Here is a 72,089-nt window from a genome sequence, read left to right on the forward strand (position 1 = left end):
TACAAACATAGGTGAGGCATCTTTTAGATGTTTTATTCAGGTCAATTAATAGGAGCTCCCCAAAGGATTTGGCTATCCCCACAAAACCATCCTCATTCTAGAATTCTAGAGGAAGCTCAGGAAGCCTTACTCATACAGGTGCTTGCTCAAAGAATGAATCATTCATATTCATCTTTGAAGTCCACTTCTGGAGAACTAGGGTGGAATGACCAACAATCCATGGTCCCTCACACAAGATGTTTGTGAGGTCTTCAGACAAGAAAATTCAAAGGATAGGAATCCCTTTGCCATAGCCGTGACAGAGACTTGTCCTTTGAGAGCCCATTTCTTCTTAATAAAAGATCTAATGATATCTATATTTGGCCTTGGCCCTATAAACTTGCCCACTAGAGTTGAAGCCATTGAAATTATGCTATGATCCACCAACTCATCTAGAATGGAAAATAGCACAAGGTCCTTTCTCCGCCTCAGGGAGAATCTGAACAGCTAGGAATGAGGACTTTCCTATAGGCTTGACACCAAAAAGTGATGACCATTTAGTAGATCCTAGGAGGCCTACCTTGGGAACAAATAGAATCATGTCCAATACCTTGGGGGTAGCTGCTAGGTCCCCATCATCTTTCTCTGCCTAGTCCCCTATACCCAAAGATCCCTGACCGTCCTCCTTCTATGACTTGTGCCCCAAGCCAAGGGCCTGATTCTAACATTCTAGAGAAATCCCACACTGATTAGAATTTGAATTTTGAAAGCCTATCTTCCCTCCCTTTCCAACAGTCACCATGAGAAAGCTTCATTGTGCTTGTGTTATCACAATGTATAAATCACCAAAACCATTTTTGAGCCAATTTTTGTTGTGTCATTATAATAGTTGAGTAGGAAGGAAAAAGATAGTTTCACGTAAAAGAATATCTATTATTTTTATACACTTTTACTTACTATCATTGTTCTATGATTTTTATAAGGAAAAGAAAAGAGCATAAGGAAAAGGAATTTGGTTAATAAATCTAGATGTAATTAAACTCCCTAAAGAGAAAATCAAATAGCCCCTTCCAGTTGATATTGTCCTCATTTTGTTAGATTTCTCCTTAAAAATGCTCTAGGGATCTCCAACTATCATATTTTTTTGTGCAAACATAGCCCCTTATTATTTTTCTACTCTCTTCTAGATTTTTCCTCCGATATACATTATAATTCCCATCTTATCGACAATACCTAACATTTCTCAAAAGAAACATATATCCAAAATCTCATATTTCCAATGAGCTTTTTGTACCATAATGAATGGAAAAGTGTTTGTTTTCTTATAGAAATATTCTCACTACTCTGGTACTCCACATTTCTCTCCCCTTTGCATGAGTGGTGGCATTTTAAATTGATAATCTTCTCCTTATCGAATCCTCCACTCCCACTCTTTTTTATACAAGAATTAATATGAATAACTCTCATTTGCCACTTCTAGTGAGAAACTAAAAAAAAAAATTACCTATCACTTAAATTAGTAACCATTAATAAGCCATTTTCCTCACATTTATACAAGGATCGATCTATGGAAAATGAAAGTAATAAATTCTTCTTCCTACCTTCAAAAGATAGTAAGCTCACTTCTTTTTTCTATCTGACAAATATATGCACAAATTTTTGTTCATTTCTTTGTAAGGACAATTTATTTTAAGAAAACTAAATAAACATTTAATTTCCCTTACTAAATTTATGCATTAAGTGCAAAGACGTGATCATTTGAAGAATAAGGTTAGAGAAGAACATGTTAGACATTTAATGCATGATAAAAATAATTTCGCAAACAACTTCTAACTTAATCACATAGTCAAGTAAAATTCAAAGTTAGAAATGTGATTATCAACACATGATGCATATATCTAAGTGTCTGTATGCATACACCAAATGATCACATACTAGCCCTAACAAGTAGCTAGCCTCCTCTACCTCAACCACACCCTCACCTTCAACCTTACACATATTTAGATAGTTGAGAGCAAGCCAATGAGTCAGTTTCCCAAAATATTTAAGAAATACATCATATGAGCAATAGGATATATCAATTGAATCTACATAATTATAATTGATAACATTATATACCATCATAGACAACAAAATGAGATCATGAGAAAAATGATATCCATTAAGCAAAAAATCAAAATCATATGATCGCAACATGATAAAAGGTTTATCATCATAACATCATCTCTTAAATCAAATCTAAAAGACTTTAAATCATGTCAACATAAATAAAATGGTATACCTATATCAACTACCATTTAAAACATAGAGAAATTAATCGAAAACTATCCATGTCACAACATAAGATCAAAGTTAAATAAACAAGGTATGTGTAAGATCATGGTATACCAAACCAGTATACCTTAAGTGAGAAAAAAAATAGCAAATCAAGGTTGGTTAATTTGATGTAGAACTTTAAAGTAGTTATGAATCATGTATCAAAAATTTGTAACAATATAATATATAGGAAATTGAATTTAGTTTCTAAACAACTAGCCCTTTTCTTTAAAAAAATTAATTTGATTGGTCTATTTTTTGGATTTCAATGTAGTGGTACAAAATATTTAGGAAGAAAATAAGAAGTAGGTGTATGTCTGGCCACCTTAATTACATTAAAATAAAAATAATTTTCTATAAGATTCTAGATATAACAAATAGACTCGTGCTCAAATGAAACACATATTTTTGAGTAATTTTATTTCAAATAAATAATTAGCTATGAATTTTCTTCTACAATGTTTTTAGAATTAAAAAAACTCTCGTGTTTGACTACCTTAACTCATTCAAAACTTAACTAAATTTACAAATTCTTTTTTTCTCATACTATGTGAAGTGTAGAATGCAACACATAGTTTGAAATTTAAAAAGGTTGTACCATTTGAAAGTTATAGATGATTTTCAATGACTATGTCTATCAACACTTTATAGGTAACTCAATTAGAAAATAAGTAATAATTACTTACTGAAGTCATATTTTGACAATAATTATATCAATGGAAAGCTCACAACAATCGTAAGAAACTATTTTCATTTCATCAAAATCATGTTGACAAAAAGTTGTCACGTACACCCTTGAAGTATGAAATTAAGAGACAAAGGGCAAAAACATGTTTTTGGTAATTTTTGGGCATTGACCATTTAGGCTTGGTTTTTACCAAACCTAACCAGATATCCAATATTTTGGGTAGCCGAGAAAGCTCACCAAACTATATCTTATTTGAAATTTGGACTATATATAATGTTTAAAACTAAATTACTTGTATTTCATTTCATAGGTTATACATAATATACTATAATACAATATATTATAAAATATTATATTTTAATATAATATATATGACATGTTACAATATAGTATATTATTATATATTATAATATAATATCATTAGGAAGTGGTATCTCTTTAGGGTATTAATAGGTAAAGAATATATTATTATATAATCTAATATGTTTTTGATTAAGTAAAACCAATTTTTTATAAGGGTTCATGAAACCCACTAGTTAACAAAAAAATACTACTTAAAGTCTAGTGCTAGTAGCAAAGCAACATAAAACAATAGGCCATACTAGGCCACCGAAACTAAACAAAATAAAAACAACCACAAAGAGGAACAGGCAAACAAAAAACCACCAAAAGCCAAGGAATAGACAAAAAACTAGGAGCACCAATCAAGGCACCGTATCTTTGACCAACTCCACAGTCTTGAGCTCCAACTCTCACATGGTCTCTATTGTGATAGTCTTCAAATGAAGTCATATTTTGACAAAAATTATATCGATGGAAAGCTCACAATAATCTTAAGAAATTATTTTCATTTCATCAAAATTATGGGGAAAAAAGTTGTTAGGTACACCCTTGAAGTATGAAACTAAGTGACAGAGGGCAAAAACATGTTTTTGGTAATTTTTGGGCATTGACCATTTAGGCTTGGTTTTTACCAAACCTAATCGAATATCCAATATTTTGGGTAGCCGAGAAAGCTTGCCAAACTATATCTCATTTGATATTTGGACTATATTTAATGTTTAAAACTAAATGAATTGTATGTCATTTCATAGGATATACATAACATAATATAATACAAAATATTATAAAATATTATATTTTAAAATAAAATATATGACACATTACAATATAGTATATTATTATATATTATAATATGATATCATCAGGAAGTGGTATCTCTTTAGGGTATCAATAGGTAAAGAATATATTACTATATAATCTAATATATTTTTGATTTAGTAAAACAAGTTTTTTATAAAGGTTCATGAAACCCACTAGTTAACAACAAAATACTACTTAAAGTCTAGTATTAGCAACAAAGAAAAATAAAACAATAGGCCATACCAGGCCACCAAAACTAAACAAAATAAAAATAGCCACAAAGAGGAATAGGTAGAGAAAAAACCACCAAAAGCCAAGGAATAGACAAAAATCTAGGAGCGCCAATCAGTGCACCATATCTTTGACCAACTCCACAATCTTGAGCTCTAGCTGTCCCATGGTCTCTATTGTGATAGTCTTCAAATGACTATCATCAGGAGACACCTCCTATTCCCTCTTCCTTGTATCTCATCTCCTTCTTTTGCTCAAGCTCTCATCCTACAGGAAGTCTTCTTCATCTGCAACTCTAATTTCGTCTTTTTCCTTTTCCTCCTTCCCCCTATTACTTTCCATCATCAAGTGTAGTTGAATTATATTTTCATTCAATTCTTTGATTATGTTGAGGCTCTGGGTTGCCAAGTTGTGGAGAGATCTCTTGATCGTTTCCACTCTTTTTTCTATCTCAGTAACCCTCAAAGCTAGCTTACTTATTCTAATGGTCCCATTTCCCCCTTCTATCATTTCCTGCCCCTACATCCTGATCTTTATCTCTTCTATTTAATTGATCGAAAATTGTCCACCATATTGTTGCGACCAATGTTTTGGAGGTTCATCCCCATTTCCCTTGCATTATCGCTTAGAATCACCATTACTGGTTCAATTAGTTCCTCCAACAAAATTATGCCATCCCTTCCCTCCAAAACCCCCAAATGGATATGCTCTCTCACCAGACCCATTTTTGTTGTGCTTGTTTGAAAGTTTCTCCATGCAGTTTTCCTACCCTTTGTGCCAAGATTACAAGTGGTTTTTTTAAAACCATATAATATAATATGTTGTATTATGATATATATTATTATATGTATTATAATATAATGTGTTATATTAATTTTTTATATTTTAGTTGAAAATGACCACTTTCAAAAATTACCACTTTCAACCTATATGAACTATTATAATCAGCTATAGGGACATATGTTGTCATGAAATGTGTCGAAAGGTGTTGTGGGTTATCATATTAACCCTTTTCAACACAAATAAAAAAATTGAAATAGATCCCTAATGGTCCTAGGACCCTTAGGAACATATGTTATCATTACATGCGTCAAAAGGGGTCATACGTTACTCTATGACCCCTTTCAACCAAAACCAAAGTCATATGATCACAACATGATAAAATGTTTATCATCATAACATCATCTCTTAAATCAAATCTAAAAGTTAAATCATGTCAACATAAATGAAATAGTATACCAATATCAATTACCATCGAAAACATAGAGAAATTAGTCAAAAATTATCCATGTTGCAACATAAGGTCTAAATTAATAAGCATGGTATTTGCAAGATCGTGGTATACCAAACTAGTACCTTAAGTGAGAATGGAAATCAACAAATCAAGGTTGGTCAATTTGATGTAAAATTCTAAAGTAGTTATGAATCATATATCAAAAAGTTGTAAGAATACAATATATAGGAAATTAAATTTAGTTTCTAAACTACTAGCCTTTTCTAAAAAATAATAATTTGATTGGTCAATTTTTTGGATTTCAATGCAGTGGTACAAAATGTTTAGGAGAAAAATAGGAAGTAGGTGTATGTGTGACCACCTTAATCACAATAACATTAAAATATTTTTTATAAGATTCTAGATATAACAAGTAGACTCATGCTTAGATGAAACACATATTTTTGAGTAATTTTATTTCAAATAAATAATTAATTGTGAATTTTCTTAAATAATGTTTTCATTGTGAAAAACACTCGTTTTTTAATACCTTAGCTCATTCAAAACTTAACAAAATTGACAAATTCTTTTTTTCTCATACTAAATGAAGCATATAATGCAAGGCATAGTTCAGATTTTAAAAAGGTTGTACCATTTGAAAGTTATAGATGGTTTTCAATGACTATGTCTATCAGCACTTTATAGGTAACTCAATTAGAAAATAAGTAATAATTACTTAATGAAGTTGAATATTTTGACAACAATTATATCGATGGAAAGCTCATAATGATCTTAAGAAACCATTTCCATTTCATAAAAATCAGTTATAAAAAAAGTTGTCAAGTACACCCTCAAAGTATGAAACTAAGAGAAAGAGGGAAAAAACATGTTTTTGGTATTGACCATTTAGGATTGGTTTTTACAACCAAGCCTAATCAGATATCTAATATTTTGGGTACTTGAAATATCAGATAGCCAAGAAAGCTCACCAGACTATATCTCATTTGAAATTTGGAATATATTTAATGTTTCAAACTAAATGACTTGTATGTCATTTCATAGGCTATACATATTACACTGTAATAGGATATATTATAAAATATTATATTGTAATGTGTCGAAAGGGGTCATAGGTTATCCCATGTCCACTTTCAACCTATATGAATAATTATAATCACCCCTAGGGACATATGTTGTCACAAAATGTGTTGAAAGGTGTCATAGGTTATCATATTCAACCCTTTTCAACTCATATAAAAAATTGAAATAGGTTTGTAGAGATCCTAGGACTATTAGAAACATATGTTACCATTAAATGTGTCAAAGGGGGTCATATGTTATTCTATGACCGCTTTCAACCCATATGACCAATTAAAATAGGTTCCTAGGGGTCTTAGGACCCCTAGTGATATATGTTATCATTAATTATGTTGAAAGGGGTCATAGGTTATCCTATGATGCCTTTCAAGCCATATGAACTATTGAAATAGGTCTCTAGGGGTCCCAGGACCTCTAGGGACATATGTTGTCATGAAATGTGTCAAAATGGGTCATAGATTATCCTATGACCCCTTTTGATCCATATGAATAATTTAAGTAATTCCCTAGGTGTCCTAGAACTCCTAGGGACATATGTTATCATTAAATGTGTTGAAATGGGTCATAGGTTATCCTAACCTATGACCTCTTATGACCCATATGCACAATTGAAATAGGTATCTAGGGGTCCAAGGGTATCTAGCAACATACATTGTCAAGAAATGTGATGAAAGGGGTCATAGGTTATGGGTAAAAGTACAAACTTGTGTCACCCTTTTACAAAGGAAAAGGCTAACAAAAGTATAACTATTCAACTTCAATAACATAAATCTTGTATTATTTTTTAGAATTTGAAAATGAAGCAAACTAATGAAATGTGTAGAAATGGATGAAATTTGGGATTATAATTTTGAATAATTATTTGCAAAAATAAATGATAGATTTTCTTATTTTTTAAAAATATTTTTTAGTTGTTGAAAAATGCTATAAATTATGGGTCTAGTTCCCACACAAAACTACAAGGAAATAAATTTATTTCTTTTTGATCTTAGATTATGCTATAGATACTATATGTAGCTATAACAATAAAAAAACAAAAATTGACTTTAGACTTATATTTTCTCTTTTATAACGATTCAAATTTCAACTTATTCAAATCGATAGTTTTAATCTCCCACCACATTTTTGAAAATAAATCTATTCCAACCAAAATTAAAATTATAGATTCTTGAAGAGGACTCTCTCCTCTAGAACGTCATGTAATTTTAAAAAAAAATTGATATGATTTTTTATTTTTTTCTTTCTCAAAATTGACATCTTCTCGAGTGTTAAAATGTGTACTTGTAGAATTTTTTAATTACAATATATTATATCTAATTAAAACACTATTAACTGTATATAAGAATATTCTTGACTTTGAGCTCTGTAAAATGTTTTTTATATGCTATTAAAAGAATATCATAAAAAATAGTAACAGTTATTGAAATGTCTATTTTCTAAAATAATTTAATTTCTTTGGTAATTTGATACTAAGTATTATAAAACATGAATTTAATAGAAATTTTCAATTGGAAAAGTCTGAGACCATATATAACTTAGCTAGAATGAATTTAACAAGAACATACATTTGAAAAAAATTGATTTTTAGATAGAAATATTCAAATTTAGCCGTTCTAATTAGTCAGCCTAAAAGGTGACACATCTTTGTACTTTCGCTCTTATCCTATAACCTCAACCATATGAACAATTGAAATAGGTCTCTAGGGACATGTGTTATCATGAAATGTCTCAAAAGGGTTTATAAGTTATCCTCTGACCCCTTTTGACCTATATGAACAATTGAAACAAGTCCTTAGGGGTCCTATAACCCCTAGGGACATATGTTATCAATAAATCTATCAAAAGGGGCTATAGGTTATCCTATGACCCTTTTTGACCCATATGAACAATTGAAATATGTCTCGAGGGGTCCTAGGACCCCTAGTTACATATGTTGTTATGAAATGTGTTGAAAGGGGTCATATGTTATCCTATTACCCCTTGTGACCCATATGAATAATTTAAATAAGTAATTAGGGGTCCTACGACCCTTAGAGAAATATGTCATCATGAAATGTGTCAAAAGGGATCATAAGTTATCCTATGGCCCTTTTCACCCATATGACCAATTGAAATAGGACTACTACAAATATGTGATATCATAAAATATGTCAAAACTTTTGACCAATATGAATAATTGAAATAGTCCCTAGGGGTCTTAGGACCTGTAGAAACATATGTCATCATTAAATTTGTTGAAAGGTGTCATAGGTTATTCTATGGCCCCTTTCAACCCATATGAACAATTAAAATAGGTCTCTAGGGGTCTTAGGACTACTAGCAACATATGAAATCATTAAATGTGTCAAAAGGGGTCATAGGTTATCCTATGACCCCTTTTGACAAATATAAATAATTGAAATGGGTCCCTAGGGTTCCAGGACACCTAGGGATATATGTCATCATTAAATGTGATGAAAGGAGTTATAGGTTATCCTATGACCCTTTTTGATCCATATGAACAATCAAAATAGATCCATAGGGGTTGTAGGACCTCTAGGGACATATGTCATTATAAAATGTGTCAAAAAGAGTCATAGGTTATCCTGTGACCCATTTCAACCTATATGAACAATTAAAATGGGTCTCTAAGGTTCCTAGGACTACAAGCAAAATATTACATCATTGAATGTGTTGAAGGGATCATACGTTAAATGTTATGACCCCTTCTGATCAATAAAAATAATTGAAATGGGTCCCTAGGGGTCTTAGGATACTTAGGGATATACCTCATCATAAAATGTGTTGAAAGGGGTTATAGGTTATCGTATGAACCCTCTTGACCCACATGAACAATTGAAATAGGTCCCTAGGGGTCCTAGGAAACCTGCGGACATATATCATCATAAAATGTGTTGAAAGGTGTCATAGGTTATCTGATGACCCCTTTTGACCCATATGAACAATTGAAATAGGTCTCTAAGGGTCATAGGATGGCTAGCAACATATGACATCATTGAATGTGTCGAAAAGGGTCATAGTTTTTCCTATGATCCATTTTGACCAATATGAATAATTAAAATGGGTCTGTAGGGGTCCTAGGACACCTACAGATATATGTCATCATAAAATGTGTTGAAAGAGGTTATAAGTTATACTATGACCCATTTCAACCCATATGAACAATTAGAATAGGTCCCTACTCGTCCTAGGATCCCTACATACATATGTCATAATAAAATGTGTCAAAAGGGGTCATAGGATAACCCTTTAGACTCATCTAAATAATTAAAATAGGCCCTTAGGGGTCCTATGACCCCCAAGGTTACGTGTCATAATATAATGTGTCAAAAGGGGTCTTAGGTTATCCTATAACCTCTTTCAACCCATATGAAGAATTAAAATAGATCTCTAGGGGTCCCCTAGAGACATATGAATCATAAAATGTGTCAAAAGGGGTCATAGGTTATCCTATGACCCCTTTTGACCCATATGACCAATTGAAATAGGCCATTAGGGGTCATAGGACCCCTAGAGAGATATGTCATCATCAAATGTGTCAAAAGGGATCATAAGTTATCCTATGACCATTTTTTACCCATATGAACAATTGAAATCTCTAGGGGTCCTAGGACTACTAGAAACATATGGCATCATTGAATGTGTCAAAAGGAATCATTGGTTTGTACAAAAGGTCGAAAGGGTTCATAGGTCCTTTTGATGCATTTCATGACACCATATGTCCCTAGTGGTCCTAGGACCCCTAGGGACCTATTTGGTTTGTTTGAATAGATCGAAAGGGGTCATAGGATAATCTATGACCCCTTTTGATGTATTTCATGACAAAAAATGTCCCTAGGGGTCTTAGGACCCCTAAGGACCTATTTGGTTTGTTTGAATGAGTCAAAATGGGTCATAAGATAACCTGTGACACCTTTTGTTGCATTTCATGACAACATATGTCTCTAGGGGTCCTAGGACCCTAGGGACTTATTTGATTTGATCAAATGGGTCGAAAGGGATCATAGGATAACCTATGACCCCTTTAAACATATTTCATCAAAACACCTATTTGATTTGATCGAATGGGTTCAAAGGGGTCATATGATAACTTATGACCCCTTTTGATGTATTTAATGACAACATATGTGCTCAGGGGTCCTAAGACCCCTCGAGACCTATTGGGTTTGTTTCAAATGAGTTGAAAGGGGTCATAGGATAACCTATGACCCCTTTTGATGTATTTCATAACATATATCCCTAGGGGACCTATTTGGTTTGTTCAAATGGGTCAAAAGTGGTCATAGGATAACCAATGATCTCTTTCAATGCATGTCATGACAACACATCTCTAGAGGTCATAGGATAACCAATGACCTCTTTCAATGCATGTCACGACAACACATGTCCCTAGGGGTCCTAGGACCCTAAAGGACCTATTTTGTTTGTTCGAATTGGTTGAAAGGTGTCATAGGATAACCTAGACCCCTTTTGACACATTTCATGACAACACATGTACCTAGGGGTCCTAGGACCCCTAGGGACCTTTTTGATTTGTTTGAATGGGTAAAAAGGGGTCATAGGATAACCTATGACCCCTTTCGCTGCATTTCATGACAACACATATAGGGAAACCTAAATGATTTTATAAAATGGGTCGAAAGGGGTCATAGGATAACCTATGACCCCTTTCGACACATTTCATGAAAAGAAATGTCCTTAGTGGTCCTAGGACCCCTAAGAAACTATTTTATTTGATCGAATGGGTCAAAAGTAGTCATAAGATAACCTATGACCATTTTCAACACATTTCATGATAAAAAATGATTTTTTTCAAATGGGTCGAAAGGGGTCATAAGATAACATATGACCCCTTTCGATGCATTTCATAACAACATATGTCCTTAGGGGTCCTAGGACCCCCTAGGGACCTTTTTGGTTTGCTTGATGGGTCGAAAGGGGTCAGAGGATAACCTATGCCCCCTTTTGATGCATTTGACTACATTATATTTAAAATAATAATCATAATTATAATAATAATATATATTAATATATTATATTTAATAATAATAATATATCACAATATATAGTAATAATAATCATACAATATTATTATTACTATATTATATTTAATAATAATAATCATATAAAAATAATAATAACCATATAATAATAATAGTAGTAGTAGTCAATAATAATAATGATTATTGATTGCTCACACTTCCCAAATCTTGATTTCCCTCCAAAATTTGGGCAATCAATATTTGAGAAAAATGGCCTTCAATTTTTGGTTACCAAACCTCTTTAGTAAACTCAAAAAACATGTTTGAGACAGGTTTCACTGACATTCAGTTTCAAGTAGCCATCTGACAATATTTTTTTCATCGAAATTCAATGAAATGAAAAGGGTTTTTTGATAACACTCTCAAGATTCCATCAATATGTTTTCTATCAAATTCTAAGTTTGATAAGTATTGTATAGTTAATTTTTAATGAAGATGTATTTAAAGTGTTGATTGACATAGTAATTGAAAAATGGCTAAATTTCAAACGATATAACATTTTTGAAATCCAAAAGTTGTGTCACATTCTATGCTTCACCTGGCATAAGAAAAAAAATTAATTTTATAAAGTTTTAAATTAGTTAAGATGGTCAGACATGAGAGTTTTTTATTCTAGAAAAATTATAGTAGAAAATTAATATTTAGTTATTTATTTGGAATAAAAATATACAAAAATATGCGTCACATTTGAGCATGAGTATAATTTTGATATCTATAATTATATTAAAAATTATTATCATTTGATTTTGATTAAGGTGGTGAGACATACACCTACTTTTTATTTTTGCCCTGAAATATTTGTAGTACTACATTAAAATCCAAAATTTTGACAAATCAAATATTTTTTTCTCTAGATAAGGCCTAGTAATTTAGAAACTATATTCAATTTTCTACGGATTATTTTCTTACACATTTTTTTATATAAAGACCATAACTACTTTAAAATTATGTGTCAAGTTAACATAACCCTGATTTGTTGGTGTTTCACTACCACGTAATGCCATAGTTTGGTTGACCATGATCCTACACATACCCATGTCAGATAAAATAAAAATTGGTTAATTTTTTTACAAGACTTTGGAGTTTGGGTAATAAAGGAGATTGATTTGTTTCTACAGATTTATTGTTCATTTGATCATATATCTCAAAACTTGTGTGATGTTTCCTTGAAACCTATTAATTCATGAGGAGGATTAAATTATATTTCATTTAAATATAATTTTAAGTTTTGAGGAATTGGGATTCAATATATCCAAAGAATTTTCTATCTACAAGTCTAAAACCATGGGTTTGCAAGGGTTTGGAAAATAATATATTCAAATCTAACATTTTTATTATAGGATCTTAACAACCTTTAGGGGTATGTTGTCTTAGAAAATTTACTATATGATTTTAAGGAAATTTTACATAAAAATTTTGATCCATAGGGAAAATATTAGCGAGCCTTGAGAAGCCATCTACATATAATGACCCAATAGTTTACTGCGAAAGGATTTGCAAATGCAATTTTAGGTGGGGTCCAACTTTGGAATGAAAGAATTAGAGGTTTGATGCTCCCTTTGAGATGTCCAGGTAGTTAGAGTGAATAAAAGTGAAGTATTTAGGATACATTATTTGTAAATTAGTCTTAACTAGCACAATTAGGTCTATTGGAGTAGCCTAAGTTAGGACCCCAAATATTTTGACTTCGGAGTCAAAACATTGAGGTTTTATGTAAGCCCCAAATGGTTATCCTAAATATGTTTATTTGGATATCTCTTTTAGAAGAAAGGAAATTCATGTAGAAAATAGTTTTAAAGGGGGGCTACAAGGGAAGTATGATTTTTATGTAGCAAGCATATATATGAATTTTAAGGGATCCAAACCAATGGTTAGAACACTTTTATTATACCAATAAGAGATGAGAAACACTTGAAGAATTCACCCCATTCCTAATTTGGAGTAGGCTTAACGTGTCTTAAGTCCTTAAAAAATAATAAGACAAAGTTGGATTTCTATATGGATCTTGTCATGTAAAATTATGACTTGTGACTGGGAATATGGTAAACAAGTCCTACGGAAATCATAAAGGAGAAAGATATTCTTGGATTGATTCTTGGATGTATGTGAGATAGTTAATTCACCAAGGTTCTTGTTTGTGGCTCTCCATCACTATTTTCCAAAGTCAATTTATATTATTATTATTTCATGGGTCAATAATGGAGTCTTTAAATAGTATCAATGTAGGGGTTTTCTTAAATGAGCCTTTAATTAAGCTTGAATTCATAACTAGGATTACAAGTACTAATTTTCTCGTCATTGTAAGATAATATTTTTCCATATTCATTTATGTTTCCTCTAATTCCAAATACTAACAAAAGTTAAAAGTACAAACATGTGTCACCCTTTTACAAAGGAGAAGGCTAAATTCAAACAAAATGTTAAACTTCAACAATGTAAAAGTTATATTTCTATTTTGAATTTTAAGTTGGTTTAAACTAATGAAATGTGTATAAAAGGATAAAGTTTGTGTATATTGTTTTAAAATAAAAATAAAAAATAGAAGTAGTATGTTTTTTATAATTTTCAATGACCCTTTTTTTAGTGTAAAAAATTCAAAAAATGAAGGGTTATAGTTCCCCCCATAGAAATAACTACAAATAAATGTTTTTCCATCTAAATTTGAAGTATGTTGTTGACAACATGTATACATAGAACTATTAAAAAAAAAATCAAAAATATTTTATATTTTGTTTATTATAGCTATTTTCAGTTGAACTTTTCATAATTTAACCAATTTTCATTCCCACCATCTTTTCCCTAGTAAATCAATGTTAACCATTGCAAACTTTATATATTATCAAAGAGGACTGTCTTCTCTAGGATGATTCATCATTTTTAATTTTTTTGGTAGCACTTACTAATTTTTTATATTTTATTGATGTGCATCATCTTCAATGTTGAAATACCTACTTGCATTATTTTACAATTATTGTAATTCATATTGTGTCACATATAATTTCAAAAAATTGGCATAATTTTTGTTACAAGATCTATCTAGTGATATTTTTTGTTTTTTTCTTTAAACCCTAATTTTGATGATGAAATTGGCCTCTAAAGTGTTAAGTTCTTTAGAATTGCAAAAGACATGACAGAAAGTACCATATCAGATGACACATAGACAGTTTTAGTCATATTGGATCTAACTTGATTTGATCCAGCCAGACTAGATCTAATTGACTTGGCATGACCCAAAAGTCACATGCACAAGGTCACATGCGCCAGCCTTAAAAAATTATTTGGTTTAAACAATTTAATAAGTTTTTTATTTTAAAGGTAAAGTTTAAGTTTTGAAATTTATATATTTTATTCATATTTATATTTTTACTATTAAAAGAGTTAAGTTTTATTAAATTTTATTGAATTGAATCAATTTTATTGTAGAAATTTTTGGAAACTAATTTTTTTTAATTATTTGTGTATTGTGTTAGGATTAACCTTAGACAGAAATAACAATTACATACAAATATAATCAATACCAGAAAATAGTAGATCACATAAAAAGAGAACACAAGACACAAAGATTTAATGTGGTTCACCCAATCCCTAGGCTACGTCCACCAATAGCAAGTCCAATATTATTATGATCCAGTGATTGCAACCTGATTAAAATTTGTAATCCCTTGCAGATCAATAATACTGCAAGAAACAATTTTTGCATCACACACTATGAAAATTCCTAACCCTAAGCCTTTTTATACAAGCTTTTTGCCACTTAAAAAATTAGGGATAGAATCATAGAAAAATAGTAACCAAGATCATTTACAATATAAGGTCATTTTTGGCTTTAGGGGTGCTACCCCGAAAAGCCCCACAGGGGCATAGCCCCTTGACCCCACCCTGTACTATGACAAGGAGTGCACTTGGAGTACTACCCCAAGACCCCACAGGGGTGCTACCCCTTGACCCCATCTTGGGGGCTCCCAAACTCCTATAGAAATAATCTAGAAGAAAATTGCATCAAATAAAACTCTGAGTCTAATTAGGCTCCACATCACAACAATCTCCCACTTGGAGACTAATCAGACTCCACAATTATAACCTCCCAATTGGAGATTGATCACAATAATGCTAAAGCTATAGCTCCCACTAGAATATCAAACCACCTAAGACATTGCTATTCTTTTATTCTTTTTAGTCGAGAAGACCAACCTAAGCTGAAGAGGAGTTTAGCTTCTCCCTGGTCCTTACCTTTGTAAACATATTTTCTAGATTGTCATTTGTATGTATCTTCTTCAGCTTTAACTATCCATCATCCAAACTAACTGAATGAAATGGTACCGTAATTATATGTGTTTTGTCTTTGAATGTAGAGCTGAATTATTTTCAAGATGAATGACACTCTGACTATCTATAAAAATAATAATTATCCTTCTAAGGGTATCCCAATTCTTCCAAGAAGAACTAAAGTCATATCATCCCCTTGGCTACCTCTGTGGCAGCAACATACTCTACCTCTATAATGGATAAAGCATTAACCTTTTGTGACATAGAAACCCTGGTCATAGCTTCCCTACCAACATTAAATACATAACCTATAGTACTCTTTCTGGTATCAATACCCCTTGCCAAATCTAATTCAACATAGCTCTATAAATTAGTAGTGGAGCCCCCAAAGTGTAAACACTTATTGGACGTTCCTCTCAAATATTTGAGAATCCATTTAACTGCATTCCAATGCTCAATTCCTAGATGACTCATATACCAGCTAACAACTCCCACTGCATGTGCAATATCTGGCCTTGTACATAGAATAGCATACATCAAGCTCCCTATAGCTGAAGCATAAGGTACCTTGAACATATTGTCCTCCTTTTCTTGTGTCTAGGGACACATCTCCTTAGTCAACTTCAAATGACCAAGTAAAGGTGTGCTGACAGCTTTAGCATTCTCCATAGAGAAACATTGCAACACCTTCTCAATATAATAAGCCTAAGATAATGTATATTTCATGTTCTTCTTATCTCTACAAATCTTCATACCTAGGATTTTTTTTGCTTCCTCCAAATCCTTCATAGCAATTGCATGTGCTAACTAGAGTTTCAGCCCCTTAATATGATCCATGTTAGACCTAGCTACAAGCATATAATCAAAATATAAACATAAATTAATGTAGCTATCATCATCCAACCTCTTAAAATAAACATAATGATCTAAATGACACTTGCTATATCCATACTCATGCATAAACTTGTCAAATTTTAGATACCATTACCGAGGTGCTTGCTTCAAGCCATATAAACTTTTCTTCAATATACACAATAAGTTCTCCTTACCCTTGACATCAAATCCATATGGTTGTGCCATATATATCTCTTCATCCAAATCACCATGAAGAAAGGTCATTTTAACATCAAGCTGCTCCAAATGCAAATCTTCAATAGTCACAATACTTAAAATAGTGTGAATAGAAGTCATCTTAACAACAAGAGAGAATATCTCATCAAAATCAATGCCTCTTTTTGTACAAATCCTTTTACAACTAACCTAATTTTAAACCCACCTATTCTATAAAGCCTTTTTACCTATAGGCAACTGGCATAAATCCCATGTGTTATTTTTCAGCAAAGAGTCCATTTGTTCATTCATTGCACACTCCCACTAAATATTTGTATCCACTTGCATAGCTTCATCATAACATTTAGGTTCATCAACATCAATACGTAAAATAGAATACAAAGAAGGAGAAAATCTTTCTGGAGGTCTACTGGGCCTTGTTGACCATCTAACATTCATTAGCATGTGAGGTATTTTTTGTTGTGGTTTTTGTAGATCATTAGGAATTTTTGGAACATCATCTTTTGGAGTATCTTCTAGCACTATATAATCATCTTCTTTCTTCTCATGTTGCTGCAATAGATGTTTGTACAACACTTTCTCATTGAATATGACATCCGTGCTTCTTACAATTTTACGCTTTTCAAAATCCCTAAGCCTATAACCAAATTCATTAATGCCATATCCAACAAATAGAAATTTCTTTGACTTAGCTTCCACCTTGGTTTTATTTTTAGAATCTATATGAGAAAATGTGTCATAACCAAAGGTTTTGAGAAAAGAATAACTCACCTTCTCACTAGTCCATGCTTCCTTTAGAAAACCACAACCCAAAAGAGTAGAGGGACCTCTATTAATCAAATATATAGTAGTATTAATAGCTTTTGCCAACATGTTTAAGGGTAACCCAGCATGTAACCTCATGCTTGTTGTATGCTCCATTATAGTCGTGTTCATGTGTTCAACCTCTTCATTTTCCTATGGAGTTCTTGGAATGGTTTTCTACCTATGAATACCATTAGTGGACCAATAATATTCAAATTCATGACTGCAATATTCACCACCATTATCAGATCTGATACATTTTGATTTCCTACAAGTCTCATTTTCAACCAAGCATTTCCATTTCTTAAAAATTTGAAATACATCAGACTTTTGTCTAAGGAAATAAACTCATACTTTTCTAATTGCATCATCAATAAATGTAACATAATAATAAGAGCCACCAAGGGAAGATACATGAGCTAGTCCCCATACATCTCTGTGCACAAACTCTAATTTCTCACTTTTATTTTCTTTCCTAGTCTTCACACAACTCACTCTCTTTTGTTTTTCATACATACATCTTTCACAGAAATCCATATTGACACATTTTAGACCTACTAAAACTTGCTTTGAATGAAGTAGTTTCATATCGTTCTCACTCATGTGCCCAAGTTTGTTGTGCCTTAGCAATATATTAAAATCTATAGTAGCTATTTGTTCTCCCTACTCAACTATAGCAATTGTTCCTAAACATTCATTTTTTTCTAAAACAATCAAAGTAGAAGGAACAATATGACCTGTAGAAAGATATAAGGTGCCTACTTTCACACCTTTTCATACTACAAGGGAACCTTTTGAAATCTTCCAATTTTTAACATTAAATTTAACTATATAACCCTCATCACTGAGTTTCCCTATTGAAATTAAATTCCTACTCAACCTTGAAACATGTCTTACCTCATGTAGTAGCCAATGATTCCCATTCTACAACCTAATCTTAAATTTTCCCTTTCCAACAATAATTATACCCAAAATAAACAAGCCCAAAATCCCCTTGGACATAATCAATAAAATAACCTCTATGAGGTGTAGCATGAAACAAAGCACCAAAATCTAAAACCCATGAATCATCAACACTTTCTAAAAATAGAAGCAAAGCATCCTCTTCAAATTTTTTAATTACCACATTTGCCTCCTTGTTCCCTTTTGGTTTATCTCCTTCATTTTTCTTTCGAGTCCAACAATCTTTCTTCTTATGCCCTATTTTACCATCGTACCAGCAATCTCTCGATCCTTTAGATTAAGACCTCTTCCCCTTTGACTTTCCTCTTGATTTCCCACAATTTTCAAAATTATTTCCTCTTTCAGTTGTTCAGCTTTTGCTTTGTGCATTCAAAGCACTTCCTAGTGTAGATGGACATCTAAGATTTTCCTACAAGTTTTCTCACTCAAAATAACATTGATCACATCATCATATTTTAGGGTACTAGATCCAGAAACAGAATTACTCACAGCCATTATCAAGCCATTCCAGCTTTCAACCAAAGAACAAAAAATCAAGAGAGCCCTAATTTCTTCATCAAAATTGATACCCACAAAAGATAACTGACTATTAATAGTATTAAACTCATTTAAATGATCTACAAAAGGTCCACCTTCTGTCCTTTTCATATTAAATAAATGCTTCATGAGAAATACCTTGTTTGAAGTGGAGGGCTTGTCATACAGTTTCAGAAGTGTTTATATCAACTCTTATGTTGTCTTTATTTTTGTAATATTAAATGCCATCGATGGTGCCAGGCATAATCAAATGCTTCCAAGTGCCTTTCTGTCCAAAAGATCCTAGTCATCATTTGACATAGTTCCCTGATTCTTGGTTTTTCCTTCTAACGGCTTCCATAAATCCTTCTGATAGAGATAGTCCTTCATTTGTATCTTCCATAACTGAAAGTTCTGCCAATTAAACTTGTCAACCCTTAGCTTACCCTTGTCTGCCATCACTTCCACTCAACCATGAGACCTTCCTATAAAGGATCGCTAAAAAATAAATTTTAAAAATTAACAATAGTCTAGCTAAGAAAAAAATGACAACAACCTAGCTCTGATACCACTTTTTAGGGTTAACCTCAAACAAAAATAGTAGTTACATGTAAATATAAGCAATACCAAAATATAGTAGATCGCATAAAAGAGAACATAAGACACCAAGATTTAACATGGTTCACCTAATCCCTAGTCTACAATCACCAACAACAAGTCCAATATTATTATGATTCAATGATTACAACCTGATTACAATTTATAATCTCTTACAGCTCAATATCACCACAAGTACCAATTTTTGTATTACACACTAAGAAAACCCTAACCCTAAGCCTTTTATACAAGCTTTTTTCCATGTACAAAATTAGGGCTAGAATAATAGAAAAATAATAGTCGATGCCATCTACATTATAAGGTCAGGGGCACTACCCCTGAAAATCCTCGCGAGGGCATTACCACTCTACCCCACCCTGTATTGAGATAGGGAGCACACCTGGGGCACTGCCCCTTGACCCTATCTTGGGGACACTACGCCCAAACCCCCATAGAAATAATCAAGAAGAAAATTGTGTCAAATAAACCTCTAAGTTAGCTTAGGCTCCACATCACAACATATTGAAATCGATTAATTAAATTTATTGTTTATTTTAAATTTATCAATTAATTTGATTTAAATCAAATATTATAATTAATTTAATTGTTTTAAAAATTTATGAAAACTATTAAAATGAAAAAAATTAGGCCACTATAATATTTTATTGATAAAATTGATTTGAAAGCTCAGCCAAGAAAGAAATAGAAAGAAAACCTGAAATCATTGCTCAATACAAATGTTAGAATCATTGAATATGACATGTAATAAAAAGTTGAGTTAGAGGACCAACCCAACATCTATAGTTTATTGCACTAGGGCAGAGGTTCATTCCAACCTAGCATGAACTGTTTGTAGCACTGGGGCTAAAAACTATTAAAATTTTTAAATAGTTAAATTATTTAATATATTTAATAATTTTCTTAATCTAAATTTAGCAATGCCTTAATGCAACTAGTTGTCTTAAGATTTTCTAGTCTTTCAGACATTCAAATATAATAAAATTCTAAACTTGAAAGCTTTTTCTAAATTTTCTATGATTTGCTATTATTTATGTAATTAGATTTGGAAGTCTTTTGTATGTAGGTGATTTCAAGCTCCCTATTCAAGTTTTTGTGCAATGGGAAATAAAGAGAAAAGAGAAAAAAACATATGATCAAGTAAGAGATGACCAAAAGAAGTGATGGGAAAAATGTAATATAGAGCAACCAATTGAAGATCCATTGATTGAAGTTGAAGATCATGTTGAAGTTCTAGAAAGTAGTACAACATTTGGAAAATATTCTTTAAGGTTGGAAAATTTGTTGGAGATTGATGAAGAGACTATTTTTAGAGAAATTGAATCATTTGAACACATAATGTCTAAAAGTAAAATTAAGCTACATCTAAAAAATATGTGGGAGGATTTTTTTGAAAATAAATCTCTGATTGGGAAAGAACAATTATTTGCCAAAATTATTTAGGAAAAGAGAAATGAGTCCCATTCTAGAGTTGCTAGGTGTGAACAATAAGAAAAGCTCTGAAGATAATGCCAAGGCAACAATAGTTCAAAATTTGACAAATGCATTAAATTCTACTGATAACAAAAGTCAAGTAGCTAATTTAAGTGTTGCATGAAGAGCATTGATCACTATGATTATGAAAATGGACTTGTCATAGAAAAGAAAATTGAGCAATTTCTGAAATGTTCAATCTATCTAGAAGAATTGTTCAAAGATACATAAATAGGAGAAATTTTCTTAATGAGAACATTGAAAAGAATTGGGTTAATATTTGTCAGCTTCCTCAAAAGGGTATAATTTTTGAAGATGTTAGAAAAATAAGTTGCTGAAAATTGGACCAGCCAATCATGTGTTTCTTCAAATAGAAGAGACATTATATAGATCAAATATGAAGTAACGGGTATGAAAATAGCACATCCAAAACAATTTGTAGACACAACACAAAGTGAATTATTTGAAGCTTTCAAAAAAGTTTGCAAATGTGAAAATGTGCCAAATAAAATTTGAGAGGTTGCGCCCATGTTTTGTATGCATAAATAAGACCTACGTGAAACTTGTTGTTGTAAATCATGTTGAGTTTCATCTTTATTTCCAATATTTTAGAAAAAGTATGGCAACGCTTGAGCAAATGTGATAATCCCAAGAAGCACAACACAATTTGTCAAGTCTTTGTTATATGATAATTCTGAAGATTTAGATGAATTCAATGTACAATGCATAAAAAATGCATGTACAAATTGTGGAGAGTTGTAGAAATTTCCATATGAAATGGACAATATTAATGTTTCAACACCAGTTGTGTGGAATAGATATGGGTATGAGATATATTGAACAAAGAATGGAGAAGAATATTAAAAAATAGCTTTCAAGCAGAGCAATTTGTCATATGGTGAGTTTATGGATAAATTTAGAACTATGATTTATCCACACATCTAGCATTGTCATGGTACAAGATGGCAAGCGAAATAGTTTCAAGATTCAAAAAATTTTTCCCACTAGGATGTATTTTGTCAATTGTAGACTTGTCTAAAAACTATACTTTTCCCCTCAGTTTGAAATTCAAGCTAAATATTATCACTCAAATCAAGTTGCAATTTTTGTACAAGTTTCCTATAGACATGCACAATTTGAGATGGATGGGATAGAAAGTATCAATCTAGATGAATGCATTATCATCAAGGAGGTCTATTTTTATCTTAGTGATGACAAGGTTCATGATAGGAGCTATGTAGCTCATTATTTTGGAATTTTCTTTGATGATCTCACAAATTGTGGGATAAATTTACTTCAGAAGATTGGATTTTGTCTGATGGTTGTGCTAGTATGCATATTTTAAAGTTAAACTTTAGAATTTCATGCAAAAATTTAATTAACTAAATAATTATGTATATAGATTTGATTACTCATAAATTTGTTTAATTTTTTTTATAGGTAAATTTAAGCCTCCAAAAGAATTATATTTTTTGGACAGATGAACTTATGTAATCTAGAGAGAGAGAGAGAGAGAGAGAGAGAGGTTTAGGGTTTAGAGAGATGGGGTTTAGGAGAACAAGAGAGTAGTTTATGGGTTTAGTGAGATAGGGTCTAGGATTTAGAGACAGACAGAGGGTTAAAAGTTTCAGATCTAGAGAGAGAGGGAGAGAGAGGAGGTTAGGGTTGGGAGAGATGAAGTTGAGAGAGAGAGAGAGGTTTAGGGATTATGGGGTTAGAGAGTGTTTTAGGGTTTAGAGAGATTGGGTTTAGGAGTTAGAGAGAGATAGAGGGTTAAAAGTTTGAGATCTAGAGAGATGAGATTAGGGTTGGGAGAGATAAAGTTGTGTGTGTGGGTTTAGGAGTTAGAGAGAGATAAAGGGTTAAAAGTTTGAGATCTAAAGAGAGATGAGATTAGGGTTGGGAGAGATAAAGTTGTGTGTGTGTGGGTTTAGCAGTTAGAGAGAGATAGAGAGTTAAAAGTTTGAGATCTAGAGAGAGATGAGATTAGGGTTGGGAGAGATGAATTTGTGTGTGTGTGTGTGTGTGTGTGTGTGTGTGTGAGAGAGAGAGAGAGAGAGAGAGAGATTCAAGTTTAGGGATTATGGGGCTCGAGAGTGGTTTAGGGTTTAGAGAGATGGGGTTTAGGAGTTAGAGAGACATAGATGATGAAAAACTTGTGGGAGAGAGAGAGAGAGAGAGAGAGAGAGAGAGAGAGAGAGAGAGAGAGAGAGAGAGAGAGAGAGAGAAGGTTAGGGTTGGGAGAAATGAAGTTATGTAAGTTAGAGAAAGTTAGAGAGAAACAAGTTTAGTGATTATGGGGTTAGAGAGAGGTTTAAGGTTTAATGAGATGGGGTTTAGGGGTTAGAGAGAGACAAAAGATCAAAAGTTTAGAGTTTAGGTCAACATATTTGGATTTAAGGTTCAATATAGGAGTTAGAGTCTAATTTGGTCCAATGTGGGAGTTTTAGTTAGAGTTTGATTAGGTTTAATGTTGTGGTTTAATTACATTCAATGTTAAGTTCCGTTGCTACCTATAATTTATAAGGTTCAATGTTAAGGTTTTAATTAGAATTTAATTTGGTTCATTTTAAGAGGTAGAGTCCAATTTAGTTCAATCCAATGGTTTTAGTTACAAATTCATTCACTTCAATGATAGAGTTTTACTTATGCTACAAAAGCTTTTGTACTATTTTCTAGATTTTTTAATTTTTATCAAATATTTCAAACAATAGTTTCTAAACTTTAACCTAACAATTCCTAATCATTTTTAAGGAAAAAAAAAGAAGAATTACTTCTCTAACATTCTCTATAAATAATATTCTATATTTAATAAATAAAATTTGACTATTTTCTATACTTTCAAAAGTTTGTAATTGTTCTAATATTTTCTAAATTTTATAGCTGTTCTAATATTTTCTTCATAGTTTTATACTATTTTATGTAAATAATGTTTTGCAGTTTATCTATTTTTTCTAATAATGTCTAAACTTTACTAAATTTCAATATTTTTTCTAAGTTATCTAATATTACACTATTTAAAAATTAAGACACTACTTAAAAATATAGACTACACAATAATAAATATTTGAAGTGTTTAAAACCATAAACATTCAAAAAACAAATTAAAAATTATATTTTTACCTAAGGAAACATAAAACATATTAAAATAATGGGAAAAAATTCTGAAATACTTGATCCGACCAAATTACTCCTATAGACCTTCCCTCTCCACAATTCCAACAAACTCATTTCATGCAAATGAGTGACAGATCTAATTTTTTGCAAATTATATAAGTTTTCATGTTTCGACTGCAGTTGATCGTGCTAGACCCAGTCTAATCTGATCAATTTTGGCTAGAACCTTGTAGAGGTGTACACACCATGTGGCATCTACCAGCACGACATGAATTTGCCAAAATAGTTATGGCCGAAAGGTATCCGATTGGATTCGATCCTATGAGATCTATAAAGTTAACGAAAAAGGTGATACAAATTTGTGCTTTCATCCCAAAATTATGCATAGATAAAAATGCATTAAATGAATGTATAGGTAGATAAGAACCAAAATTATCATTTTATAGAAATTTAAAGAGGAATGAATTATGTGTCAATTCATTGAGCATACAAAAAGTATAAGGAACAAGAAATAATTTGTTTTAATAGAATTATAGAAAATAGAGATAGAAAGACAAATAATAATGTCACTTACTAGGTTATCCTTGCATATGATATTGACAACAATTGGCACACACCTCAACTCCCCCTATTGCAAATATCTTATCCAAAACTACCTTAAACCATCGTGGAATCAAATTTGTCTAAAAATTTATAATCAAATTTGTCTAAAATTTTATAAACAAATTTAATGTTACAATTATCTTCCAAGAGAGGCCTATAGAAAGTTTAAATTGAGACTAAAAGTACTCACCTTGCAAAAATTCAAAAGCACTCTAAAACTGCATAAAAGACTAATCTTAAAAATATAGTTCAATTTCATTTTTATAAATTTGAATGGCTATAATAAATTGTATATTTTTTTTCTTAAAGTATCAGATCAATAGAATTTACTAGAGTAAAATCTTAAATAAATTAACATTTACAAATGAACTTTGTAGAGTACCAAAGCCTTAGAAAAGTAATTAATTTATTAGTTTAAACATTAAGAGGAAGATTTTGATTCATGTAACATTCATCTTGACCTAGGTTTTAAAATTTATTTCTACCATTTTGGCAGCTTAGTCCGCCATTATTTTATTCTTGTTGACCAAGCTCTAGTTAATCACTTCTTGGAGGTTTTTACCTCGAAATATTCATCTTTGGGTTATTTTCTATGAGTAGTTTGGAACATAGGGCACCCCAAAAATGGCACCAAGTTACTTTTCTTTTGAGTCTTTTTCCAAAATCTTCATAAGCACAAATAAAATTAAAATGCCTTCATTCTTTCATCGGTTGTATTTCTCACATGGAGAAGACATCTTCAAATTTTCCCTTAAATACTCATAATAGAAAATGTCTAATCTATTCAAGTTTTTTGGAACAAAAAGAAAGAAGAGACTGTAATATCAACAAAGACATTTTCATGACATTTGTAGATGTAAATTTATTGCTTGGATACACACTATAAACCATCTTGTTGAATGCAAAAGATACATTGACAACTAGAGACATGCTTACAACAACAAATATTATGCAAGTAGATTGCAAAAAATAATGGCAATTTATTTTCCAAAAAATAGATAAGACTACCAAGATAAATTAAAATAGTGATTGGAAACGTGGAAATAACCAATTTGGCACTATTTTTTGGGGTAATCTAATGTTAAAGTGACAACTTGAAACATTAGTGTCTTCCTTAAGGATAGGGACTAATAATTTTACAAAGTTTGGTAGATATAAACTTACACCCTTTTGCCTTCATAGGGCTAATGCTTGGATCAAAAAACATACAAACAATATTAAGCCATTTGGTGACAATAACAATAGGAAAGGGACAAATAGGGTTTCAGTCACCTAAATTTCCTTATAGATTACTAGGATTTAGAGTGTCCATGGAAAGACTCCAACCCTTGTCATATTTTTCTTACTTCTCTTTCCCTCTGAACAAACACAGGTTGACAAAATGTCAAGAGCCAACTTAGGAAGTTCATTAAAATCAAACTTGTTGGATAGGTTTTCAAAAGATCTTCATGAAAATTACATAATTTTCCTGATACATTAGTAGGGTACAGATTGTCCATGGGAAGATTGCAGCCCTCATCATACCTTTTTACTCCACTTCATTTCTTCTTCATTGGCATGGGTTGACAAAATATCAAGAGCCAACTTAAGAAATTCACATATTTCTCAATAACACTCATATTGTGTAAAAAAAAAAAGTAAATTCAACTAGAAAATATATGATTTAATGGAAAAGTCTAAATTATAAACACTTAAATAATAATAAGCTCAAATCTTCTTAAATAAAAATAATAACTAAATGATTTACATCCTAACAACGTAAAATCTCCCTAATGTTCTGAACAATTATTCATTACAGCAATCACTATGGTACTCAAAATTCAGCAAGTGAAGAGCGATGAAAGTAGCAGAGCTTAACTGAGATATTATTACTAGTGTGACCTGACATTGTACTCAGCCACAATCAAACAACATTTCTACGGAATTTAGATAATAAATATTCTATTAAGCTTATCAAAGTCGCCTGTGCACTTTGTGAAAATTATCAGCTTGGATGGAACGCAATCCCTTCTACATACAAATTTCAAATTTATTAGAAACTAAATTGCGTATAAAACGCACAAAAATACATTCTAACATATAATAAAATTAAAGATTAGTGCATAAGGAATTGAATGCCCTAAGAAAAACATACAAGAAGTGCACGCGGATTTCAACTACACTTGAAATTATAAAAGGCGTAAGTTCAACCGCCTTAGCAACTTCTGATCTATATTGAAGAACAGTTGCTGGGCAATTCTCCTTTGGCGGGATTTCTTCATTCACAAATGTGTCCCCCCAAAGGATAATTACCCAGCAACTGGTTTCCACAATATGTTTTACTCATCGTGTGATTACTAGGTTACAACGTTGTGTGCTTTATATTGAATGGGTTAGTAGTATATTCAGCGAAATATACCGATGCTTTATCACTCATGAGAATATGTGAAGAATGTAAGCTGTAAAACACACATCTCTTATCCATTCTGCGATGCCCATCAAATCTCCTTGAACCTTCTGTCGCACCTTCTCCATCCTCCGAGTCCTCTCGAAATTCAAATTCCTTGTACGATGGCACGTGCTGTTTCCTGGGAGTCTGAAGCCACAATATGGAACATCAATATTCCTTTCAGTATTCTCTTATGCCAATTTAATCATATCTAAGCATTTCTAGAAAATGTGAAATCTCTATGATGAATAGTATTATCTATTAGTTTATGTAAAAGATGGGTAGAATGGAATCTGCTTTCAAAAGTTGATATAAGAATCTAGGAACAAATGAAGCGTCATCATATTGTTATCTAATTCGATTAGGATAATATTCAAGGGGTTGCATCAACTATTTGAGAGGACTTCGTCGTTTAGAATATGCTTTAAATTTATGGTAGTGTCCTCTTCGCCAAGTTCTCTCTTGATATATATTTTTAATTTAAATAGATACAGGGAAGTCAACTCAGACATATTTCTCACCATCATGTCGATTAAGGACGTTAAAATTTGATTAAGAAGTACAAGACTATCAATGCAATAATCAAGACTAGTCGTAGAGTCTATTTTAAAGGAAATTAAGGGTTCGTTTGGTAATGGGAATATGAGTGGAATAGGCATATGTAAATTCTTAAAATTTCAAATTCTTTGTTTTGGTGTATCAAATTGGAAGTCTGAATAGGAATACATATTTCAATTTTGGCCCAAAAATGAGCATTTTCTATTCCACCTAAATAGGTGGAATTGGAATACATATTCCTATTCCAGTGTTATTTATTTTAGAAAACATAAGTTTTTGGTCCATGAATTCCCCATCAAATTTCAACTGATCCAAACAATAATAGGAATACATATTCTTATTTTCTATTCTGAAATAACAATTCTAGAATACGTATTCTTATTCTCATATTCTTATTCCCCAAGCCAGATGGACCCTAAGAGATTTTTGAGAAGCATATTTGGATTGAAAATCATGACAATCAACTCAATAATATCTAAACAGAGGGGAAGTGTCTTTTCTAGTAGGATGCATTTCATGTATGGAAAACAATATACAGAATATTACTTGAATATTCTACATGATTCTTGAAGAAGAAAAGCTCCAAAGCCACTAGAAGTAACAACCTTGACTTGGATTTCTCACTTAAACTTTAAGTGTATTAAAGGTTTATTAGATTTAAATAGGTACAAATCAATAGGCACTTAAACAAATAAAACACTATTCATATCTTCCCATACACCAAATAGAGATTCAACTTTGCAAGCATGCTAAATTGGGGTGGAATTCAAAAATAAAATAGTTGTGTTGAATAGAGAAGATCATATGCCAAAAGAAAATATTTGAAGCGATTTGAATAGATTATGTTTCCAAGTCGATACAACTTGAACACTTGGAAAAAATTGATTGGGAGTTTCAATATATATTAGAAAGGACAACAAGGATTATAGTGAATCATGTATTTGTATTTTGTTACTAATTTATTTCAATCCAAGTTAGACTCTCTACACAATATATGTTTTATTAGCGATTATTTATATATTATTATTTTTCATTGGCATTTATATGATGCACTTGGTCAAAGTTATATTATTTTGATCATGTACATATAAATAGTGATGTGAGTAGTAGGTTATCCTAGTAATTAAGTGATGCTCATATATTCATGATAGCTTTGAGATTTGCATGATGATGTTATATGATAATATGCATGGATTATATGATTAGGATACAATTTTTATTATGTTTTGACATGGTTAGATCATGAAGTATTAATGATAATTATGTTTATTCAATGAAAAATTATATTGCTAACCATGTTATTATTAAAAGTAATATAGCTTCTATACTAACCAAGGAAATAAATATGGAGAAAAGAATAACTTACAACATGTTAGTTGTCATTAGAAAATAAAATATATACAATCTTTTGAATTCAAAAAGATCTAATAACTATGTTAATGCACATGACAAAAAACTAGATCTAATTGACAACTAACTAGAACTATTTGAAAACTAACTCAGAATTGTGGAGAGATAAATTGAGTCCATTGGAAACCTAGCCTAATTGATGAGACATACTAACTTATTCATTTATGTTGGATCATTGATTCCAACACCTCCTCTAAATGCTACAACACTAAACTAACATATAATAGGAAATGTACATTATTCATTTTTCTTTTTTGAAGACAATTATTACATTAATAAAATATTCCAATCTATTCCTAGTCATTGATATAGAAATGGAGTTATCATCCTAAATTCCAACACCACGAGACATCATTTTCACATAAAATATCTCATAACTCTCATAAAGGCATGATGTTAAAGTTTTAGATTTTTCAGAGCTCCCTAAACTGTAGAGCAAAAACCCTCCTATGTGTTTCATAACCCCAATGAAGTGTAGCTTCTCTAATCTATTAACACCTCATACTATTAAGTATTTGATTTTCCTCTAGTGTATAATTTATTTTATTCAATGCATTAACCTATTAAAAATAGAATAACTATCTCATATATTATGAAATGTGGTGGTTCTTTGTCATATACTCATTTTAAGATAAAATTTTAATAATAATTAGATAATTAAATTTTATTAAATAATATATAAGTGCTATGTCACTTTTTGATTTTTAAAAAAATTATTATTAAATAAATAATGATAATAAAGTTATATTAAAACTAATACTAAAATATAAAAATATGAAATAATTATTGTTTAATCTATATTATTAATAAAATAATATTTAGTATGATATTATAAATAATTTAAAATAATGAAATTACAATCAATAATTTTTAAAACAAAATTAAATACAAGAGAAAATATTGTAGAAAGTATGTTAACTTTCTAAATATAATTTAATAATAAATAATAATAAACACAAATAAGTAAGTAAATAATATAATATGGAATAATATAAATTAACCAAATCTAATAAAAATTGAAGAGATATTTAACAAATAGACATGACTCCTTAAAATTAAGATATAAAAGGGAGGATAGTTTATTTTAGAAAGGGAGAAAAAGAAAAAGATAAGATAGGAGTTCAAAACTAAAAAATGAAAGAGGAAAGTATATGAAGAAAATAAGGAAGTAACTTTCTGAAAATGTATCAATGATATTGAAAGGATGTGAACCTTTAAAACGGTCATAATTATGAATAGTTGTGAATCTTCAAAAATATTGTAATTATAAAGTATTGGGACTTTTCCAAAGGATGTTAGTTAGGTAGTGTTGTGACTTTTTGAAAGGATTATAACTATGGAATGTTGTGAATTTTCAAAAGATTTGTATCATGAAAGGTTGTGACTCTTGGAAGAGAAGAAACAAAAAAGTATATTTTAAATCTTTTCGTTATAATTAGTGAAGGAAGAATTTTAAAAATTAAGTATAGAGTCAAGATAATCTAGAAGGAATAATTCATTGAAAGCTCAATTAAGGATAGAGTCACATGGACTAATCAAAGAGGAAGGTAAGAAAGGTATGTTTATATCTATTATATTTTTTAATTATGTTTATGAAATTTTATTTATATTAATGAGTCATACTTGTGGACAATTTATGCATATACATACGTATATGTAAAGATGGAATTCAAAATGGATAACACACATGACTTAATGGTTAATGGTTTAAGATCAAGTGAGTCCCTTTTTATGGAAGAGAGTGATCTTAATATGGTTAATATCCTAAGATCAAGAGATTCCCTTGGGGAAGAGAGTGATCTTAATATGGTTATAAGGCTGGAATGTTATATATAGATGTTAACATATGTACATGTGTCAAGGGCCCTGGATAGAGAATGTCTCTTCTATACAGGACCTTAAAGGGAGCACTTTATAGAAGATAGAGAAGTAACTAAGGATCTAAGGATCCTCAAGAGGATAATTGATCTTGATGTGGATACATCTCTAAAGTTGGGTAAAAGAATAGATTTGTGTCACCATTTAGGATACCAGAACTTATTTTGGTCAAATCTCATTTCTCTATCAAAACTCAATTTTTTTTCAAAAACTAAAAATACAGTTTTATAGATCTCAGATTCAATTTCATCATTATATAAATTTTTGAGTGTTATGATTAGTTATAATAAGTTATAATCTCAAAATATTAGAAGTTGATATTTCTACATTTCAAAAGATGCTACATCAAAAAAGGAAAAAAAATGTAAATCATATCAAAAAAATTAAAAAATCATATTTATCTCTAGAAGAGAGAATCATCTTCATGAATACTTTTTTTTTTTTTGAAGAAGGTATAGATTTGATAGGGAAGTTTTGACGGGAGGAAAAAACTATTGGATTCTGATAAGATCGAACTTGAGTACTTATAGAAAAGAAAAGTATATCAAAATAATTATTTCCTTTTTGTTCCCTAGCTATACATGTCATCTATAAGATATTTTCAAATTAGAACAAAAAAAGATGATTTCCATATACTTGTTTGATGGGAACTACACCCTATATTTTTTACAGTTAAAAAAGGGACTTCAAAATAAAATAATTTAATGAATAAATTCTCACTCAAAAAAATTATAAAAATTATAGACATAAATTTTATCCAATTCTACACATTCCATCAGTTTACATCATCTTCATATTCTAAACACAAATACCATTTTTTTGTCATTAATGTTGAACTGTCGCATTCTAATATCCCATTTCTTCATAAAAGGTGACACAGGTTTGTGCTTTTACTTGGTTGGGTTAGGATAGAGGGCAGAATAGTAAAATATATTTTATTATTGTATAAATTCTAACATCATTTTTGCAACTATTATCAAGGAACATCTTATTTATTCGATAACTTATTCTAGTAGTTGAAAAGTCCTTCTCAAGAGATCACACTATACTGATTATAATAAGGAGATAGCTCTAATACTATATTAAAATATAGAGTTGCTATGCTAAAAAGACAAAATAGATATTGAGAAAAGAATAACTTGCATTTTTTATTCATCGTTAGAATATATATATATATATATATATATATATATATATATATATATATATATATTCATTTAACTTCAATGCTATCCTATAATAATTCTTATACGCATGAAGATCAAAACTAATATAGATGAAAGAAAACTTGATATGACTGAAAAACTAACTAGAACTATTTGACAATTAACTAATAAATACATTGGATGCCTTTAACCTATTTTATGATACTGGTAACTTATTAACTTATCTTGGAGCATTAATTTGAACAATTACAACATGTGATCCTAATTGGAAATATTTATTTATATAAGTTTTGGTTATTTTATAAATTTGTAGCTATTTGTAATATTTGTTTAAAAATGGAAGTACCAATAACTGAATACACTTGTGTTCATAGATTTTAGCATGCTCATTTCCTTGATGGTAGTTATAAGTGATTGCACAATAATCATTCCTATCACCCCACTTATCCATCATTCCTAATTTAGATGATAATCCCATGTTGCATGTTTTATGATGGGGATACAACCCAACAACAGAATAGACACAATAGAAAGGGGAATTATATTAACTGAGAAAATATGCTAGTACAAACAGTGCAGAGAAAATAAACTTCAAAACATGCCCTACGGGCTTACAATAGCATAAATCTGGAGAATATTTCTCCTTTTAGCACATCCTCTCAAGCTCCACTCCGAACTGCCTTTTACAATGCCAAAAATCTCCTTAAATAGACCCCGGAGGGTTAAGGACTAGGAGTACATTCTAGAAAGTGCTAGTAGGCATCCACCGACAAAATAGAAGGTTCCAAAAGCCGCGTTAGAAATCGGTGCAAATCTAGAAGAATCCAGAAACGGTAGCCGAACTTTCGGGAGGCATAACTTTTGAACCGTAGCTCTGATTGACGAACTGTTTACATTTTCGGAAAGCTCTCGAAGCGCTCTATAGCCCTATGGACAAGCTTCGCTTGTCCCCCATTTTTTGACCCTTTTCGAGGTCATTTAATGCCCCAAACCTGACTTTGAAGCATTCTTAGGAGGTCTCCAAAACCTGAAAAACTGCAATAACTTTCAAACCGTGGGGCCTTTTGACCTGATTCTTTTTCTGGAATGCTCTAAATCTCAATTACCTTCATCTGGCCAAGTCACACCTTCTCGGTCACCAAAATGATGGCCAAATTGCATGCTCCTATTTTTTCGGGATTTTCAAATGCACTGATAGTTGAACTATGAGAGTCTTGGTAAGTGAACAATGTTTAGTAAAATAAACTCCCTTCAAAAAATTCAATAAATTTTGAAACTCACTTGGGTCATATTCTTCACATATTCAAATATAGGGAAAAATATTATAAATTTCTAGGACTCAAACATTTGGGGTTACAATTTCCAAAACCTTCTAGTGCAATTAGACTTCCCAAAATCAAGAAGACAAATAAGGATTACCATGGATAGTTCTAGACTAGCATATGATGGATCTAGCTTGTAGATTATTGTAATGAAAATTCATATCTAGTTGTAGCATATTATTTTCTTCATACTATAATATCATTTTATTAAAGATAATAGAAATCAATTCTTATGTTATAGCAATTATTTTGTTCTTCCAATGTTATTTTTATTTCTTAATTGTGTTGTGTGTGTTAGGATTTGTAAGGGGATTAACCTTCATCAAGGGATAAGATGGATCTCAAATATATATTATCTTCATTGTCAAATTGGTGATGTATTGATAAGGATTTCATGAAGAGATAAGGAGAGGAGTTATAAGGGTCAATGATGGAGTGATAATTCTCCTCACAGGGGTTCTCATCCTTCTCATTCTTCTTTGAGACTATTTTTTATTTTCATCTCTCTTTTCAGAAGGATGTTTTTCTCCCTCGATTTTTCCCTTTTTTTGAGAGATGTTTCATAACTTTTTATGTGGATACATAACTTTTCCTAGTAGTTAGAAAAAAAAATTATTTCTTACATGCATTCTCCCTAAGGCTCACATAAGGGAAGTATTCACATTTTTAAGTGGTGTGTCTAGTAAGTTCTCCTAGGTTCTAAACATACATGTTAGTTAAGTTTACCTAGAGATGACATAGGTTACACCTTTAGCAGATTTATCACATTATCACTTTTCCACTCTAACGAGAACTCTAACCTTTAGTGGACATACCACATTATTACTTTTCCACTTCATGTGAGAAAGTTATCACTTTACATATAATGTCTTAAAAATTAAGAGGCTTTTCTAATCTTATTCCTTCATCTCACCATGGCCTACTTTACTAAGGATTCACTTTTTTACATTTATTTTATTCTATATTGAATTATTTGTTAGAATATAGATTATTGCTGTCACATTTATCTTCACTTACTCTTGTGCTTTCCATTAGGACTTAGATCTTAGGTGGCTATCTCCATAGCCAAATCTTGCAATGATTAATGTTGATCTATATCATATGTATCTTTGATTCATCAATTGATCATATAATTTTGCACCTATTTAAAGTTATCATGAAATTTATCCTTTTTCTTTTCTCTTGTAGAATGTCAATCTATGTTTTCATAAGTTATCTAGGGAGATTGATTGCATCATCAACTTGTACAATCATTATGTTTTTTATGGGAATGTTTGTGTGCGCACATAAAAATATATTATATCAATATAATAATATTGTCTCAATATGATGATTTTCTTGTATTTAATCATAATTTTCTTTATTTTTATATATTATTTTTTATTTTTTATTCTCTCTTATTGCATCATGTGACATTACCAAGATTAATTTATTTGAGATTAAAAGAAATTGAATTTTGAGATTCTATTTTATAAACAACATAAAATGTACATTCTACTATGAAATCATTTAAATCTGCTTTGATTCTATAAAAAATACACATTTCTTGATTCTACAATGTCCTTATGAATCATGAGTTTCCACCTACTAGAAACCATGCAATTCTACTAAAATGTTAGAATTAGGGGTTAATTTCTTGTACAGGTGACTGTTGTGCTTATTCTATTAAGAATTATATTTCCATGAATTTTTATTTTACACACATCATAGTAGATTTTCAAGGGAAGCCATGTATTTCTTCTACTCTAATTACAACATATGTACCCAATCTAAAGTCAATATGGAAATAATACATAAGAGAAAAACTATGGACACACCCATGTATGTGTATAGAGTATTAGACACAATATCTCCCTTTATTTCTTATCAAGATTATCATAAATTCATATCCCAACTTCATTGTGACCCATTTTTATTGTAATTTTGATAAACCTTTGTTTCAAATTATTTTAGATTATCATGATATAAATTTAGACTAAAGTTCCTTCCTATTATATGCTTGGCGTCTATGTTTTTGGTTGTATATAAGATATACACCATATTATTTTCATGTATTTGAGTCAAAAATATAAAATTAGTGAGATATTGAATCCTAAATTATGGGGTCATCTACGGCTATTACATGAGAACTACTCATATGTCATGCCTAGAATCATCACTTTCCATAATTAATGTTTAAATATGAAAAAAATATTGTGTTGTTCTACTAAGTTGTACACAAAGTTTCATTTAGCTCCTTAAATTCTATTGTGGTTGTCATGCTATATCTGAAGGAATATTATTCAATAAAGATTTTAGATGTATTTTTATGGTACCATGATCTTAGAGACCAACTTAATAGAAATTAGTAATCTCTAATAAATAAAAAACATTATTGACTATACAAGGCACCTTTGATTGTTCTATGGATTGGATATTATAAGTTTCCACATTTATCCCTTGTGTGAAATAATATGGTCTAGCAATTTTCTCCTATTTGAACCAAAAACGTATTTCAATGTCTTAGCACAAAGTTGATGGTCAATAATTTATAAATCCTTAATTAAAAGATCCATGCATTCATACCAAGTTTTTTTATATTTAAAACATGTAATCAAAATATTAAAAAATATTTTTTATATAGGAGAAAAAAGATAAGGTTCCTTAAATTATGAAATGTAGACTTTATGTTTTTTTTGAATTCATGTCACCATTAGTCATAGTGACCCTGGTTCAAATAGTCATGTAGGTTATCCTCTCTTATTTTTATTTGATGATAATAAATACAAAACAAAGCTTCACAAAATATAAGGTGGCTCAGGTAAATCCTAGGTTGGATTGGTGCAGGGAGTGATAAGATATGCAAATAGTTTTTCTATCATTGTTATGGTATTACCCTTGGGAACTTAGTGAAACCACTATGCATAATCCATGGGATCTCTTCAAAGTTTAATTCTTTCTAAGAATCAAAAATTTAAATATGTTTGGCTTGAAGGGGACTCCATAACATCGGACTCCATAACATCATAAGATTCCTTAAAGGGGAAACTATAGCTTCTTAGTCAACTAGTCATATTATAAGGGACTTACAAGAAACAATCTAGAACTTTGATAAATGCTATATATCCCACTCTTATAGGGAATAAAATAATGTGTTGGTTTGTCTTTCCAACCTTGGTTTTAGAGAAAGTAACATTTTAAAATGGGAAGGGGTTCAAGGTAGACTAAATAATGATTTAAAAAACTTTTTTTCCTCAAATGAATCAGTGGAAGGAGTCCAAGAAAGTTCCTTAATAATTGAAATGACACCTCACCCCTTCAAAACAACTAGTGATGGTGATCGACATTTTTCTTATCCTATCATTACGACTTGTTCAAGTTTACACACTTTCTAGGTGTTGGAGAAAACAAAATTATGGTCTCTTTTTTCCCTTTTCATTGTCTACATATAGTCTACATTTGGTACCAATTTCAATTGCAGTTTGTCAAAATTATTGCATAAAAATATGACAATGAAAATTTTTGATAACAAGATCATTAGACTTTTGATGACCACTAAGGTCATATACTTTGTGAAGCAGTAATTAACTAGCATTGGAATTTAGTACCAAATGTATTAGTGTGTTGTAGTTGAGTAGCTCTAAAAACATGGACATAGAAGGATACTTGAACTGCATTAAGCCTACTACCTATGGGAAGAGGGAGAAATAGGTCAGGAGAAAGATCATGAATAGATTCCTTGCTCCTTTCCTAGAGAGGTTGTATGGATATAAAGAAACCTGACCTAAATATTTGTTAATGACTAGGATGATAGCTCCATCACTCTGTAAGAGAATTTTTTTATCAATGAAAATTTGGTAGTGGAAGGTATGAGAATGTATACCAATGGCATGAAAATATTTAATGATAGAAAGATATCTGACCAAGCCATGAATCCTTGAATCTTTATGAAATTGAGAAGGAGGGGAAGGCCTTTGTAAAAGGTAAAAACTCTTACTCTAGTCTAGAGAATTTAAAGTTGTTTTGGGTTAGGACAATGCAATTGATTATGGAATTTGTCACATTGGGTGATAGGTTTACTAGGATGCATAGTTACCACTTTATTATTTTGAATTAGTTTAAAGGCATAAAGATATGATTTTATTTCATTTTTATCTTTACTCTTCTCTTAATGCCAACATTTACAACTACAAGAAAAACCATAGAAAATTTTTTGTTCATCTTGGGCTAATCTTGGTTTTGTATGATTATTTAGGGGCCAAGCCATTTTTGAATCATAGTCCTCATATAGTGTAAAATATAGTTGTGGATAATCCTAATTATGGTGGGTCTGATATGGATGTTAGGTCTGATCTTGTGTTTGAGGCTAATATCCCAAAGTCTAAGAAGCTAATATTTTTATATAGAAAGGGATCAAAGCCAAAAAGTTAAAGTATTAAGGTGATGAGAAAAATCATGTAGAGGATAATGATGAGGAGCTTTCCCACTCTATGTAGAATACTATCATTAAGGTATAGCCTAGTCCCCATAAAATGGTTTATCAAAGTGAAGAGGGTGATCATATTGAGGATAATGATGATATTCTCTCTCCTACTTTTAAAAGTTAGGATAAGGGGACCCTCTTTGTTGGCCCTTTCATTTTTCCATATCGTTAGATGAGGGTAGGGTGAGTGACAAGGAGTATTGGGGATTAATTCCTCTAGGTTGAATAAGAAGAATAAAATTTTAGTTGTCCTAGGTAATATTTGTAATTTTAGTCCATCAAGAATGACTTTTAATACTCCTAGCCCTTAGACTAGTATTTCTCGTAGCAAGTTTATTCATAGATTAAAGAAGATTAAGAAGGGAAACCCTAAAATCCCTCTCATGAAATAGATTACAAGAGAGGTTTTTCATGATGTTCACATGTCTCATTTTCCCTTTGATGAATAAGAAGGACAAAATAACATTCCCCAGGATGTTTCTATTGATTTATGGTTTGAATATTTTCATGACTGGAAGGGACCTTCATTTGGTGTTCTCTAGACTATGAATGTTCATGCTCCATGGTCTTTTTGGGTTTAGAGATGGGCCTTCCATGAGATAAGAAATCTCAAACTCAAATGCAAGGATCTTTTGGCCAAGTTTTAGAATATGCAATAGCTATTAGAGAATTTGGGTGAAACTCAAGATCAACGGTCTTTTCCTTTTCGCTTTGTTGAGGAAAAGAAGTTAGTGCTTGACTCAGTGGAAGAAGAGGATAATGATAGAAACTTTCTTGAATGTAAATTGGATGTTATTGAGGCTAAGGTGTAGAAAATAAAACATACTCTTAAAGAGATTTTGGGATAAAGTCTCAAGATTATTAAGCCCATAATGAAGAATATGAGATTTGTGGTTGCAAGGTCAGAAAGAAACTATATCAAGAATAACATCATCAACATGGAAAATGAAAAGCATGTGTTGGTTATGAGGTAGTTTGGTGTGGGTAGAGAACTAGAGCCATCACAAGAAAGAAAACTACTCTCCCTCTAGAGATTGAAGATTTCAAGAAGACATCTCTCAAGATGATGTAGATGGAAAAAGAGGTGGCTAACACTCTGAACAACCTAGATGATGGCTAATGTCTCTTGTTTTTCTATTTTCTTTATCTTTTTTTTTTCTACTAGCTTGTATTGGTTGTGTATTAACTTTTTTGTTCTTTTGGTTGTTGGTTTTTGATTTTGCCAAAAAATGTTTCTTAACTATGCTTAATATTTCCAATCTCTAGTTGTTCAATTTAAATAGTTTAGAGAGGCATTCAAAATCATTTTTTGCCTAATTCAAAAAAAAACTTCATAAAATAATCATAAAGCCTTTAATCCAATTTAACATGTCATCAAAAACTAGAATATAAAGCTTATCTTTTTTGGTGATGTGATTATAGTCAATCTATTGAAATCATGTCATGTCAACTAAGCATCACCTTTCTTCGATAACATTTTCATTAGAGAGCATAATGTACTTTGAATATTGTACTAATAATACCTACTTCTATCATTTATTATACTGAATTTTTTATCATAATTTTCTATAGAAATGGGCAAATCCATATATTGGTATTGAATGATTGACTCATTAAAACTAGGTACATAGTATGATCATGATATCTTTTGAGATGTAATCATTTTATAAAATATCCAAAATTCATGAAGAGCTTATCCACAACTACTTACAAACTTTTTCATGTGTAGGAATATTTGATTGATAGCACCGACAACCATTGGGAGATTACTATCATTGCAACTTACCCATGACCCTTTTAGTCCAATGGTCCTAGACTCTTATTAAAATTGGTTGAATAGTTACTGTAAGTTCATCCCAATTATGCAGAATTTAGTATTCCTTTGTACTCTCAAATCAATGCATATTTTACTAATAGAGATAATAAATATATGACAATGTAGTTGATAATCTTCTTAAAAGTTATGGAATATCCTAAAACAATAGGAGTTTCTCTTTCCATGTTGTTTAAGTAATTGTAACTATCATGAGTACACAAATATTATATGGCTAGAGTACATACCAAAGCGATTTATTATTTTTTTCAAATGTTTAACCTCTTATAATGATCATGTCTTGTATTAAAGTTAGGTGAATTAAAACTATACACCATCTAAGACTTGTTATAAATATGATTATATTTCTCATTCTTTTATAAATATGATTATATTTCTCATTCTTTTCTAAAATTAAGGCATAATGTAACATCAGTATGAAGATTTATACAAAATTATCAAAAGGTAAAGAAATGCTTCTTTATTTAATAGATGATTGAGAAATACTTTATAAATGTATAATACATCAAAAGAAAATTTGTTATTTGTTGAAAGTGTACAATTAATTCTACAAATGTGTTCTACATCTGCAAAGGATTAAAGAAGTTTTGAATTTGTAATTGAAATATCGAGTCCTAAATTGACTTAAAAGTATGCAAACATTTTTCATTTTAAACTTATGATTCATAGACAATCTAGCCTCATGAGAATATACTCAGAAATTATAACCACCACTCTAGAAAGTAAGCTAGTAATGGTCGAATGTGAGTTGTGGTTAGTGATAAGGAAAACTAAAGGGAGTACCACGAAAAGAAAGGAAGGAAGCACCACAAAGACAATAGCATTGAAATCGAAGAAGTCTTAGCATAGAATCAACCAGTTTAACAAAACATTCTGTAAAACAAAATTAAAAATAAAATAAAATTCTTACAATCTGTGGAAGAGCAGCTGCAGAGCAATTCTCCTTTGGCACGATGTTTCTACTGGTAATTCAGAAAAGAAACTCCTGCCAAAGGAGAACTGTCTGCTTCCATACTTCAACACAATTCTTACACCATCTTTTACTGAGCTGCAATTGCCTTAGCCAGGGATTGAAAGAAAGGCAGATTATATTAAATGGACAAGCGGCATATTCAGAAAATATCCAAGATGCAAAGATTATGTTTCATGAGCTTATCATTATGTCTCCATTTGTGGGTCTATCGTTGAATGGATTAAAAAAATAGCATTTCTGTTGCACGTTTTCATTTTCCGCGTCTTCTCTGAATTCAAGGGGTCATTTTTGCTTTACAAATGATTCTCATGAAATGTAAGGATGCCGCTCTCTTGTAAAAGTTTTATGAATTGATAGAAACCATTTTGCATTATTGCTGTAGACACTAATAATGATTCTTCTTTGAGGGCATGGGAATACCACTTTTGTCTCCACATATTCCACTATTTTTGTGTAGTCAAAAGAAAAGCTTTGGAATCGTAATATGCTTATAATATCCTCATATGCCATTTGGTAGCAAGAATTTTTTTTTATAGAAGAGCAGATATTTGAATCGTTAATTGCAACTAAAGAGAGTAATATATGGCTGTTTACATTTTGAGTAATGATATCAGTCTCACAATGAGTTCAATAACATCTCTATTTAGCAGACCTGCATTCTCAAGAAGCAAGTATCATTGTGTTTGATATTAGTGCAATCGTTAAAAAACAAGGGCTCTGGGTAGAAATGAACTCTAGGTATTCCTTCATGTATTCCAACACATGGGATTCAAATTTTTAAATGGCATTGAGGTCTTTGTGTAAAAAATGCATGAACCTTGAGCTATTTGTACAATAAAAAATATTGATTGTTAACCTTATCAATTAAAGGAGGAGAGAAGATTGAGTACATTTAACTAATATTTCATTCAATTTAGATATAGTATTGATAGGATCAAAAATTTAATAATATCAATAACACTAAAATGTGTAATATTTTATTCTAATGTAACTATTTTTCATTTTGAATAATCTAGAAGATAATGAACTCCAATACCTCATTATTTATTTTAGTTGGATTATATTTTCCATTCTAAGTATTTGATTCTTCATTTATCATTTGTATTAAGTGTTTTTAAGTATGTTAGTACATAAATGACATGTTCTATAGAAGTACATATTTAGTCTTGAATATTGCAACCACATTACCAAATTAGCTAAATAATATTACAATATCAATATCTTCTTGAATACCAATTTACAATAACAAATTCATTATACCCATATTCTATATGATATTTGTTGTATTAATAATGAACTAAGTTGCTTTTGTTCTTATTGAAAGCATTTTTTCTTCCATGTCCTTTTTAAGTTACTATATTCATTTAGTCTCTAGTTCAATAGATGATAGGCTTTCATGGCCATACTACACTACTAACATCAATTTTTATCAATCCTTAACATCACATGGAAGAGAAAACTGAAGAAATCCAAGAAGCATAAAGATGGAAGGACTGAGGAAGAGTGCAATGAAGACCCCAAAGATTGGAGTGAAGACAATAGAGACCTTGCTAGTTATTGAGAGACAAATAAAAAGGCCTAATGGATCCTTTTCCACTTTATTATTTATGCTTTTGATTAGATAAACAGGTTTTACAGAGACCCTAAAACCCAAGAGTTAAAACATTAACAAGGTTGATAATAAGCATGAAAAGCCTAGCCAAAAGAGTTCAAGTTCAAAGGATGATAAAAAATCCAAGGCCCAGCTGAAAAAAAAAGAGCATAGAAAAGACCAGGAACAGATACAACAAGAAATGACAAAGGCAAAAGCCCTTACAAAAAGCCAAAAAAACAAATTGAGACAAAAGAACAAGCAGTGGATTAGTCCTCATTCTTTCTCTCCAAGTCTTGCATGGCTTGAGCAGCCTCATAGACCATCTGGTTCTCCTCAGCCTCTTGTTGGTGCGCCCTTTGATCCTCCTGGTACTAACCATTGTTGATGTTGTCCTTTGTAGTATCGACCAATAGTCTGGCTTTTTCCTTGTCTTTTCCTTCCTCTTCTTCCTTCATTACTCTATCTTTGATCCAGCCAGTTAAAGATATGATGTTGTTGTTAATGGAGCTAAGCAGTGAAATCATCTGGTTCGAGAAACTATGATTGTAGATTTCAAGGTTGTTAATCCTTCTTTTCGCCAGACTAAGCCTCTCACTATTGCCATCTCTATTATCAAAATTTGCTCCATTCTTGTTTTCCTCCATATAACCCACCTACTCTTTGACCTCCTCCAGCTCATGGAAAAACCACTTGATTGATTTGAAGTTATCAATCATACTGTTGTGGGCATTTTTCAAGAGGTTCAGCTCAGTTTCCCTTGCTTTATCTGAAACAGCCACAATCATCAGGTCTATGAGTTCTTCAAGCCGTGCCCCTTCTTGGTTTTCCACAAGGACCTATGGGTTCATGGCCTCTCTAAAAATGCCCATTTTCGAGGTTCTAACATTAAATTTTTTCCAAGCTTTCCTCCTATCTTTAACCTGCACCTCCCCACCCTCTGTATCAGATTCCATTTTTTTCTCCTTAGGTTGGGCTTGAATATGGATAGGAGAAAGAGGCAGTGATGACATATCCCATTCTTGCTGCAATCTCTCATCCTCCAGACCCACCCTCTTGCATTTCTTCCCTCCCTGGTCTTCCTTATTTTCCTCCTGCATCTCCTTTTCCTCCTCTTTCATCTCCACATCCTCCTCATCATCGTTGTCAACCTTCACATCCTTCACAGGTTGCTTCTGCCCATGAACCCTAGGGCTTTTTCTAGTAGGGGTTATGGAAGAAGGCAAATTCTTGACCTGATGGGTGACATTTTTTTCAGCGGAAGAAATCCTGCCATCCTCAGAGCTAAAGCTCTAAATATCATCAAGTCTGAAGAGAAGCTGGAGCTTCCAGAGGTCACATTCTTAGTCTGAGGAGGGGAATTGCTTATTATCTGAGCCTTAAAGTGCTCATAAATAAGTAGCAAGAGCCCCTCATGCAGAGTAGGGTTATTATAGGGCTTCTTTTTGAAGCTAACTACCGCCTTGCTCATGGAAGTTAACAAGTAAAAAGGAAAAGAAATTTTACAGCTTTATCAAAAATGATTCAAAAGAACAAAGTGGTGGGTACGAGCCCAATCAAACCTAGGGTCCAAAGTAATGTACTCAATTACAACTCTCAGAAGATACCTCCATAGTTTCTTCATGGTATCAGGAACATATTACTTGTCAATCTTCTTTAAGGCTTTCAATTCCTTCGCATCCTTCACAAAATCCTGCACAGCATTAGCCAAGAGCTTCTTGTCCTTGAAAAACTTAAAACCCTCAATCAATATTTCAGAAATGGCTGATATCACCTCCTCAATGATCATGAAAGATACCTTGTTCACCTTAACTCTTCCTTCCTTCCATGAACCAACCATGCTATTGGTCACCTTTTGATCAAAACCATGCAGTTTTGTCATGTATCTAGTAATCCCGCCCTGATCCAACTGCTCCCAAACTTTTTCCCTACTCCTCCATTTCTCTATTTCACTAACCAGCTCCTTTCTGCACCTTTCACCTACCCTATCTGCACTTTTCACACCCTTAATTCTCATATGCACCTCGCACTATAACTAATAGGAACCTCTATGTATGACTAGAATGCAAAAAGAATTAACCTTTCTGTTGCTCCTATTGCAAATGCAAAAAAAGACCCAGAAAGCATGTCAAATAGTCTGTAATTAATTACACCAATTACAATTTCCCATGCTACCTATTTTGGAAGTGCCCTTTCCCCTTAATCCATTCATTCTCATAATTGCACATTGATCTTCTTTATACTTCCTTGGATCTTATCTAGTTTGATCATGCTTTTGACATCTACCGACAACATATTTCCGCAATGCCATGTCATTTTTTGGTTTGCACCGACCCCTATATTAGAAAACATGTCGGCTACTGGGTTAGCTTCCTAGAATATATGAGTGATGTGGACTCTACCGAATTTGGCAAGAGTCTCACGAGTCTCATCAATAAGATTTGCAATCGACCATGATGGCTGAGAGTTGCCATTAATACATTTTATAATGTTGTTCGAATCCCCTTTAAGCCAAAGATTAGTAACTCCAACTTCAAAACCCGGTTTGACAGCATTACACGCAGCATTCTCTTCTGCAAAGTGGTTGGTTTGAAATCCCAGCAGGAGGGAAAAAGCTGCAATACCATCACCATTTTCATTCCTTATTATGCCTCCACTTCTCGAGGAGCCAGGATTTCCCTTGGACACTCTGTCAAAGTTGTCTTTATGCCATCCTTCTGTGGGGAGAAGCCATTTGGCTTCCTATCTTTTTGTCTTTCTGTCTTTTACCTTTTCCTTTTTTTTGCCACCTAATTATATATCTCCCCCTTTCCTTACTAAATAGTTTTCCTTAATGTTTGCAAATATTTTCTTTCCTATCACTATACACAGCTCCTCTTTATCTTTGAAGATTCTGCTATTTCTCTCCTTCTATATGCTCCAATAGAAATGAGGCAAGATCCAAGAACATAATTCCTAATGATCAAATCTATTGAACATGCATTTCCATTGATAGAAGAGATCCAGAAGGTTAAAAGGCACACACCAGCTCAAGCCCAAGTCCTAGGTAAGGAAAAGCCAAATCTCCCTAGAGAAAGAGTAATGAATAAATAAATGATTGCTAGTCTATGTTTGATCTTTACATAACAAAAATTTGTTGGGCATAATATGACCTCTTTTAATGAGGTTATCTTGGGTGAAGATTTTGTTCTATAGAGCTAGCCAATAGAACATATTAATTTTTGGAATGAGGCCAGGGAGCCAAGCCCTCGACCAAGGAGGAATCTCCTTTAATATCCAAAGGGCCAAATACCCAAAGGTAGTAGTATATAGCCCATTGGTGTTATCTCCCTAGACCAATTCATCCTTGTTGCTATTTATGGCCATAGAGTTTAGCATAATCATAATAGGATTAAGATCTTTAGAGATGACAGAAAGGTCTATCCATCCCTGGTCATTCCTACAGTTACTAACTTTCTACCCAAAATGGTTGATGTAGTCATTCACCCAGACTTCATAGCTAGGGTTGTTCATAAGAGGCCCTGAATAAGCCACCTATCAGACCAGAACTAGATATCCTCCCCATTTCCCAATTTCCAAGAGACTTTAGAATTTTCTAGGTCCCTGGTTTTTAAAAAACCATTCCAAATAGTGGATCCTCTTGGGATATCTTCACTGAAGAGGGTAAATTATTAGAGGGCCTCTTTATATACTTGTTTTCCATAATGTCTCTCCATTCCTTTGTGATGTTGAAGATAAGCCATATTTTCTTAGCCAAAAGAGCTTTGTTGAGGTGAGTTAGCTTCTTGATGCCTAGACCTCCATATTTCTTAGGGAGGCAGACTTTTTCCCAAGCAACGAGTGGATACCTTTTATTCTTCTTAGTCCCCATCCATAAGAAGTCTCTCTGAATTTTTTCCATCCTCTTAGCAAATTTCATTGGGATAACAAAAAGGCTCAAAGCATAAACAAGAAAGTTCTTAAGGGTGGATTTAATCAGTTGGCATTTTCCAGCTTGGCTAAGAGAGGCCCCTTTCCAATGAACCAACTTCTTACTGAATCTATCCATAATGTCATTCCAAAAAGAATTAGGAGGATTCATGCCCAAAGCAAGCCCAAGATAGGTAGAGGGAAGCTTCCCCACACTACATCCTAGAATTTTGGAGATTTTCTTCTGTCTGTCCTCAGGAGTGTTGATAAAGAAAATAGAACTCTTATCCCAGTTGATGAGTTGTCCTGACCCTCTAGAGTAGATATCCAAGATGTCCTTCATTGGCTTTTCCTCCTTAACAGAAGCCTCCCCTCCCATAATAGTATCATCAAAAAATTGTTGATGCATAAAAGGGTCACTTTTAGAATAAGGTTTAAAACCTTTGATTCTCCCTTCCTTCTTATTCTTCTCAATAAGTTTGCCTATGCATTCCACCAAGATTATGAAGAGAATAGGTGAAAGAGGATCCCCCTGACGAAGACCACAAGAAGGTTTGAAAAAATCAAAGGGGGTTCCATTGACTAAGACAGCAAGTGAGGAAGTAGTAACCAGCTACGAGATTACAAGTTTTTTCATCAAACCCAAAAGCCTTAAGCACCATATCCAGGAAATACCAGTCAACCTAGTCATAGGCTTTTGAGAGGTCCAGTTTAAGTAACATCCCTTCCCTTTTCTAGCATCCATAGATTGAATCACTTCATGCACCATCATTATGGAGTCTAAAATTTGTCTACTCGAGACAAAGCCAATTTTTTGTTGAGAAATAATCAAAGGGAGGAGTTTGAGCAACCTAGAAGTAAGAACGTTCAATATGATCTTCTAAAAAGAATTGCATAGACTAATTGGTCTAAACTTGTCCAAGGAATTTGCTCCAAGACCTTTAGGAATGTGAACTAAAAAAAGTAGAGTTAATCTCCTTTAGAATGGTTTTAGCCCCAAAGAATTCCTGAACATCCTTCACCACATCCTTCATCAAAATAGGCCAAAACAATTGGAAAAAGAAAGAAGGGAAACCATCAGGGCTAGGAGATTTATCTGCCAGCAGAGAGAAGAGAGCTTCTTTAACTTTCAAATCAGAGGGAATGGCTTGAAGCATTTTTTTATGGTGAGGAAGGATGATCTGAGGGATGTAGGAAACAATGTCATCCTGATCCACTTTGGATAGCATAGGATCCCAAGGCAATAGGGAGGAGAAGAAAGAAATAGCCTCAGTTGAAATTTCCTCATCCTTGGTCAGCATTCCCTGTCCTTTCTTTAAACCTATGATTCTATTATTAGCACAATGTTTTAGAGTAGTAATATGGAAAAACTTTGTATTCTAGTCTCTCTCTTTGAGCCAGTTAACCCTTGATCTTTCTCTCCAAAACTTCTCCTCTTTACTGATAATATTGTGTAAATCTGAAAGGATAGATAGCTTTGCCTCCCTATTTAACTCGTCATGCCCATCCTCCTAAATTGAGGCTTCAATAGAAGAAAGATTGTCAGATAGGACTTCTTTCTCAAAGAATATGTGGCCAAAATCAAACTTGTTCCAAGCTTTAACCATCCTTTTAACGTTGCTAAGTTTTCTGGCTACCCTATACATAGTTTTTCCTTCCACATCAATACACCACCAAAGCTTTATCTTGTCTAAAAGATCAGGGTGGGAGGTCCACATTTTTTCAAAAAAAAAAGGGGGGAGGCCTTTTGGGGCCTATAGGAACAACCAAAAGGGAAATAGGGGATGGCAAAAACCCACTCTAGGCAAAAGAGCTAATTTGCAAGAGGAAGACTGCAGCCAGTCAAGAGCGATAAGAGCTCTATCCATTCTGACCTGAATATAGTCCTAACCAATGCATTTATTTGACCAAGTAAAGGCACCTCGCATGAGGTCCATATCCAGAAAAGCCAAACCATTAATGAAGTTTGAAAGGTCATTTTTACTTTCCCAATCTAGAGGCAGACCTCCCTTCTTCTCCTCATCCAACAGAGGAGTGTTAAAGTCACCCATAATAATTCCTTTCTTTAAATTGCTACTCTACACTAGACTCTGAGCTCCAGTCCAATAATTCTTTCTTTCTCTCTTCTTGTTGGGAGCATATAAATTCAGCAAGAACCAGCAATCATTGGAAGGAATATAAAAAAATTTACACAAAAGAATATTACCTTCATGGTAAGAAGATTCTATTCTAGAATTTTTGGTGTTAAAAAGGGTCAGTAGTACCCTAGAGGCACCATTAGAGTCTGAAGCCTCCCCACTCATCAAGTTTCTAAACTTAACCTTCCCCAAAAAGTCTTTTTTCATCTTAGTTTCCTGGATCATCAAAATGTCTGGTCTCTGATCTCTGATCAGGTTCCTGATAATTTCTTGCTTATGGGCTCCATTAAGGCCCCTAATATTCAATGATATGATCTTCATGATTAATTCTTGGAACACTCCTGAAGAGTTCTCTAGCGCCCATTCGCCAAGCTTCATCTGGTCTCCTCCTCTCTGGTTTCCTTCTCTGATTTTCTACCTCTTTTGGCCACTGAGCCCACATCTGATTTGCAGCTACTTCTAGTCTCCACCGAAGAGGCCAAAGAAGGTTCTCTAACATTTTACTTCCTAGGCTTTGGGGATAGAATAACTTCACTGTCCATGCCAAAATTCAATGACCTAGAAGCCTTGAGAGCAAACTTTGGGTTGGTTGGAAGATCCTCCCACTGGTCCAGTTCCTTCACCAAAAGATCCAACTTTCCTGTGTTGGTCCCTCTAGCTATAGAGGAAACAATATTTTCCTATGGGTCTTGATAGATGATAATATCCCTATTAATTATATCCTTCTCCACCTCAATGGAAGCCAAGTCAAGCCTTCCCACAGAAAGTGGAGAACTTAACATCACAGCCTCCTGAAAAACCTGTTGTGGGGCATCCTTGCCTACCTCATCTCTTGAAATCACTTGAGGATCCAACCTTCCCTCAACCAGAGCACCCTCAAATAGTTGGGGTTAGACAATAATCATTTTATGCTCCCTAATGACTAGAGAGGAGTTCAGGGCTGTCTTCAATAACTCATCCTGAGGAACAGTCTTTCCATCCATGCCAAGAGTCAATGTGGAATTAGAAGGTAGCATTTGATTTACCTTCTTTGAAGATTCTACTATGTTCTTATTTTTTGAAAGAGGACTCTTCTGGTCCTAGTTGGTGATCTTTATTTTCCATACTTTCTTGACCTTGAAGAGAGAAGTAGTAGAGGGATTCTTCTTCTGAATTGACTTTGCTTTCAGGCATTGAAAAGCCTTATGGCCTATCTTAAAACAATGATAACGTCCAAAAGGGACATTCTCATAGTCCAACTACTGAATATGAGTGCCAAGTTTTAACTGAAAGCACACCACTTCAGGCATATCATCCCCTTCCCTAACACCTATACAGATCCTTGCATAGGTTAGCCTGCTCTTAGAAGCAGTAGTTGGGTCTATAGAGAGAAGCTCTCCAAATGAACTAGCCACACCCATAAAAACATCCTCACTCCGAAATTCCAAGGGCAGCTCAGGGAGTCTAACCCATACTGGAGCTTGCTGAAAGAAAGATTCATTTAAATCCAATTTTGAAGACCATTTTTGCAGCACCAGCATAGCCCTTCCAATGATCCAGGGTTTTTTACATAAGATGTCATCCATATCCTCTTTATAGGTGAATTCAAAAGAAAGAAATCCCTTTTCCATAGCAGTAACACTAACCTGCCCTTTCAGACTCCATTTCTTCATTGTGAAGGTCCAAACTACATCGATGTTTGGTCTTTGACCCATAAACGTCCCCACAAGTGTGGAAGCCATCGTAGAAATACTATGGTCAACAATTTTGTCTGAAATGGCAATCGTGCATGATCCCTTTTCCAGACCTGACACAACCTTAACCAGAGGGAAAGAGGACTTACCCAAGGGCTTAACACCAAAGAATGAGGCCCATTTCACTAGGAGATTCCCTAGTCTATCCACCTTGGATTGTGTTTTCGGATTTTGTTGGGTTCCACCGACTGCACGTGGGTCCCCATCCCTAGACTCTACCTCTCCACAATCAGCCTGGATCTCATCTTGCATACCTAGTTTTCGAGATCCACCTCCCTGAGATTTCCCACCTGACACCAAGTTTGAAATTTGAACATGCGCTTCTTGATCTCTCCCCTACCTGCTCCCCTTCTCGCTCTTCATCAGAATTATATTTTTATTATTTATGTTAGTGCATGGGCTCTCTTTTTTTCTAAATCCTTGAGGACTTTGTTTAATTATGTTGTTAAGTACTTTTTCATTTCCAATAATACTGATGGTTTTTTTTTTGTAGTTAAAGTATTGGTATCAATAGTAATATGATAGACTGGAAGAAAATTTTGGTTAATGTTGATAGTTTTAGAAATTCTTTTACTCAAAACAAGGACATTTTTAAATTTTTTGAAAGGATAGTGCATTGGAGTGGAATCACCAATGTTGTGCTAGCTCTTTGATCAATTGTGATGGCCCTTCCTTTTTATAGTTGATTTGTCTTTGCTTGCCTATTCTTAGGATCAAAGCCCTCTCCTTTACTTCTTAGTAAAATATTCATTTTCCTAGATATCTCTCAAATTTAATTTTAATATAAATTCTTATCTATTTTGATTGTATCAACTTGTCTACAACATCAAACTATTGAAAATTATTATGAACCCCATAGATTCCACAATCACTTGCAAATAGAGTACCTCCCACAAATGGAGATCAAGAAAAATGAATTTTCTAAGTAATTATAATTGTATTAATACATAAAATTAAATGAATTATTAAAAATAAATGGTCAATAGTTATAAATAATATATAGATGTTCTAGATCTAAACCATAGGTGAGTATTAAGTTATTCTAAGTGTCTTCGTTCTATTAATAAGATAACATGTGCTATATTTATATAAATTTGATAAAACAAAAGAACCCTTAATTTTGGTTAAATTGCAACAAATTAATAAGGGACCTAATTATATATGACTAACTTGGTACTTGTCCCAATAACTCTAACACTCCCCCTTTATATTAAGCTATGGAGGGGGATAAAACCCCAATTACAAATATAAATATGAATGCATGAATGGGGAGAGTCTAGCTACAACATATAATGAGGTACTCATGTATAAACTAATGCAATCTCCAATTATTTGAGAAAAGTAAAAAAATAACTAGCAAGAAAAAAAACCCCTCTTAGAAATAAAGAGAGAAACAAATAAAATATTAATATATGATAAATAATGTATGACTCAGTATGGTTACCTAAATTACTACTTCAATCACATGAACACGATTAATTTATGGGTCATAGGAGAGAAGAAAGAGATGATGAATCCCCCCATAAGGAAGAATATTCAATGCTAGAATTTAATGTTCAAAAATGAAATTTGATTATGATTGAAGATTTGAAAACAATGTCCCCCCTTGTAATTAATTAAACCTTAAGTACAATGAAAAATAAGCTCCATGAAATGAGATGCATGGAAATGCCCCCATGATGTGTCTCATGAAAACTAACACAACTATATCCATATGTGTGAATTAAAATATGCAAAATCAAATGAACCAATTTAATATCGATGTGAAGAAGCCTACATAAAACTATTCAAAGAAAATGATGGTGAGATGATAGGTTGGTCGTAGTTTCCAGAAAAGAGCAAATGAATATCTTCAAGGGTGAAAATACAAAACTATGTTGCCTTTTAGGCCGACTGACCAGAATGATTGATTTTGAGAATTTCTATCTAAAAATAAATTTTTTTCAATGATATGATCTAGATAAACTTATTCTAGCTAAGTTATATATGGTATCATACTTTTCCAATTGGAAATGTCTATTAAATTAATGTTTTATACTAATTTTAATCCAATTACGAAAGAAATATAATTATTTCAGAAAACTAACATTTCAATAACTCTTATATTTTTCATGATATATTTTTAATAACTTAGAAAGACAATTTTATAGAGCCCAAAGTCAAGAATATTCTCATATAGAGTTTCTAGTGTCTTAATTAGATATAGTATATTATGATTAAAAAATTCTACAAGCACATATTTTAACACTCGAAAAGATGTCAATTTTATGAAAAAAAAGAATAGTAATATCATAAAAATTTAAAACTTATATGACATTCTAAAAGAGAGAGTCCTCTTCTAGAATATACAATTTTTATTCTAGTTAGAACAATTTTTTTTTGAAATATGTGATGGGAGATAAAAACTATCGATTTCAGGTGAGTTGAACTTTGAATGATTATAAAAGTGAAAATATAAGTCTAAAGAGAATTTTTATTTTTGATTGTTCTAGATATATATGCTATCTATAACATAGTCTGAGATCAAAGTGAAATAAGTTTATTTCCATATAAATTTGTGGTGGGAACTAGACCCCTAATTTTCAGCGTTATTCAACAACTAAAAAATTATATATAAAAATTATAAAAATATACCAATTCTTAATCCAAAAAAATGTTTAAAATTATAATCCTAAACTTGATCAATTTCTACACATTTCATTAGTTTACATCATTTTCAAATTATAAATAATAATACTAATTTTATATCATTAAAGGTGAACAGTTGTACTTTTCTTAGCCTTTACCTTCACAAAAGGGTGACAAAAAGCCATCACAATAAATAAAAATTGGAAGGGAATTATCATCCTATTAAGCCAAACTAATATCTTAATATGCAAGAGGTGGATGATGTGTCTAGTTTCAACATATGTTTTATGACCCACAAAAAATTATAACGAACACATAGGTTAAAGGGACCAAATTTCTATTTCAATATATAATCTAATCTATATGCATGATATTGTAGACCAATTGATGAAGTTATTAGATGATCTATGGATAAAGAAGAAAGAAAATAAAATTAAGACGTGTGATCAACCACCTTAATTAAGATTAATCTCAAGCTATTGTGTAATATTTTTATTAGAATTGAATTAGGTGTAAAATCTATTTTATTTTTACATACCTTACTATATTTAATCTATTGGATGTATAGGAGAATAGAAGATAGCTAATTAAAATATAGTGTGTCATGAAATTTGGCATTATCAACAACTATAAATCATTTTTAGTCACACCTATACAAGTAGTATTCAAGTTGTCAAAATATAAGGTGAGGTGCAAGGCTCATATGAAGAGAAATGAGATTGATATTAAATATTTTGATGAAGAAAACTTGAATCGAGAATTCATAGAAAAAGCTAAATTTTAATTGGATACAAAGAAATAGTGGTATTTAAACCTACCTTATCTATGCATGCTATAGTACCTATTCTAGATTGTGCATGTGCAAAATGGAAGCAACTAACCAAATTTTGTATGACTCTTCATATGAAATGTATATTAACTCACAAAAACTATTTTAAAAATACTAATTTTCATCATGCATTGGCCTTTTTCAATATGCACACTTTGTTTTATTCTTATTATAGGATTCCCTATTAGAAGAGCAACACGAATATAAACTATCTTATAAATGTGACACATTGTCTTGCTTATTGAATTTGTCCTCAAACATCTTAAATTCCCTCACTTTGAAGACTAAAAATAATTCTTTTATAAAGTACATTAGTGACCCTAGCTTTCCACCAAAGGCCAAAATGTTTCCTTGTGGGAAAGTTAATTTATTAACATTTAAGTTGAAACACTTGGTAGGTGATGGTTTTGATTCTACCCGCACAAAATTGAAGATAACCCCTTGAAAACTTAATTAATTAACTAAAGACCAAATAAAACTATAAAATAACTTACTACTCTACACAATAATGTGTATTAAATCATTATATGAATCTATATAAGGCCCTACACAGTGAAAGAGTAACATGATTGCTAGGAAAATGAAGTGTTTTATTGCTCTTCAACACCACATCTTCAAAACCACTTGTTTCTCAACCATAAGAGACTCAAAAAGACAATATTAAACTTCTCCACCCATCCCCAACTAAATTTAAAACCAAATATTTCTAATGGAAGGAAGTTGTTCATTATGTGCAAAAGTTGCACAAATGTTGTTATACAACTTTTGTACATTTCTTGATGCCTTTTGGTTCCTAGTCTCCTACCATTTTGCATACATCAAAAAATTGGTCATTAATAACCCAAAATATCCTAGAAGACTATTTCTAACATTTTCCTATGCTCTTATGGATCTTTGACCAAATTTGACAAAGGTTACTTATACATGCCTAACAAGGCCAATGGCTATACAAAAATTATCCCAATAATGAAACTATTTTCCCATTTGTTCATGGAAAACACTGAATTAAACACCAACAGCTTGAAACTTTGCAAAAAAATTCTTAAGTGTGTAACAAAGCATCATAACTACAAAATAATAATAACAAGTGTATAGAATCAATGACAAGATGCATGCTTACAACCATATTTGTAGAATTTTCTTCAATTTGAATCAATTAAGCCTCTAATTAGATTATGGAAACTTTGAAGTTCATTATCCCAACCTAGATAAACTATGTGAAAATTTATTATCATTTAAACCTCCTAGTCAAAATAGATAAAAAGTTGTCATCAATTGAACCCCCTACTTAAGATAAGAAAAGATAACATTAATTTTAAACCCAACTGAACATGTTTAATTCTATCAAGCCCAAACTATACTGTATGAAATTTATGATTGATTTTATGACTCTAAATGAAAAAATTTAACAAATATAACTTTGCATACAAAAAATTATTACATAAAATCAAGATCTCTTAATTGCACAACTTTGTACCTAATTGTGAAACTATTTTCCTAACTTTGCAACTCTTTTCCCAAATGCAAAAGTTGAATAATTAGGAAAATAAATTTTCATTTGAGGGAAAATTAAAAACATCAAAATAAATGTATAGCTAAAATATGAAAGTGCATAGAAATTAAGACTAAGTGCACAAGAAAACTTTCCAAGTGCATAATTATATACACTACATAAACAAAAAAATCCATCATTATGTAGAAAGCATGACCAATTATGTAAGAACTATATTTTCACAAGATATCACATTAAAAAAAATTGTGATTAATATAAGCATGATCCATGTCAGGTTCACTATAATATTGACTAGGATACTAGAAATTGTAAACATATGCATGCAAAAGTCAAGAAAAAAAACTCAAACATGTAAAACTAAATCTTAAATTAACTATTAAAGTTATATTGAAATAAAATTTTAAACACATGGAAAAAAGACCAAAATGCCCCCTCTATCACTTCAATTATTTCTCTTTCTTCTCTGAAATTCTAATATCTATCTGAAATTCTAATATTGCAACAGTATTAAAAAGTGCACTCATAAAATGAAAGGAGGTGGATGGTAATGATGAGAATACTAGGAATATAGTTATAAGAATGGGAAAAAATGAGTCAAATTTATACGATTTTGAAATTCAAACCAAGGAGAAAGATCAAATTCCAAATTATGGTCACAATCACATGTGAGGTCGAAAAAGAAAAATCTCATAAAAAGAGAGTCATATTTGGACATTATCATTATGAAATTTTGAAGAGTTTTAATGGGAATGTGAAAATTAAAAAAATAAGTGGAAGAAAATGTGTAAGAATTTAACAGCATAAATTTAGGGATGGAAGAAAAAATTAGGAGAGATGGAGACCAAAAGTAAGGGGTCAAATCCTACTAGGAAAATATGGGAATATTAAAAAATAAAATTAAGCACTTCCCACATTTAGGATTTATAAAATTAACTATAGGGAAAATGGGAAAGGGAGATAAATAAAGTTAAGTTATTTATCATAGTGTAAGACTTAGGAAAGGAGACAATTGTGGTTATTTTCCCTTAAGATGTCACTAATTAATTGGTCGATAGGGTTGAATGGGTAAAGATGAACTATACAATATTATAATTAGACATTGTCAAAAGAGTCAAAGTGATTAAGATACAAAAATTAGTGATTAATTAAAATAAATTCCTATTTTAGTTAATGAGAATGCAAAAATATAAGTGAATGAAAAAGATTTAACATGCAATATAAAAGATATGTTAAAAAGGAGGGCCATATGAAGTGACCATTTTCTTAGTGTCTACAATAATAATTTTTGACATAAGGAAAATGAATGCAAAAATAGAATAATTAGAATTGGATTTGTGAACATGGACAATGAAAGAAATGTATAATATTTCAATGGTTATTATTATTATTATTATAGCATATACAAGATCAAGGTTTTTGAGAGTATATCTAATGGAAAATAAAATTGGAGTAGTTTGCAACAAGGTCCTACATATTTCTATCACACTAAATTAGGGCAAATTGCTATATTTTTAAGAGGAAAGGATGTAAAGACTTCTATTTCAAAGAAGAAGTTAGTTGATGTGAATGAGGAAGGAGAGATGTAGAAGACATGGACAAAGGAGTCTAAAGAAACTATCAAAGACAAATGTTAAGATGCGTTTTTACCCCTTGGTTCAACATATGATTTTCTATGTAACAAAAAAATAGCATGATCTAATGAAGGGTTTGATTACAGATCTTAAAAACCCCGTTTTAGTTTGAATGCTAGATAGTTTTTATTATTATAAATAATATGAAGTATTCTTTGAATATTTTAGGTATTTATGGAGTCTTGTAGAGGTTTGTGTGTTGAGTTCAAATAAGTTATTGAGTTTTCACATGAAAAAAAATTAGGGAAAAAAATTGGTCAAATATTTGTTGTAAATATTTAAGGTAGGCTAAGCTACTGAAAGGGAAGGGGTGAATCAGGAACCAATAAAACTTTAACTCTCTTCTCCAATTAACCCTTCGTATATTATTCTGATCTAATTAAATGCATGAAATAATGAAAGCAATAAAACATTCATAACACTTCAACACAAGATATGGTGACCCACAAGCTTTAGTACTACAGTATAAAGTTGGCCTATTAAGGCTTACAATTGACCACTTCTAGTGATTTTCCCTATTAGGAGCAATAAGGATTGTTACATGTCCACCTTGTTAATGGATTTAGAAACATATAGTGAAGTATGCACTCCATTAAGAGAATTAGCAAAATACTATTAAGTCCACCCACTTAAAGGATTTGACTAATGTACTTGTTAGAATGAATCCATGGATGATCTCTAGTCTACAACTATGATTTGTTGAATGAGATTCCTTGAATTGCAATGATCACCTAACTATGATAGATAAGTCTTTGTTGTACCATATAATTCTTGTAGCCTTCTTCAACTCACACACATCTTCTCTTACATTCTAATACTCAATTGAATTACATTTGTGGATATGATAGAATACATTACATATATATCAATCCATTTAATTACTTACTAGAGTTGGTTCCAATACCAAATTCATCATAATTCACAAAGTCAGCCCATTGTTGTAACTCAGGTTTAGAAGAAAAAATCAGTCATGTTCTAACTCTCAATAAACATTTTCAACACTTAGAAAAATTTGGCACTCAATTGAAGTTGAAGCTTAGTCCATACTGATCACTTCAAGTAGCATGAACTATTAGAAATTTTTCTAGCACTCCCCTTGGGATTTGTGAAAAGGGCTTAACTACCTCCTATGTACTACAAGTTGAGTGATTGTATTAGACATTAACAAATTAGTCTTTTGGTGTAATGTCAGTCCCAGTCTAACAAGTAGCATCAGAGCTTGGTCACAGGTTTGAATCCTTAGATCCTCGAGTAATGCTAAGGGGGAGATTGTTATAAATTTGTTCAGCACTCCCCTCAAGATTTGCGACAAGGGCTTAACTACCTTTTGTGTACTATAAGTTGAGTGGTTTTATTAAGCATTGATAGATCATTCTATTGGTGTAACAGACTTGGTCAACATTATATCACTCAATGAACACTAAGAAACTTAGTAGATATAGAATCACTTGGTTGACACTACATGACTCGACCAAAACTGAATTCACTTTGTTAACACTGCGAGCTTGGTAGACACTATAGAACTTGTTTAACACTACAGAGCTCGATTAACACTAATTTCATCCTCACTTCTATTGGATAGCTCAGTATACACTCCTACACTCAGGCTATACTGTAAATTGTCTCAGATGTTTGGTAGATATTGTGAAGCTTGGCATGAACTACATTTCCAACTACTTAGCTCAATAGCAATTGAAATGCTTGGTTAACAATGCTAGATGAATGATAAGCTCAGTAGAAACTATAGAGCTCGATAGAAATGTAACCAACTAACTAAGTGTTAAGTCACTAATAGACAAATTGACCTTAATGTCAACAACATTGACAATTTCTTTCAAAAAAAGAGTCAATCACATGAGGGTCATAATGATGTAGAAAGTTATACATAAAATAAAAATAATTATTAGATATTAAACAATTAAAGCCTACCTAAAAAGAAATTTTTACCAGTGCATCTTTTAGAACTACTTTTATGATATGGTAGATTATAGAAAGGAAGTAAATTACATATGGATTTTATGAAATAATATTACCAAATTTTACAAAAGAGTGACTTGTGTGAATAAAGTCAAAGTGTTATGTATAATTACCAATTTTATAGATTATATAGAGAAAATGTAATTAAAAAGAACATATAGTGGTGTCTTGCATACATTATGGAGGAATTCATGGTCAAGTAATTTGGGATTCTCAAAAATTCAATGGGAAAGGTTTTATTTTGTATTTGGTGAGGATGGCATGGTTGTTGTTTGGATTCAATCACAAAAACTTGATTCACTAAACAATAAAAATTAAAAGTTTAAAAATGTTTATAAATATTAAATGGGTCAAAAAAATTAGGTTTCCTTCTACATGTTACTAGTTCATCAAAAGGGGGGCAATTGAAAGGTTTTTGAAAAGGAGTTCTTTTCTTCTATTAATAATAGTCTTTTGTACAAAATATTTGCAAGTAATAGTATATTAAAGGAGTGTCACCATGTGGAGTGATTTAACTCAATAATTGATGACCTAGCTACTCAGATACACTTAATACTTTTCATTTTGTTGGTATAAGTTTTAGAATGTGACTCCATTGAGAGAAATCATAAATATGGAAAATTAAAATAGAAGGACAAAAAAATAATATAGAGGTATGATCAAGATTTAATGTGGGGAAGATTTAGAATTTTTTAAATCAATATATGTAATTCCAAATTAGGAAATATAATAAAAATAAAAAGGAGAAGAAAAAATAATTGAACAAGGAGATAATGGTTGATCAAAGACTCAATATGGTAGGCATACATTTTTTAGTATGATGGAAAAAAATATTTCTAAGGAGAATTATAAGATTTAAAAAAACTATAGATGGTGTCTTTCTAAAGAAGTTTGAGAGTAATATTCTCACAAAAATAGTTTTGCAAGACATTCTAACAAAATATCTAAAAAACTAACAAGGTTGATGAGAATGAAGGTTTCAAGCCTAAGATAGAATGAATGTTGGATATATAAGGGGTTCAACACATCGATTATTTCTACAAGAACATAAAAAGAATCAATTTATATATAGAATGACATTTTGTGCAACAAAATATACAGCAGATTGATGAAGATGAGTCTAAAAGAAATAAACTAGAGAGCTTATACATATTGTTGACCCTGATGGAATTTCCAAAGAAGAATAAAATGAGTACTTTAATCATCTAAAGGATGTTGAATCTCACATTTTTGTAAAGATACTTAAGGATCTGGGAAGTTAATATTAAGACTTAAAGACACTAGGGATCAACCAAGTTGTAATGTATGTTCTTATGATATTGACATATCAATGTACCTTGCTAATATTTTTGGTTGATGAGTTGAAGGGATTTTGGGTTTAGTGCACAAGCGTAATTCATTTAATCAATTTAGATATCTAAATTTTGTTACAAAGACACTTCTAATCTTATATTTACTCTAAAAACTATAGTAATTTAAAAAAAAATTGATGTTGCATTCACTTTTAGTGGATTTTGTAAAGGGAAGTTGATAGAGGTAACAAAAGTAGTTGAAATTATTTTAGAGAAGGATATATGTACACGTATTTTTTAAATATGTATCTTTTCATTTATAAAGAACAATGAAGATTTTTTTTGGAAAAAGTAGAAGACTACTATAAACTAGTAATATCATATTTCCATAATTCATTACTAATGATGATTTTTCTTCTTGATTTGATTGTGTACATTTTTTATCATCATACAAAAGAAAATCTAGAAGCAAAATCATCATTATTATAAACTAACTCAAAAGAGTTTCACCCTCATTCCTTATTTATTATATATAAAACATAAAGGAATATGAAACTTAAAAAGAAACTTTAGTCTATTCACTTAACATTGAAAAAGGAGGCTTTATAAAATAGCCATATAAAATGGCCTTGCAAATATAGGCACTATATCTTTACACAATTTATCATGTATTTAATAGAGTGCCTGATAATGTAGTTAATAAAGCACCTGACACTAGTCTATATTTTCATTGTTGTAAATGTGTCTAAAAATTGGGATGATTAAACATCACACATTAATGCTTCATTCCTAAGCTAAAAGTGGTAAATAGTCAAAATTGACTTATTTTTTCAAACTTAATTTTTCTATTAGTGTGTGATGTTAAGGGTGGTCATCCCAATTACAACCTTCAAGGAATCCCAAGGTATATTGTTGTCATGTGTCCTAGCAAAGCCTTTGATTCAATGTCAAAGCTCATATAAACCATAGCATTCAGCTATTGTCCTACATAAAAAAATGGTGAGGGCATTTCCATTTTGCAAGAAAAACAAGTGCTTTGACAATCAGAATGGTCACCAATTAAAGTTGAAGAGCTTTGTTAACCCTAATTGGGATAGCATTGGAATTATTAATGGAATTAAAGGACACCCAATTTTTCCAGTACATGATATAGCTAAATTCTTTACATCAATTAGTGTCAAACCTCTAGTTGACATTGATCAAGGATGTCAATGTAAATTATAAGAAAGCTGACACCTACAACAAATAATGGCACCCTAGTTACATAGAGATGGAAAAGTTAGAGGGAATAGGTTGTTCCAGTTGAGGGCATATGAGCAGACTAGTTTGGATGGCAGGGCATATGGAGGATCAAGGTAGTTTTCTAAAATCCCCTAGGACATACTAGCTCATGATAGGAGGCCTTCACGATGGACTGGTAATCGACAGGGCTAGGTTTTCCAAAATGGTCACAGGCCTAGGAGGAAGGGGAATGGGGCTTCTTGGCATTTTAATGGAGATTTGGCAATACCTCATCATTTTGACTTCGAGCAAATTGAATAGAAGTATTGGCAACCAAAATAGATCCAACAAGAGAAAATGGTGACAATGGGTATGTCTTATGATGCCTTAAATAAAAATATTTTTAGGGTTTCTATTCTCCCAGTGCAAAATCCTTCTTGGAGTGAACCTGTTAACTATCTTCAATGTAGGGCTTTGTTTATGAAATGGTTAGGACCTTGGCCTTCTATAATGAAAATTCAAGACTAGTTGAATGCTAATTGGGGTGAAAATATGGTGCTCAAGCCTTTAGCTAATGAATTTTTCCTAGTAATTTGTCCAACACCTAATGATAAGAGGACCATCTTGAGTGGAGGCCCATATATGTTGGATGGAAAAGGTTTATATGTATGTGATTGGTGGCCAAATTTTAGTCAGGAGATTGAAAAGGTGAAGGAAGTTTTGATCTAGGTTAACCTAAAAAAATTGCCATGGGAATACAAGGATGATGAAACCCTATAAATAATCAGGAATAGTTGAGGGGTTTTCATTAAATTAGAAGAATCATTGGAAAAGAATTGTTTGTATTAGTATTCTAGGATTCTAATTAAGATGCAAGACTATTATTTTGTGCCTAACCAAATTGCTATTCACACTCTAGAAGGGGAATTTTCTATTGTCACTGATGTTGATTATGTTGATCATGTTACTCTTCAGGAGTAGATTAGTAAAGGGAAAGGACAAGTGGAGAACTATTGTTTGGATTTGATGAAGTATATTGAGTAGCAAAGGGAAATTATTCCCCCATGGTCTATTTCTTTTGGGAAGGAAATGATTTATAGATCCTAAACAAAAATGGATTGCATTGATGGCTTGGAGATTAGCTCTCGCAACGATGGTCATAGTCTAGGTGTAGGTGGGAGTTGCAGGATTGCTACCCAGTCTACATAGGTTATTATAGAGACCCCTTACTCCCAAAAAATTAATATCCAAGGAGCCCTAAATATTATTCCTACCCCTCAGGGTCTGAATTTATATGTTTCAAATACCTTTGACAAGAATGTTGGTGAGGATGGTAAACAAGTTTTGGATGAGAGAGAATTAAAGCCACAAAGGGAGGAGTGTGTCAATGAGGTGGTGGGGGAGGCTTCAATACTAGTTGGCAAGAAATGGGTGGAAGTTGAAATCTACAAAGATATACAAATATCCCCAATTAGAACTCTGGAGTCTTTTTTGGATAGTGAGAAGGAATCTAGGAGGGATGCCCTAGCTTTTCAATAAGAGTTTTTGTGTGATGAGGATTTTGGGGTAGATGAGTGTGGGGTTATGGATTCATTAGTGATTGAACAAGAGTGTTCAATTCGAATGACACCATTAGTTATTAGTAAACTTAAGGTCTCAAAAAAGAAAAAAAGGGGCCCAAAATTGGTGAGTGTCAAACTTGCCATTGTTAGTTGTGCAATGGACCAACCTAAAATTTTGAGATTGGGAAGAGGATACACCTCTTCCCAGAAGCCATGAAGCTACTATTGTGGAATGTTAGGGGCTGCAGTGCCCCTAACAAATTGTGCTTGGTCAAAAGTGTGGTTGATCAAGCTAATTTTGATGTTGTTTTCTTATAAGAAATGAAGTCAAGTGGTGAAGGAATTTTTTTTCTTTCTAAGAAACTTTTTTCATGGTAGTGTATGCTAGTAGATGTTGATGGTGCATCTAGAGGTTTAGGCATCTTATGGAAAGAGGCTTTAGTTTGTGTTTCTTTGGTGGATTTTTGTCCATATTGGAAACTAGTGAATATTTCCTCTTTTTAATTACATATGATTTTTTGGCTTTTAACATATATGGGTCATGTCAACAAACCCTTAAATCTCAGTTGTGGTCACTCTTGATGGATAAATTGAGACAATGGGAGGGAAGGCTAGTGGTGTTGGGTGGTGACTTTAATGCAATCCTATCTCCAAGTGAGAAACTAGGTGGGGTGGTGAGATTAAATAGAAGCCATCAAGAGTTTGTGGATTTTTTTCTAATGAATAATTTACAAGATTTACCTTTTTCTAATGGAAATTTTACATGGACTAATTGGAGGAAAGGATTTACCAATATTGCTGAGAAGACGGATCATTTTCTATTTGGTGGTGATTGGAGTAGCACAGAGTGGTTATGCCAAGCTAGCATCTTCCCCCTTACATGTTCTAATCACTTTCCTATTTGTTTAAGTATAAGGAATGATTCAATGCTTGAGTGTGCTCCTTTTTGGTTTGAAAAGATGTGGATGCAGGAAAATGGTTTCTTTGATTTGATTAAAGGATGGGGGAGCTTAGCTCCTAAATGTAAAGGCACCTTTGCCTTCAAGTTTTTCAAGAAATTGTAGTTTGTGAAGGAACAGCTGAAAGTGTGGAATAGGGTAGTGTTTAAGAATATCTTTGATGAAAAGTTTAAGCTAGAGAAACAGTTGGCAAAAGTGAATGAGGTGGTGATGGTTGGGGGTATGGATAACACTCTATATCAACAAGAATTGAATCTGACGAAAGAATATGATTTAGTTTTATAGAAGGAGGAAATTTTTTGGAGACAAAAGTCTTGCAAATTGTAGCTTAAGGAGGGTGATCATAATACCAAATATTTTCATAATTCAGTTAAGGAAAGGAGAGCAGTCAACAATATTTTCTCTATTAAGAACTCGAATGGGGATTCCATTATTGATCAAGCACAGATCAATGGTGAGGTTGTAAGGTTTTTCAAGGATCTACTAGGTGCTCCACACAATGAAGCCTTAGAGGAGAATTGTCAAGGTTTTCCAAATGGTATTCCTAAGTCAATTTCAAATGCTCAAAATAACATGTTGACTTGTTCGATGTCAATGGAGGAAGTTAAAACTACCCTCTTCAGTATGGGAAGGGATAAAATGCCTAGTCCAGATGGGTTTCCTACTCTTTTCTTTTAGGAAGCATGGGATTTTGTCGAGCAAGAACTTTGGTAAGTTGTAGAGGAGTCTAGAAGGAAAGCATTTGTGTTTAAATATCTAAAAAAATACCTTTGTCTCACTCATATGTAGAAAAGCGAAAAGAGAAACTTTCAATGATTTTAGGCCTAGCTCTTTATGTAACATAGTTTATAAGGTGATTCCTAAGTTGATGGAAAATAGGCTTAATTTGGTTTTGCCCACAATTATTTCTTCAGAATAGAGTGGTTTTGCTCCCAGTAAGTCTATCTATGAAGGAATTATTATAGCCCATGAAGCCATACATTTGTTCAGATTGAACAAGGAGGTGGGGATTATGATTAAATTGGATATACAGAAGGCTTATGACAATGTGAATAGGCCTTTTTTGTTAAAGGTTCTTGATAAGTTTGGTTTTAGTAGTGGTTGGTGTAAGTGGATCTTCTCTTGTATTGATTCCACTCATACCTCAATATTAGTTAATGGCATTCCTCAAGGCTTCTTTGAAATGGAGAGAGGTATTCATCAAGGAGATCATCTATCTCCCTTTCTTTTTATTATTTTGGCAGAAGTTTTGGGGAGAGCAATTTCAAAAGCTAAAAAGGATAAAAGGTGGAATGACTTATAGGTTGCTAGCGGTGTGGATTCAATTATGCATTTACAATTTGTGGATGATAATTTTTTAATGGGTGAGGCAAGTGTTAGGGAGGCTTGTTGTATTAAAAATGTTATAGAGGACTATGGCAAAGTGTTGGGTCAGTTCATTAATTGGCAAAAATCTGAGATCTTTTTCTTTAATACTGCAAGTAAGATTCAAGCAAAGATATATCAAATTTTGGGGGTGAGGCATGGAAAGCTACCCAATAAGTACTTAGGTATACCATTGTTTCAAGGTAGAAATAATTCTAATTTATGGAAAGAATTGATTGATAGTTGCATTAAATGCTTGGATGGTTGGAAAGGGAGGTGGTTGTCTTTTGCAAGAAGGATTTTATTGCTATAGATAGTAATTTCAGCTATTCCAACTTTTTTTGAGTTGTTTGAAAATCTTGGTGGAAGTATTAAGGTATATTGAACAAAGGATAAGGAAATTACTTTGGAATGGTACCCAAAATGAAGAGAAAATTACTTTGGTAGTATGGGAGTCTTTGTGCCAGTTAAAGAAATAGTGGGGAGTGGGTCTCCATAGATGGCAAGATGTTAATAGGGCACTGGGTGCAAAAGTTGATTTGTGATATGTATGAGCATCCAAAAAAATTATGGGTCAAAATACTATAGGCTACATATTTAGACTCTAGAGACCCTTTGAGGATTCTTGGTATTAGGAACCTACCAAAGGGATCAACTATTTGGAATGTCATGTTAGATTGCGAGCCTATCATCACTAACCACATCTCTTGGCACATTGGTAATGGGGGAAAAGCCTCCTTTTGGCATGACTCTTGGAATGGGTTGAGTAGGTTGGCTGATCTTGAGGGAGTTGAAGATCTTATTCCAATAATGGAGGCAGAATGGGGTGACACAGTGGATTGCTATGTGGAGGAGAGGCAATCAGAGGTGGGCTCTTACTAGGTATGGAAGGACTTCTCCAATTTGCACATGTTAGAGGAACATGAATTGAGATTAAAAGGTATTTTTCAGGATAGGAAAATTAATTTTAGTAATAAGGAGGATAAGATTATCTAGTGTGCTTCTAAGAATGGATGTTACTCAGCTAAATTGGGATATCAGCTTAGTAGAAAGGTCTTTGTTTTGGATGGGTGGCCCCATAAGTTGTGTTGGAATAAATTATGCTTGCCGAAGGCTAAAGCTTTTGCATGGTTAGCTTTGAAGGGTAGGATCCTAATGGATGATAGAATGTATAAGTTTGGGTTTGTGGGCCCATCTCAATGTGCTCTTTGTCTGAATGCAACGGAAACTGTGAATCATCTTTTGGTTCAATGTGAATTTTCTCAACAATGTTGGATGCATTTGAAGATGCATCTATGTTGGTTGGCTCCTCTACTGGATTCTCTTCAAGGTATGTTTCAAGGCTAGCCATTTAAAAAAATCTATCTGCTCATATATTTGGGTTGCTAGTCTAGCCTTAGTCATTTGGGAAGTATGGAAGGAGCATTATAGATAGATCTTTCAAGATAGATTGGAAAGTGTGGATAAGGTCTAGGAAAGAATTCACCAAGCTATTGAAGAATGTATGAATTCCAATGGTATTTTACAGCACTCGAGGAGAAACTTTAACTGTTGGGATACAAAAATTTTGGCCTAAGATTATAATTAAATGGGCCAATGATGGACAAAGGGAAGCTAAGATGAAAGTCGATAGGAAGGAGATTAGGTGGTGCCTGCCAATAGGGAACTAGATTAAAATTAACTTTGATGGTGCTTTAAAAGGGAATAAAGGGTTATCAGGTGCAGGGGTAGTAGCCAAAAATGGAAAAGGGGATATCATTGGTTTCGCGGTGAAACAGCTAGTGGAGTGGATGGTACTAATAATGCGGTAGAGATAGAGGTTGCACTTTTAGCAATATTATTAGTTTAAAAATTGGGTGTTAAGTATCTTTATCTTGAACGGGATTCAAAAATTGTACTTTATGGTATTGTTAAAGGTTTGATGCAGGCATGGTTCTACTAAAATATATTTCAAAATATTATAGAGGAGTTGGAAAACTTTTATTAATTTTAAGGTGAGCCATGTGTATAGGGAGGGGAATGTGGAGGCAGAAAACTAGGCAAATTGGGCAACAACATTCCCCCAAATAAATTCAATTGCATTTGAGGATTTTAGAATGGTATGATTTAAGGGAGGATTTGGTGCTGGAAATGGGTAATTATTCTAATGTCTGTCATTTATTGCTAGTGAGTGAATTTTGTTGGATTTGATGGGGCTGTGCATGAGAAGAGTTGGAGATTGAAGCTTTATTCTTATTGTTATCTAGATTATAGATTTGTGTCAGAAGCCAGTATTGATTTGGCAGCAGTGGTATATGGGATTTGGTTTTGAATGGATGATTTTTTTAGGTGAATGGAAGTAGGTTGTTTATTTACAAAATGCAGGGAAGGTAGTGTTTATCTCTGGTTTTTCTAGCAAGGTGTGGAGAAGACAATAGTAATGGAGGCTTCCTTTGCTATGGATTCCAACAAGTAGTTGAAAGCATTCAAAGGGCCCGTTAGTAAGGAGCGGTTGAAGGGCTTGCTAAAGATAAAAATTGAAGGGATGATTGAGGTGATCTTGGGTGTTATCGGTGCCCAGTTTTAAGAGTGAATGGTGAAGCTTTTTTCTAATCTAGACATTATTGTGATGGTAGTGGCGTGGGGGCTAGAGTTGAATAAAACTATGGAGGAAGTGGGTTATGTTGCCAGGTCACTATTTGAGGAGGACATGTTGGGTGGCCTAGATTCCATCCTCAAGTGGTATGTTCTAGGCATTGGGTCATATTTTTTTGAGTGCTTCAAAGACAAGGATAAAAGAAGGTGTTATGGCTACATCCCCTTCTTGAGATGGAAGGCAAAGGTAGATAAGCCTTCTCTATATAAGGTAGTGAAGGATGCTTGGGAGAAGCTACGGGAGGAGGTAAGTCAGGTAGAAGGTGGTGAGGATCAACTAGAGGGTAAATGGGTTAATTTTCCACATCGATGGCACAGTCCACAAGGTGAGAGAGTTGTCTCCAAAAATCAGGGGTAGGCACTGGTGGATGATTAGTGTGCTTCGGATGATGCTGGGTTAGTTGCTGGGGGTTAAATTTTTTTTGTCAATAGGTGATAGTTATGTATGTAATTTGTTGGCTTTATTATAATTTAGAGGGTTTGGGCCAGGGGTAGGATAGTCAGAGTTATTTTGATCATGGTTGTTGTAATGTATTGAAGTTCTAGTAGGCAACTATAGGTTGGTATTTATGGTTGGAGGGCTTTTTGTTAATGGTGGTTTGATACTCTTCAAAGGTTTATATGTAACTTTTCTATTTTATGATTAATACATATTAGAAAACATTACCAATCAAAAAAAAAAAGAACTAGGTTTAAGACAGTTATCCTCCATATAAAATGTACATCAATGATTAAATTTTAAAATGTTGAAAATACAATAGATTTTTCATAAAAATTTGACATTTGTTCTTCACACTCTACATATTTCATGATCGAAGATAGTCAAGAATTTGGAAGAAAATTAGTGTTTTATGGCAAATCTAAAATAAATAAAAAAGTTTAACTCTTTTTGTTTTTTGTTTTTTAGCATGTTGTACAGAACTTAATTAGTGTCTTGAATGTAGCTATCCTCCATATAAAATGCACTAGTGACCAAATTTCAAAAAATCAATTTAACATAATACATTTTCTTGAAATTTGAAGAAATTATTTTTAATGACATACATATTTCTGGTTCAATCAATATCTAGATCAACAACTTTAATAGAATGATTGAAACTCAAACATGGACAATGTAAAGACTATTTTTCCTATACAATACCACATAAGAAAAATTCTATAAAATATGGATAAATCGATCTAAAAAGTCAACTGAAAATATGCTAAATGCCTAAAACATTGATTCTTCATTTAAATTGACAATAAGAACTTGCAATTCAAACTCCCATTGAATATCACAAATAAGTTACATAAAATTGCATCACATGCTAAACATTGATTCAATTACATTCAATAAATTGACCTACACACTGGTTTCAATATAAAAAGAAAATACATAAAATAGGTTTCATACATCAAATTTCCCCATAGAATAATATCGAACATTATGCAATGAGTACATCACACGTGTATAGGATCATGAAATATCATCAAATGCACAAAATAAACATGTCATTAGAAATATGTCCATTTCCATGGAGCCATATCTCCAAAGCCATCAGATGAAAGTCTATCTGCTATCTTGAGATAGGAGTGTGGCCTAAGTGCTTTTATTGCCCAACCACAAAGTAGTTAGCTTCCAAACGGTTCTTCTTAAAATGAAGAACTCTCTAACCCTACCTAAGAAACTTAGCAACTTAAGACAATTGGATCGGATGGATATGGTGCAGCCATGTGAGTCATATACTATCCAACCATGTACCTATATAACATATAAGTGTGAAAGAGGAAAATAAAATATAACCATGCATCTCAATCATATGCATTCATTTTTTAAGCTTGCCCAAACAAATAACTAGTGTAAGTAAAAGAACTGGCAGAAAGAAATGAAAGATTAACATAATAATTTCTTCATCTACCCTGTTCTTTGAAACCCACATTTAGCACCCTTCCAAAAATACAAATATAGAAAATAACATAGAAAATCCATAAATTAGGTGTATCACTTTGATGCATAGTCAGCAAGATAAATTCCAAAGAGAAATACAATGACTAGAGCAAATGACTAATCGCTAAGCAACCTTTAAGTGTTCATCTAGTATAAATTAAATAATGTTAATCCTTAAATAAGGGTGCTTCAAAAGAAAAAGTTATTGTTTTTTCCTATCATTGCAAACAAATAACTCAAGTAGACTTATCTATCTATTTCCATTATTTTCAATCAATTGCTGAAATAAGGATCACATTAAGAAGCTGGAATCTTATAATAAATAAATAAATGATAGAAAAGGTAATTTCTACATCTACTATCCCAACATTTAAGTTGAATTTTACATCTCTGATAAAAGGATTATATTTTTTTAATAAATGATATCTTTTAAGCATTGCCCCAAATGCATCAGCCCATAACTATTATCCAAAAATCGAAGTGCTGAAACATTCTATAGCTAACATGGATGGTCAAAGATCACTGGTAGAACCAACTGGTACAAAAAGGGTGGCAATGGATTGCTGCAACTAAATGGATATTTACTAAAGACCAACATAAACTATTATAAATGGAGAGATGATCTCAAGATCATGCAGTGATACCATAGTAGATTAAGTAACATAGGCCTCAATGCATGATCACAATCAGTTGGAACTAAAAGAAATGTATGATCGATTAAAATCAATTGATATAGTATTCAAATATAAAAGAGATGGCTGTAGGATGTTCAGTATTACTATATTTCAAAAATATATTGAGGCTAAGCATCTACTACTCATGACATAGAAATATGGTAACCATTCAAACTAGACTTTTAACATATACTTATTACAAGATGCGACAAACACACTTAAACTAAAATCTTAAAATACATAGGCTACTTTGCATCTTCAAGCAATTCTCATGAATATTGTATTAAAATTACGTCAAATAAAATTAAAAGAAAAGTAATTATATATATTCACAGTGTTACCCATAAGTCCTCTTAGAAGCCTCAGTTGGAGATGACATAAAGAATTCAAGAATATGACCTCTACATATTCACATCACAAAGTATGAAAAGATATGGAGCTTCTAATACAATTCCAACCTATCGTAAAATGGTGAATCCTCTTCTTATGAATGCATCTATACCATTCTAACTGAACTCGTTCCCCATTAAACACCTCATTTTCAACTAGTAAGGGTGACATTTCCTTGGAGAATTCATTATTCTAATCTCCCAAGACATAAAACTTCAATGCATTGACCATTTCTAGGAAATGTAATTCTAAAAGTATTTTTAAGTTTTTAACATGGTTTATCAATTTACGAAAAACTCCAACATCTATATCCGAGTACCCATTTGGGGGATTGAAAATAGGATAGTGAAATGTTATCTCAACTTAAAATTGATTTTTAATTCAATATGAAATCATGTTATTGTGAAAAATCAAAGAGAAACTTATTTCATTTGTTTCTCTCATGCATACACAAATCTCTCTTTTAATTGCTACTTGTTTTAAATGATTCATTCCTTAAACATTAGTACCATGTGCCTCAAGATTTAGGACTTTACCTCTTCCACTCTATGAATTCTAAAGGCATCATTTTGATCTTGGTGTAAGGAATTAGAGAAACAATATCAACTTAAGACTAAATTCATATATCAGTTTGTATATCTGAAATCTGGACCCTGACTCAAGACAAAAATAGGACATAAAAAAAATGGGTGTCTAATTCTTCTGACAATGAGAGCGTTACAAAAATATTCCAAACTATAGAGAGAGTCTCCCTTAGACATTGCATGGCAAAACCCAAGCTGCAAGTATCAAAAGAATAACGATAATATTACATTATCCATTCTTCCTTCTTACTAAAAGCATTTCAAGATATATCCAATCTATACACTTTTAGTTACTATCATTGTTCTACAATTTTTCCAAGGAAAAGAAAAATGCATAAGGAAAAGGAACTTCGTTAATGAATC

The sequence above is a fragment of the Cupressus sempervirens genome, chromosome 7, assembly GCF_028749045.1.
Source record: "Cupressus sempervirens isolate cs-2001-9-10 chromosome 7, ASM2874904v1, whole genome shotgun sequence".
Lineage (NCBI taxonomy): Eukaryota > Viridiplantae > Streptophyta > Pinopsida > Cupressales > Cupressaceae > Cupressus > Cupressus sempervirens.